Below are 72,089 nucleotides of genomic sequence, written 5' to 3' on the forward strand. Positions count from 1 at the left end.
CTTATGCTATCTGTATATTACATTTTGAGCATATCTCTTACTACGTGGAGGAACAAAAATTTCTGAGCTCCGGCTACACTGTGAAAATGTAAAGTTTTGACACAGAAACATCTTTTTGTGTCATTTTGTTTTTGAGGACTTTAATCCTTTTAACACCACAACACTCATATTCACAGGCTCCACCAATACAACTTCTTTCCTGGCACTACTTTGCAAATGCATTCAGTGCCACCAACAAGCACGTTAAGCAACCCAGAAAATTTTTACCCCTAATCCAGAATGAGAGTGGATGGAGCCAGATTATTAACAAAGGGTGGAGATACAGTAGATCTGGCACGTGAGACCAGCAATGTGAGATTTAGTCTCAATCCTCCTTCAAGCGGTCTAACTAAGTTTGGAGTATTATTCCTGTAACATATTCCTTGGAAATAACAGGAAACAAATTATGATTTACAAAGTTCTACTGACATCATGAATGCAGACACATCTACATTAACAAATCAGCTAAGCATTCCATGAAAAAGTTTTTAGATGATCAGTATGAGAATTTGCATTATTATTTGATGGCTAATTTCTGTGCACCAGTAGCCATGACTGTTTCAGTTTTGAATGCATTCTGGGAGTAATTTGAGTCTGCATCTGAAAACACTCCATTTGGAGACCCATTTGAATGACTAGATGATGAGCACCCTTCAATGTGGATACCCATCCCTATTAGGGGTGTGTATTGGCAGGAATCTGGCGATGCAATACAAATCACAATATTGGATCACAACATACATCACGATACATCACGATACTGTTAAAAAGGCAATTTTTTGTTTGTTTCTCTTTTTTCAAATGATTATTTCCTTGAAGAATTGAATTACACCCGAAATATGCACAAATACTAAAAATATTTTATTTGATCAGAACAGGATCTAATGCTGTATCACAACATTTTCCTGTGTAAAGCTTTTAATTCTGTTTTACAGACACTACAGTTAAGATCCTGTTCAAATGTTCATATTCTATTAGTTCAGAACTAACATCATAACATTATTTTTGTGCAATCCCAACAAAGGAACTAACATTATTTAATAAACAGTGTTAAATAAAATAAATAAAATATAAACAAAAAAGAAAAACAAAAATGAACCTCCACATATCTGCATTTGAATAAATACCGAAAAATATCGATACAATACTTTTAATATTGATACAGTACTGTGAAATGAAATATTGCGATATATTGCAGAACGATATTTTCTTACACCCCTAATCCCTATGCAGGAGTGACACAGACCAGTGTGATAAAGGTCAAATGGGGGAACTGGATATTGGGAATTGGTTCTTCTGTCAATCACCCAAGTGCAAACTTACCCAACCAATTTGATGTCAACAGTTGTCAAATTTTTAAATCTCCGGTCAGATATCAATATTATTATACCATATCAAGGGCCCTTTTTTTCAAGTAATATGAGGTCAAGTTATGCTAAAGTTAAATGTGAATACCTTTACTGATCGTAAGATGAGCTTGATCAAGTATAATGATAATATAAGTGAATTAAGAGTCTGAATTCGTTTGTGCATGCAGCTGTCAGCAGTCCTTAGTTGTTAACATCACCCTTCACTACATTCTATCTAAGCTCACACTTGAGAAAATCAGCAAATTGTGCTGATTGCTCCAGCAAGTGAAGGTAATGTACCCAGCACCAGCTTTTTGCTGCCTGCTGATAGCATTGTGCTCATCGTTGGTCAATTGATTTTATGCCTCTTGAGGATGGCGTAGACTGATAAGGCTGGGATTTCGCATCTCTGCATTTTCACCAACCCTTAGTGTTCACTCTTGACCTCTTTAACAATGTTGTAATGAGGATTAGGTGTTCTATGCAGAAAAAACAAAACATCCTGTAAAAGTATTCACGTTTTACTATCGCTAGCACACCTGCTTGACTCACATGACATCTGAATCAAATTATAGTTTCCATTCATGCTTGTGAGTGTGGTGTACAAGATAGACACACATTTGAGCCAAGTACATCGGGGTTTTATCACAAGTACACTTTCTCTGTGTCTTCTTCACATGTGATAAGGGGGCAATACACAAACTGTAACCTGGATATGGGGAAGAAATGCCCTGAGTGGAGAGGGGTGGAGCTGCTCAGGGGGAAAAAACAATGCAGCTCATAACACAGGAAGGAAGTCTTACAATGCCCCCCCCCTGCATGAAACAAGTCAGGAGTTTGTGCCTGCAAGTAAGTCCACAGAGCAGAGGCAGGAGTATGTTACCTGCCTGCAAACTGACCTAGAAATGGAGACAAGGGAGATGAAAAACGAGGGAGGGGTATTTCTCGGAGGACTTCAAACAGTGTATATAAACAGTACGTGAACGTCTATCATCAAAATGGCTGTTAAAAACAATGCCCCATAGTCTATTCTTTACAATACGGCCAAAAATGTGTCGGTACGCTGAAGCATGTATGTGTGGGTGTGCCTGAGTGTGACTGTAATTGTGTTCTAGTTCTTTGATGTGACCATCTGCTGGAGGTCTAACACTGCTATCAAACACCCACTCCTTTCCTTACTGTCTGCCCTCTTTTCATAAACTTCAATATTTGATAGCATGGCACCTTGTATGTGTCAGTACTACGTAATGCAAAAATCAATCTACAGCAAGACAGCAGACAAACAGACGCCTACAGACATAAACAGTAACACAGCTAACATCTTAGACTCCTGCCTGCTATACATGCACTCCAGGAATAACCTCTACAGTTTCTAAAGGGGTGCATGTCAAGGAGATTTTGTCAAAATATGAAATGTAAACCCCCGTTTTTGTTAAGAAAGGAAAACTATGATTGCAAATTTATACTGTTCTTTAGAAATAGTAACTAATAGTGGTGTAGTCAAGTCATGACCGAGACCAGAGTGTATGAAGACCAAGGCCAAACTAAATACACAGCAACAGCATTATGGGAAGCTTTTCAAGTATCACAAATGAATGTAGTAAAAGTGGTGAAATGAGTCCCAGTGAATAAGAATGAGGCAGCCTGTAGAAGTTTTACATTTATATGAAGTCCTTGATTTTTTTTTTTTTTTTTTTTCATAGTTACAGTACACCTGGACAAGGAAAATACATTTGGGACCATGATGAGCCAAGCCCAAAGAGGGATCTTAAGACTAGTCTTGAGACCGTACTAATCTCAGCTGCTGTAACACTACTAACTAGTAAGACGATTGTTGAAATGAATTGTCCGAAACCTTTAGATACCAGATGCTATAGGTTTGAGAGAATAAAACGTACTTAGTTAGGAAGCAAAGACATATGAATAGCTCAATAATATTATGTATAATTGTTTCTGAGAGGAGGATAGAAGTAATAGATGTGTACAAATGTTTAAACTAATAGTGTTCAAAGCACAGGCTAACATAAACAATACATAAGTAATAAATGGATGCACAAATGTGAATGAAATAGGCAAAATACTACAGATAATAGTTATTTTGTATAGAAAATATTGGGACAATATACAGAGTATAATTATTGGTGTTAAACTTATAAAACTTTGTCCTCTATAACTTTATAGCCCATAAATTAGTGGATGAGTAAAGGGGTACTGGAGCATATCTAACTGCACACTGGAGACACAAAACATAACAAATGTTGGGAACCACTGTTGTTGACAGTTCAGTCCCCAAAGACCCATACAGGTAGAATAAACCAGCCAGGAAGTGACAGAGCCAGATGAGCCAGGGCTATTCATAAGTCTCCAGGGACACCACAGGCATCTAAACTGCAGTAGTGGGTGAAACTCCATGCTGGGTTTCACAGTGGTTTAGAGTAGTTTAACATGTATAACAAAATGCAGCAAAATAAGCCCTAATGTGCAATTTTTCATGACAGGTTTGATATTCTGAGGAAGAGTGTGAAGTGTGAAGCTGTGCGATGACTATTTTCCTGTTATCACACTCAAATTGCGTAAATATAACTTGTGCATAAAAATTTACCTAATGGAAAAATGACAATTTTGCCAAAAGTCCTATTTTTGGATTAAAAGTTTTTGCGCTGGTAAGAGGTGGTTTTGCGGGGTGTAGTGCAAATGGTGTATCACCCAAAACTGCAAAGAATGTCTTTCCATGAAAGACCTTTTTCCGCAACTAGAGTCAGGTGAATTAAAAAACCGGATGTTGACGTACGTTACAACAAGCGAAGAAGAAGAAGAAACATGTCGCGGTATGTGTGGACACACCAGGAAACCCAATCATTTTTAAATTTACTACGAGATAGAGGGTAATTATATAATAAAAATTATTCATTATTTGCAGATATATTATCTGTAAATCAACACCATATTTACGTTTGTTACCATGTTTATGGAATGACTTCTCGTATCATCTTGTGATTTGTGATTTAATGGAAAAAACCGATATTGTGCACTTCTGTTTTTTCGACATTTAGTAATATCTGTAAAGTTTTGTGCAGATGTCCAATGGAAAAGTGACTTATGTTAAGGAATCTGCAAATGTCATGTCACGAAATCTCTAACACTGCTTCTGGTCGATCTGTCTTGATGGACATTAACATAAATTACCAAACAGAGTTTATAGTTATCCAGATGAAAATCATACACACAAACTTCTCTGAAGACACAACCTTATTGATGGCAATAAAGTTGAATTTAAGTCAAAATATGCAAATCCATAGAGACTCTACTGTATATAGCTCTCTTAAAATAGCCTTCTGCTACATCATATAAAGGTCATGGTACAGCAAACACCTGGTTTACTATCATACATATGGTTACTCATTGACATAGCTCATTGGGAAATATGTACACAAAAAGTACATTAACCTATTTTACACAACAGGGCATATCACACTTTAATCTAATATGAAACACATACCAATCAGATGAATAATAAAGCTAAAAAACACACTCTCTGTAAAGGTTTCTTTCTTTGGAACAGGAGAGTCTTTTGTTGTTGTTACTCTGGGAGTCAAGCGAGCTGACTTCCTGTTGTAAATTCCCCTTCATGCAGCGGTTTCCTGTTCAGAGCACCACCACTAAGGAGATGGATGGCTGAAGAAACAGCTCTCATGACTGAAGACTGAACTTTGACATGGGTATATCGGAGTTACAGGAAAAAAATATAACCTTTTATAAATGAGCATCTCCATTCCCAGTCTAGAACGTGCGCTATTGTACAGTACTTCAACAGAAATTTTAATGAGGAATAACCCATTTTAACAAAAACACTTTAAATACATGCAAACTTCAATATGTATAAAGTTCAAAATGTTCAGCCTTCAGATTATGAAAAATATATTCATGAGCTAATCACACATGTAAAGTGTAAAAGGCGAATGATTTGCTTCCAAATTAGGTTATTACTACTGTGAGTGTTTTTCCTTGGAAGTGTGATGTACAACTGTGTGTGTATGTCTCCACACAGGAAGCTGACAAGAGAGTGAGTTAAATGGGAGGGAATGGGAGGGTCCGGGTGGGGGTGTCAGGGTTGAGCCTGGCATAGACTGACGATGGAGACCAGGAATGTGACCTTGCACAAACACAACTCCTGTACTGTGTATGAAGGGGTGGCAAAGAAGTGGGATAAGGCAAACTCAATCAAAGAGCAGGGATAGGTTGTAGAAAAACAAACATCAGTCATGGGTTATTATTGACTTGGCTCCAGGCTGAGAGAGCTTCATTACATCTGTCAAAGCACCATCGCAGTCAAGAGCAATGTCCTCAAAGGCCATGTGGCTACAGGCTATAAAACAAGAAGGAAGCAGCGCAGCAGGAAATACAAGTAGTTTAGTGTGAATGAAAACCGATTTCACTGACATTCCCCAAATTAAGTGGAAATGAATCCAGTGATTAGTGATTTCATGGAGCCAAAAAGCTCAGTCACAAGATCTGTGCAGGAATTTTGTGATTTCCAGACACCAACTGTGCTGAATAGGACTTGTGTATCCTAATTAATATAATTTAGCAACTTCATAACAGGAACTAACAATTATTTTCATTGTTGATGGAACCTTTGATAATTTTGTTAAGTTTGTTTGGTCTGAAAATTGTCAGAAAAGTTGTGTCACAGTCCAAAGAAACTCAGTTTACTGACACTGGGGACCACAGAAACATGAATACATTCATATTTAAGAAGCTGAAAATCAATCTATTTTACTTGTCTTTAAAAAAAAAAAAACATTACTGAAATTATTAACAGGGTTCAAGTTAAATTTAAGACTTTTTGAGACCTTATTAAGACTACTCAGAACACAATTTAATGCCTTTTTTATGGCCATATAGGCAAAAATTTGTGACTCCTAGAATTTAGGAAAATGTATTCATTTATTCCAATGCCTTGATTCCCACCATTCCAAGTCATTTCTCACTGGGGCAAAGTTAGCGATAATTGGTTCCTAATTTCAATATAAATTGGGTTGGAACAGGTGGAACTGAGTAGATTAACGTTACTTTCTTTGCAGTTTGGACATTTAACAGACACATTTAAACCATTTACGGCAACATATTTTAAGACCTACCATATCAAATCTAATACCTTTTCAAGACGTTTTTTTTAAGGTATTAAATGCAGATTTGTAAATTCAAGACTTTTAAGACTTTTTGGCCCAATCCCAGTCTTTGTTAAAGGTGAACACCAGTCAGACAGACTGTAATAATATGGTGAATAATTGTGGAATCTCCAAAGGTCAGTACTGTTCTGAGAATCACAACGTTAAATACACATAGCATGAACTTGTCATTGGAATTCCAAGACAGGAAACTGTGAATAAGTTAAAAAAAGAAAAAAAAAAAAAGCAGACAGACATAAATGATGAGACAAGTTATTTACAGGAACCAACTCCCTAATGTCAGAATGGCCTTCCCATACAGGACCCCGCTGTGGGTGTTAAACCACTTCCTCTTTTCCTTAGTCTCACTTTCCTCCTCATGTAAGCGCTGCGATAACTGTAGACTATGAGGCTGTGAGTCCAGGTAAAAGGTCAGGCTTTCACCCTGCTGTTTAGATGCCCATCATTGAGTTCCATTTATATATTCCCATTGGTGTATTTTTAGATCAGGAGGGCAGAGCATGGAAGCTTTAACCTCAGTTACAGTCCAAAAAAAAAAAGAATAAAAGAGGGATTTCAAGAATGTGGTGTTGACAAGCTCTAACACCGATGATAATCTTACCCATTACTGAATATCTGTATTCCCAGTTACTACACACAAATGATAGATTCATTTATAATATAAAACATGCTTTTATGGGGTGTTTTAACCTGGAACAACATACCATTATATTTAACACAGATTAATGCTGAGGGCACCTTCAGAAAGGACTTAAATCAGATATTATTCAGAAAGAACTCATTTGAGGCTACATGACGGAAGTGACTTTATTGAGTAAAAACTGTGAACTAGTATCTCTGTACCAAGTATCAATTACTTATTTAGTGAAGTTGTTGTTAGGCTTATTGGGATGGCATTCTAAATTGTGTATCAGGTACAATATCAGGGGTGTGATCTAAAGTGGGCCGGACCAGTAAAATAATAACATAAAAAAATATGATGACAACTTCAAACTTTTCTCTTTGTTTGAGAGTGGAAAAAGTAAACTTACATTCTAAAAATGTTCACATCTACAAACTATTTTTTTTTGGAATGTGAATAACATAAACAACCATGAGCAACCTGAAATTTAAAAAAAAGAAAAAGATGAAATAGCCCAATTTTAACAATATTATATTTCAGCTTATCATTTACACATGTGCATTACAACTTACAGATCACAGTGGACCTACAAATACACAAAACATTTAGTAACAGGCAGAATGTTGTTGAAATTCCACTTACTTTTCCTAAGATGTTTCAGGTTGTTCATATTTGTTCAGGTTATTCACACTTTTTGTGAAAGGATAGTTTGTAGATGTAAACATTTTCTTTTTATTATTTTTATTAATCTTACTTTTTTCCATGCCAAAACAAAGAGAAAAATTTGGACTTGTCTGGCTGAATTGGACCTTTTGATGGGCCAGTATTGGCCCATGGGCCGTATGCTTGACATCTCTGAGCTAGATAGTCCACTCACTGTTTGTTCTTGAATTGAACATTTACTTATATCTATATATAATGTTTTATCTCATATAGTGGGTCCAGAAATAAAGACTAGCACGTTTTAATGTTTCTGGTGTGCACAAAAGGTTCCCTTATAACCAGAGGTGTAGTCCAGGGTATACAGCGGTATACGGACTATACCCACTTATTTTTCAGTCAGCACTGGGTGTACCCACTTCTAAATCTCCCTGATGCACACCATTCGGTAGTATCTGAGCCAAATTGACTATTTTTTCCCCTCAAATGGTGAAGCCATGACCCGCCCTACTCTGCCTCTAATTGGCTAGTACTCAGTGCCATCACTGATTTAACTTTAGGCATGAGGACTGATGAGCCAATCAGAGGCAGAGTAAAGCGGGTTATGCTAAGGAAAATATTGCTAACTAGCGCTGGCCACCTCTGGAACCTGATTGGACACCTCAGGTGCCAGTGCCACCCCAGATGATTGACAAGTCACTGCACGTCTCTTTGAAAGATGCGCGTTTATTGGAAATGGGAAGGAGAAAGGTAGAATAAACATCTTTCAAATGAGTGACACATATCGAGAGAACCTACTTTCATTGAATATAATTCTGAGGTAAGTTTTAAGGTGGTTTCAGAATGGGTCACTGTTTTAAACTACTGGTCATATGACTGCACATTTAGAGAAGAGATGCTATCGTCAATAGTTAAACTGTGTGAGTAGGCTAACGTTATGAAAGGCTAATGTTACCCTATATTTGCCTTATGTTGAATACATTTACATTCATGCAGACCAGTAATACCTACAAACTGCTCCTGATCAAGTTATGATAATTTTATAATAGTGAGCAAATACGAATGTTGGGTTTTTGGGTAAACTAAATTAGAGTAGTCTTGCACGTCACTGTTTTTAAAACGATGTTTTTCTGGACTTTAAAAAAAAAAAAAAAAAAAAAAGAAACCAAAAATTGAGAGTATACCCACTTCTCCAGGTACCACTACACCACTGCTTATAATGTTGACCAATAGGAGAAGAGTGGCTCAAGCTTCTACAACTTTAATCATGCAGGAATCATTATTTTCACCACAAGTTCTCTATCAGGGGTTCACAGCGTATACTTTTCTCTCCATGTGACCAAGAACAGGTCCACAATCAGACCCTATTACAGACATCATACCAGACACCATTGTTTGTTTACATTCTTTTTTACAGTTGGTCGCAAACACCTCCATGAACACGAATGTCATGAAAGATAGCAAGTGATGATTGGCTGGGGAGCAGTGTGTAGTCTGTCATGTCTCTCAGCCAAAACCACAGCAAGAATTTATGCCTCTGCTTTTACATAATCTGATACAGTGACCCTCATGAAACACAAAAATGTAGTGTAGTCTGGACTTTACTTATGTAAATGTGTCCTGTAATTTGTAATGTGGTATTACTTGTGTTAACAGTTGTATTTGTATAAAAACCTTTCAGACTGCTAAGGAAATCTTCAGAAATTATTCACTGAAAGGGAAGGGAGCTGTAATTTAAGGGGCAGATTTAATTTCAAAATTCTGAGGCTGCACACTACTAGAAGAAGTTTTAGTATATCTGTGTGAGGTGTTAAATTATGGAATAGATTGAGGGAGGAGCACAAAGAATGTTCAACCATAAACCAATTCAAAAACACTTATAAGAAATTGTTTTTCACAAGATATAGGCTAGCGATGAGGGTTATTAATTGTCACCATATGTTCACTGTTGTTTAAGTATATATTTCTTTCTTTGAGTTACATATTATTTATTATATTCTGCCAGCACAATTAAAAAATGCAAAGTTAAAAGATTATATGAGTATGTGTATGTGTACTTGTATGATGTGTGTAAACGTATGTACGTAGGTATGCGTAGACAGATGTGCGAGTGAGTGTGTGTGTGTGTGCGAATAAATATAAAACAGTAATGTAAAAGGAAGGAGATAAATATATATTAACATTTTAAGGAGAAGGGGCTGGATTAAATAAGTTGCACTTCTTTCCACCCCATTTCGGGCATGTAAATGAAACTATTATGCTGTTCCTCTTTCTAAGATTGTCTTGATTGTTGATTTTTTTTATTATTATTTGTGTTTTACTTGTTCACATATATATAAAATTTCATTGCATGTTCAGAATAAATCACTAAATCAAAAATCAAAATCAAAGTGCATTTATTTTATATGCAACACTTGAAAAAAAAATCCTTTATGTTCTCTTAAGGCCCAGTTCAGTCCGTCTCTCATCTTGATGTCAATAATGTATGTCATATTCCTCATCATATTACATGCACAACTTCCTACACCAATGATAAGAACAGTTATGCAAACTGGATGCATAACTCTCTTATCATCTTGCTATGGTATGCTGTTTGTTACATCATTTATCACCATTGCAGTGTACTATAATTCTGCAGCCGCGCTAAAGCTCAGGCTGTAACAAATGCCACAGGAGCCCCATAAAGAACATTTCTAACAACAGGCTGTCAGCGCTAACTATGCTGCATGTAGACACATCCTCTTTGTGTGCAGGAAGCCATGACACTGACCACTCACAAAGGTACACCCAGCACTGCAGGGAGGTCATCAAGTGTGCTATTACAGAACTTGTGCTGCGGAAACTTCTTGATGATCAATGGTGTGCTTCCGTTGTCACAGAGATAGTAAATTTAACCATGAATGAGCTGTCTTTCATGGCAGTGCAGCAGGAGCCTTTAGGGCACTGCGTGTGATGTAACACTGTCACAAATGTGTCATTCCCAGGGGCTTAAATGGTGGAGATACAGAGAGCGCTTTGAAGTGTCACAATGAACACTGGCCTTTGTGCTTCATCAAGTCCCCCAAAACTTCGCCGGCTTCTATCGTACCCACCCTACCAGAGTGCTGGATTCTGTCACACATACAGAGATGGAGGTTACATAACTTGCTTACAGGAAGTCAGAAAGATTTAAATGAAGAAAAAAAAAAATTTCAAGAATGTTTGACCACTTTGAAGTTGGCATTTTTGCAAGATTCAGTCTGCTCCCAAAAAAAAAAAAAAAAATACAGTGAGCCTTTTGGCAAAAGGTACAGCATGCACACATATACACACACATGAACAAACATACTGACAGCTCCTGCACAGTTCCCATGAAAGCTTTTCAGCAAGTGGCAGTAATTAGAGGGAGAGACAGAGAGAGAGTGAGTGAGGAGTCCCAGCAGGCTTTGAGACAGTAGGGGGTAATATAAAGCCTTGTCCCCATGTCGAACCACCTCTCTGGTATTGTTTACCAGTGGACTGACGACATGGGGGGGTGTTTAATGAACACTGCCCCCCCATCGGTTGTCTGAAAGTAGGTCTGTCCATCCATAGTTTCCTGATGAGCTTGTGCAACACCAGCAGACTGCTGACACAGAGGTCAGGGCCAGAATGGAGGGGGCAGTCAGTGCAGATTGAGTTTATTCTTTAGATTGATTCATTATAAAGTGTACCAAATGGATGGCAGAGGCAATGACATAACATGTTAATACAGAAACAGCAATTCATCAGAAGGACTGATAACGTCTGTCAGTCAGTTAAACAAATGCTGCAGAAAAATGCATGGGCTTTAGGACATGTATTTGTGCAGAAGAAACTAATGTATCCATGACTAGACTATGAGTTATGAGGAGGTACAGATAAATAACTATAGGTCAAAAAAATGTGCCACTAGTCTTAACATCCAGTCTGGCTCTTATCTTGAAAAGGCGACAGGCTTGATTGTTTTGCAGATGAGTCAAGGATCTTATCTTGACTTGCATCCGCCATCTCATCAAACTAGAGCCTGTCCTCCTCCATTCAGCAACCCCCTCCTCCTGAAACTCCCCCTTCAGTTCTCTCAGCCCCATGTGGTGAACATTTGACAGGATATCAATCAGATATTACTTTGCAAAACCTTTTAACATGACACCAGAAAAGACCCAGGTAGGGTCAGATGTAGACAGGCACTTCTCCAAACATAAAGGATAAAAAATAAGTTATAATAGCCAAAACAAATGCTAATGATAATACTTTAAGCTAACCATATTCTGTGAGGAACCTGAACTGGTGTAATACATGTATTTATGAAAGAAGAAAAGATAAAAGAATAGAAGGGACTTACCAGCATTTTCTCTCTCAGATATGGCAGAGTTGCTCTGTAAACGAGAGGAGACGGAAGATTATAACTGGGATTGCTTATGTTACAGGTATATTTGCAACTCAATGTTTAGCAGTAAACTTTCCTCAAACTTAGGACAAACCCACATAAACCATAAGGCAGCAGTATTTCTGCTGTTCTGTCTTTGTACCACAGAGGCTGTGGGCTTTGTAAGCATACCAATAAGACAACTAACCATAAAAACAGTCACCATGGGAAGGTTTGTTATAACCCTGTATGCATAGTTTTACAATGTGCACACTTTCTAATAAATGGTAACAACAGATAACAAACCCACCAGGGACGTCTGCACAAATATCACCTCACTGAAAGTCCAAGTAGACCACATACACTTCTCTGATTCAATGTTGATTCAGCCCTCATGAAAGTCGTCTGGAGGGACATTACAGATAAAATCACAGTACTATGTGGACATAGTGGATTCTCATCATTCTGTGCATGTAATATTTCCTAATTTGGATTGTTTGGAAGTCTAGTAACTGCTACTACGTAGTTTTGGGACAAATAGAGCAGTTTTTGTTCTTTTGTTCATTGATACCATGTGTGTAAGGCAGCAGTAGGTTGGAATGCAGAGGTCTTTCTTGCCTCTGACTTTTGACCTCGGGTTCGTTGGCTGACCTCCACACCCTGACCTGTTTTAATCCACACTCCCCTTGACCAGATCAGAAATAGAAAGGGAGACAAGAATAAGGTGGATTTTATATTGTATAACTCTACAATATAAAAAGATACCAACAGGTTACTAGCTTTTTATTACCACAGGAATGTAATGTTTTTTCTTTCAGGTAGAAAAATGACAGCAACAATTTTCATGAAACTCGGCAAAGGATATGACATGGACCACTGATCAAGTCATTACATTTTTGAGTAGATCCAGCAATTATATGTCTTTTTTCATACTTATGACCTTGCAAGATGTTATGATGTTTGATTTGTTATGGGCCTTTGCAGAGATGTAAATTCAAGGTTTTAATAGCAAATTATAAAAAAAAAAAAAAAGTTTTTCTCCCATATCTGAACATATTTTTTCTGTTACCCCACAATATCCATCTTCTTGATAAGTCCTGAAGCATGCTTTCTTATCTTATATTAAGATGGACCGTTCTTATTTTGAATAAATTTACAACTTTGTTGCTATTAATAAACTGATAAATGTACTGTATTGAACATGAATGTAGCTGGTGATCCCCTTATACTCTATAATTGATCTATTTTGGTTACCTCGTGGTTGTAGTGTTTTAACCCATAAAGACCCAGCGCTACTTTTATGTCAGTTCCCAAATGAAATTTTCTCTCTATCTAACCTTTCTTAGGTGATATATCACCATTTATTTATAATATTATCCTCAGTATTTTATCAGTATAAATCAGGTATTTTCCTGTGTGTAATTCATTGATGATATAGATGTTCATAAAAACTCAGATTAAAGTTGAGGGTTATTATGTCAAAAAGAGAGAAAACTGCAGAAAAAGTGACTTTTTCAGTAAAATATATCATTAACTGAACATAAACCAAGCATTTCCATCCACTGTCATTGATCCAACTCTATGGGTTTTACTGGTGAATCAATGTTGTAGAAGATGACAGTGTTTCCATGTTCACTACGGAGCCCCTGAATGTCCAGATGGATCATATCTGAAAGACCATGAAAAGATGAAAAACTGCATTTTACATCAATTATTTACATTGACTTATAGGATTAGTGGACCACCAGGTATTAAACATTTTATGTCAGTAGATGCTTTTGGTCAGTGATGGATGTTTGGGTCTTTATGAATTAATATTTTTAATGTACATATAGACACACATATTTTTTTTGTTTGCTTGATCTGATTTCATTGTCTTTTTCCTCTTTTTGTTTTTATTTTTCTGTTCTTCAGTTTGTCCCTTTTTTGTTATTATTTGTGATGTATGCTGGGACTCAAAACAAGAAAATAAATACATTTCCTAATGTAAGTAACAGGACCAGACACAATGTAAAGTATTGCTTTTTATCAAAACCGTTACTGTTATTATCCAATAAAAGTCCCCTGAGTCTTTCTACTCTCCAGAATCTGCTGTATCCAACTGCAATTTGAAGTCTCCTTTATTTGCTCTGAGTCACCTTTTATTTGGGAGCTATGCTCATTTCCTGCTGTATACTACCTCATTTCTTCCACACGTCAAAAAAGACAGGACTTTTTCATATCACAAACACTGTTGTCAATTATGATTTACCTGAACAAACACAAGTGACAAAAAGTGACTAGTAAGGAAACTGACTTGTAAGCAGATCAAAATGTAAGTTAATAGTATGTTTTATTACTTAATCTGACTCAAAGTAAATTGTAAAAGAAGGATCCAATAAAACAAATGATAAACCACAAAATATGTGACTTTAATACTTCTCAAATATCAAGGAGGTTCTTATATTTTATGATGAACCACCACAAACGTAACACAGTCTGAGGAATACAATGCCTGTCTTCATACACATTTTTTTTTTTTTTTTTTGCAAACCAGTTGGCTGATTAATGCTGGATAAAGTGTTGTCTTGGTCCCAATCTGTCTCCCTTGGATTTTTTTTTCTCAGTGGCAGAGCTATCTGTAGATGCAAACATTATCACAACATCCATGAATCCACGTGTGCATGAAAATGTGTGAACGTGTATGTGTGCATGCCACTGTGATTGAGCATAATATGTGGGCAAAAATATGTTTAATCATTTCATGGGTCACATTTCAGACACATAATGGGTAAGATTCCCTCTGTGGACAAATAGCTTTACAATTTATTGCTGAATAATGGCCTAAAAAAAACACAAGGGAGAAATCCCAGCCAAAGACTCCTACTCATTCCACTGTCACTAAATCACTTCCACAAACAAAACACAACAGCAGTAAGAGGTAGATTTATAGTCAGTGCTGTTTCAGGTGCAGGACTCAAGTAACTTTGTTAGGATTTTTTTTTTTTTTCTGAAGTCACACCAGTTTTCTTGCTAAATTTATCTTTGTTTGTATAACACTGTGGATGGTGTGAGATTTAACCTGAGTAACACGAACATGTTTTGGCCTTTTTTTTTTAAAATCAGTCCAATACAGAGGTTATATTATATATGTCACTCTGGTTATTTTTGTTATAATTCATCTTTATTTCCCCTTAATTTTTAAGGATGTAGTTACTTTGTTTATATATATATATATATATATATATATATATATATATATATATCATATTTTACTGAAAGAATGTATAAGTTTGTGAATATGCTGAAAGTCTAAAGCAGTGGTTCCCAACCTTTTTTGGCTCGTGACCCCATTTTAACATCACACATCTCTGGCGAACCCAGATATTCAAAACAGAGAGTTTTTTTTTTTTTTTTTGCTAAAATTAAATTTTTTTTGATCATGTAATAGTTTGCTATACTATGTTGCAAATAAATATTAATTTTAGACAACATTTAGGCTATATAATGTATATTATTATGGACAGAGGCAGAAAAGCCAGGTGTAGATTACTGCACAAAGTGAGAATTTTATTTTCCTTGGTCAGGATATGTACAGTCAGTCCAGCAAAACAATACCAATAAAAAACAATAACTCAAACTATGAATTATGAAAGAGCTGCAGCCTCTTAAACCAACCACAATGAACATTTGAAAGATAAAGAGTATCACAGTGCTTCAGTTTCAGCTTCAGAGTTTGTCATGTCTTTTATGGATTATGATTTTCTCTCTCAACTCCCCATATATTTTTTATCAGTAAGTTTTTAATTTATTTTTTATCAATTTCTAGAATTTTCAGGTGACCCCATTTGAATTCCAGGTGAAAAATTGTCTCATAAGCTAGTTGAAAACAAATGAATAACTGTTTTATGCCTACTTAGATAGTGTTATGCAGTACACAGTGTTAAAAAAATATACCAATATGTTGTTTTTTTTTCATCTACAACCAAAGAATGGTCTTGAATAATGCACAGTATGGGAGGTCTGACTGACTTTTTGCCTGGTACTAACAAGACATTTAGTTCAGCAGTGTGTGCCCTTTCTGTTGTGTAAACACTACACCACGGGTTCCCGTCAATGACCCATGAAGTCGTTTACACACATTGTAAATCTCACCTTCACAAAATGCAGTGTTTCTCTTCATAATAGCAATTACAGTTGAATAAAGGTGAGCGAGAGATCTCACAGTCTTACAGGAATGTGAATGAATGGGTACCAGTAAGTACCAGTGTTTTCATAGCACCATGGTCACATATTTTCCTAATGTTTTTCTGCAATCCCCTTGGCATGCCATAGTGCAGGTTGTCCCAGTGTGGGGTAGTCCAGGCCATGTCAGGTGTTCACTGGGGAGCTGTAGGCTGCACAGCACACAAGCATCAGCTGCCTCATTTACTGCCACTAATTTACTGGAAATGGTTGTGTTGGGGCACAGGGGGTATGGTATGTGTTTGCTTTACACAAGTGTGCTGCTGTCTGAGTGTGGAGATGTAGTATGTGAGCCTACATGATTAAAATACTTTCCGGTCATTCATTATTGCCATTACAAAATTTACTTACTTACTTACTTACTAGGTTTCCCTTAAATAATTTTTAATAGAGCAAAAGAATTATGAAAATCAGTGGAGCTGTAAGATGGGGTGCTTGGTTGGTTATGGAGCTTTGCAGAGGTACACCATTCTAAGTTTTAAAAAGCAAAACCATAAAAATCTATTTTTTCCTAACAATCTGAACATATTTTTTTCTGTTACCCTGCTGTCATTGTTGTAATCTTTAGTAATAAGGTTACATATGAGAAGCAAAATTGACTTTCAACATTTGTTCGGATACAAGTTTTACTGTTCAAAGATGAATATTTCAATATAACGTTTTCAAAAATAACTTTTTAGTCCAACAAAAGAACTTGCTCAAATGTGTATAATTATGCAAACAAATAATAGTGTCCGGCGCCTGGAGCACAGGCCACATTACATCACTGCCAATCAGTAACAAGCAATGTTTTTCTTACATTGTGTGTGGTTGCGTACATATCCTTCTCTTTATGAGTAAGACAGCCAGATATGTTAAGCAAGTCACTGGCATGTAGAAGTTGCACAACAAAACCCGAGCAGTCTACAATGCCCCTCTCAACCCCACCACCACCTCATCCCAAGCCCCCCTCCTGCAATGCAGCTGCAGTGTGTGTGTGTTGTGTGTGTGTGACCACCCATGGTCTGTACTGTTTTAGGATTAGGGGGCTCAGGCTAACCCAAACCTTTTTCTCCACCACTTAACACAAATGGCTAAATTGGTGCAGATGGCTTATGGTCAGGTAAGCCGGCGGCTCCAGCACTAGATGTATAAGGTAAGTGAGTGTGTGATGGAGGGCTGAAAGATGTTGTATGTGTGAGTGTATGCGCAAGCTGACCAGGGCCTTTGGAGATGTTATCTGAACCTCATTTCTGTTTGTTGACTGGCATGAATGTGCACTTTCTGCCCTGCACTTATAACGGAATTTATTCTACATGCTCTGTCGACCACTGAGTGCACGTGTGCTGGGAAACGTGGGAAACAATTTCATTTTACCCTTCTTCGTGAGGAAAACACTAGGCCCTCTCCCCCTCATACTCTCTCTCCTACATCTCTAGTCCACATTTTAATAGTTTCCATATGCCATAGTTGGAGTGTGTCAACAGGAAGTGATGTGATGACTTGGTGTAATGATGCATTGGAACATTTCCTGCAGAAGAGGTATATTAGTGTCCAGATGTTAGATTTAACAGCTATTTGAAAAGGAGGGAAAATCTCCACACCAAAGTATGTGACAATTACAAACATAACTGTTTTAATAACATGTACCATTAGGCATCAATGTGATACAAATGGAAATGAAAGACTTTTGAAATGTGAGAGTGTACAGATGGCAAACTATTCCGTTAAAAATAAAGTGTTTTGGTTACTTTATCAAAGTATTGTAACTTGATTTGTTTTTCATTCTTTTTCTGACAAATGTTGAAAGTGGGAAATAAAAGTAGAAAGTCCTAAAAACATACATTTTAACAGTTTACAGAAAGTTTACAGTAGGCTAATACTGAAGGGCTTTTCTAATTTTTCCTGCTCTGAAAGGTGTTGTTATTCATCAATATTGCTGTTGATTTCTACATATATGCTTTGTTTATAGTAGTAACTTTAGCTATAATATGAATGGATGCATTAAGTCACTATACGTAACTAGACTAACTTACTTCTGACTTGGTTGAAACAGAACACTTTCAGTCTTTAGTGGTGTGTTAATTAATTTATCATGTCCGCAGCTCACAAACGCACACTATCATCACACGGTGACTTCTCTTTCTTGGTTTATGATGTTAGCTGAAAAAGGACGAACAAGGTCTAAATGCACACACAGACGCACAAGCACACATGTTGGCCTTTGTTTATAAGAACAAGCCAAGGCAACAGGCTTCTGGTTTCATGCAGTGTCTGGTGGGGTTTAGTACCGGGCCCCTGGAGCATGAACTATGAACCGCTGACTGGTCCTTGGAATTCGTCACCAGGCAAGACAGTAACTCTTTACCTGACTGACAATGAGACTCTTCCTCCATCATTAAAGTTTCCCTATGTATGTCATTACTCAAATATGACATGAAAAGTATGCTTTCTTAGAGGGTTTTAGATTTGTACTTTCTGAAGTAATATGCATGAAACAAATGATAATAAAAAAAAAAAGTTTCCTCCCAACAAAGCCTCAAGGTTCTAACTATGCATCCAAAAAAATCTGGACAAATCAAATCTGCTATGTACAAGTGAGAGCAATGGGAAAACAATGGCCAAAGTTCATGAGAATCTCCTCTTACATCAGATATTTCGTTATTGTCTACATAAAGGAAGATTAAATTCATACAGACCTGGAGTTCATAAAGTCAAAGAGAAATAATTTTATTGGTTGATGAAAACAAACAAATTAAATTTGTCATGATCTTCAAGACAAACAATCTATTCCTTCTCAAAAGCAACAAAATGTAACCTTTAACATCCCCTGGTTTAGATGGTCACAACTGGTCGTACAATGAATGTGGTACAATACTCTTACAGTGGCCCAGCTCCTTCATCAGCATTACTAATACAAACATATAGTATCTAAATATTGTATCTAAAGTATCCAAGCAAAGAAAATTCAAAAACAGCTTTGCTTTTTGATTTGGTTTCAAGAAAAACTGTGGTAAATATACCCAAAGTCTTGCAAATATTCCAAACTTTTTACAAAGTGATCATGTGACTAATTTTTCCTCCTGGTTTGTTTAGTTCTGCACAAGAAGAATTAATCCAGAAGACAGAAACTTATTTACTGATGATTTCAGTGTCTGGGCTAGATTTTTTATTGTTATTTTGCCAAGAAGCACCACAAGTGGGTTTGAAAAGACTCAAAAGAAGATAAGAGGCTGCTTGTAACAAATGGAACGGTTTTGTCTCTAAAACATTGATTAAAAGATAAAATGTGTCACCTGCTCCCACTGACTTGGTTGAATGTGTGGTTTATGAAGCAGAGTTAATAGGGATAAGCCATATGATCCCAACTGCACTAACAATGCTAGCCAGTGGATTAGCCGCTGACATTTTTGGGAAAAGGAAAGAGTGGGTTACCAACACAGAGGGATTATTCTGGCCTCTGGAGGAGACTGTGGTGGCCCCAGAGCAGTCGAGTGGCAGCCGTCTGTCTCACAGACTTACCAGAAGGACCAGCGGGCGAGACCTTACTGGATGACAGCTTATTCAAAAATATGCTCTGTACTATCAAATTTAGAGAGCAGTGCATTCAGCTAACTAGGTCAACAGCAGTGAATTGTGGGTAACTTTAAAGATATGTACTCTTGAGTAATGTTCATGCACATGTGCAATTTAAACATACTATGAAATATTAAGCTTAAAAAATGCACACATCTATTCCAGGTCTGTTACTAACACATTAAAACGGAGTGCTAGTATGATTAATTGAGCAGAGCTCTCAGGTTGGCTGAGATAATTAATCATCAAGTCAAACGTAAAATTGAGGACACATTAAAAGCAAAACTGTGAACACATGCTCAAGCTAAGCATCCCAATTAAAACTGAAACCACAAGCCTGAATATAAATTTCCCTAAAATTACACCTGGGTTGAAAATGCATTCCTGTGTACATGTTTAAGCATCTATGGATCTGTCTGTGTGTGAGTGTGCATCTAGTTTGTTCATTCTGTGATTTATGGCCATTCATTATCAGCGGGCTACAGTTGTGTTTTGAGATGCCTGCATTTTCCAGTCATCCTCAAGATTTACTGTCAACAAGTACCATCATCCCGCAACTATGCATGTACTTTTTACTGTCTCCTTTACGTCAGTCGCTTCATTGACTCAGCACGTGTCTCAGTAACAACTAGCATTTATAAGCAACAAATACAGCAGAACGATGTGATTGAAAAAACAAGTATATGAGTAAAATTATAAAAACTGGAAAATCACAACGGTGATGCTGATCTTTGGAACAATTACATAAAAAATAGGACAAATACAATTTCACAAAACAATCAGTGCATTTGAAATTGATTGGGCGTCATTGTGTAGTTTGATTTTGCTCACCTGGACTTATTGTCTGACAACACAAATAATAACATAACGTCCTGCACATTTTTAATCCCCCTCGGCCAAATATAGTGTAAGATTCTGTTGAAAGCTACTGCCCTATAATTTAGATTAGATTGTCTTTGTGCAAAACTTATTACATACATATTTATATTTGAAAGTACTCAGATATAATAACTACATAAAGCACAAGGCCATTTAACCTTGAAAAAATAGGTCACCTATTTTCAACAGGTTTCTGCTTCATGCCAAGATGCATCCACAGTATAAATTTGGTACAGATATCTCAATGAATTCCTCAGATAATGTGATTATGTCATTGAATGGACAGACAGACGACAAAACAATTAAAATACCTTCAGCCAGTAGTTGGCCGAGGGGTAAAAAAATACATATATACTATACTATACTATACTATACTATACTATACTATACTAATGTTATTGTCTTTTATATTCTTGAAGTATGTAACTTCTAAAGCTTTGAATTCATAGGAAAAACAAAATTTCCTTCTGGAGGTTGAGGCAGAGTTCATTTTCAACATCCTGTTTCAGACAGTCTTTTTTCTTTCCATTCTTTTTTCAACCACAACCTCCTTGTTACAGCTGTGCTCAACACAGGAGTGACCTCGGGGACTATGACACCACACAAACCGGCCAGTGTGGTCATGACCAGAGCCACTACTGGCACTCATCATCAGACTGAATGGCAGTTGGTTTCCTCACTGGCTGACTCATTAGGGCCTACTATAGTCTGAAAGGCAAATATGTGGGCGGAATGTAGGCAAACATAATTACGCCTGCTACACATAGTGTTGATTATTGACCAAAGACAGGCCCAAGTGAGAGTGGGAGCAAATGACGAGATACATAAAAGGCAGTGAAAGTAGCAAAGTATTGAGTCTTTTATCTGAGAGGGACATTGACAAGGTGTGGTTGGGATAAAGGATGTTTGGGGACTGTGAGGCTGCCAAAGCGGAAGAGGGAGGAAGGACAGAGCAGAGATCTGCTAGCAACCTTAGCACGCAAACCACAGCAATTCTATTGTCCCCAAACAGATAAAGAACTATCTCCATATATAACCGGCTGACATGGACAACATTTTTGTTATTCCTAAATTAAAATGTCTCTTCATCAGTTACTTCAAATTTAACAATATAAGCTTGATTCCAGACACTGCAGCTCTAGAAATGGAAAATCTGTTGCTTACATTCATAATCAAACAGCGGCAAAACCAGTGAAAGACAAGACAGATTTTGTGTTTGAAGTACTGTCGCATAGAGACAGAATACAGATCCAAACATGGGGTCAAAGGTTGTTTAGTTATGGAATGTTTACCAAAGACGGAGAGGATGAGGGCTGCTATGGTGCAGGGCCTTCCCTTTCACCATATGGATGAAATGTAAAACACCACTGTGCTAAATTTAACAGACAGCCACGGTCTGTGCCTTGTCCAGTGTCAGAAGTCTTTAGGGGATTGTCAGTAGTATAGCTGGTGGGAACGCTCAGCGCTGAAGGTGACTGATATGTTGTTTCCGACTGTAACATTCAGAGGAAGGTGGTCAGGGGTCAGCAGCCTCCACCCGCCTCTGTGGCTTGACACATCCTCTGCAGCCACAGACTTCTAAAAATAGAGGCACATAACAAATGGCTCTCACACCACACATAACTTAAGTTTGTTACAACAGGTTATACTTATAATTGCAAATTAGTCAACACTGCACGAGGAATGAAAACAATTGCGTAAAAGATCTTAAAAATACATACAGTGGCGTACCTTGTTATTTACTTATTCATTTTTTAATTATTCTGACTTACACTAATCCACTTGAAAATGGATACCAAAGACAGAATTGGGGTCAAATAAAGAGTTAAATCAACAGGTATCAGTCTATAAACCAAATAAAACCCACCTGTTCCAACACAACAATGCAAACCAAACAACACAGTGAGACACCTGCTACACGAAGTAAAGAGTAGAAACCTGCCAAAAAAACACTCTGGGCAAAGAATAGCAGTTCCACCACAAGGAAAAAAAAAAACACCTGCTGTGGCACAACATCCTCTACATGTTAGCCCCACATTCGATGTAAGAATAACAGCCACCTGCTGAAGGTTAACAATAGCCCAAGCTAAGCTATGGAGCGCCAAGAATCTACTCACTTGAACTCAATGCCTTTAAAACAACAAGTGGTATTGGATGTACAATACAAACGTCCATCCATGAGTCATGCAGACAGCCACATACAGTCACCCATGAACATCTATCATGATTTCATAAAGGACACAACAGTGTGAGTATGTGCTTTCTATAATCACACCAAGGTGTTAAAATGAGTGCCAGGAGGTGTGGGGAAATACCAAGAAAACCTATAGCTTATTTTATAATTGACCACAACGGGGGAAAAAATGTAAATGTCGAATGAAAAATGCACAGTATCTACAAACATAACCCAAAGCAGCCACTAACCTAAACTAATTCTTAAGATTTAAAGAATAATATTATGCAGATCTATGGAGGTGAGCTCCCATATGCGATTATGTACATTTCTATGAGTTACTCATCTACACTTATGCATTTGACCTACAATCCTCTAGGGCTTCTCTATACAATATAAGGTTGTTTTTTTATGCTTGTATTCTTTTTACGTGACTGTTGTGGGTATGAATAGCAATCTGTATTAGGTTAAAAGTTAACTGTTGGTTAACAGTTAACGGTTGGTTAAGTTAACAATTGGTCTTAGCATTAGTACATTAGAGTTAGTGAGATGCATGGACCTGTTTTTTTTTTCTTTTCTGTTTTTTGTATTTTTTGCTTGACGTGTTGATTTTAGCTGCAAAATCGTTTCCCTCAAAGTAAAAATGCTAGAGATGTTGTTCATTACACCGTACAAATGTGGAAAACCTTGCTGTTGTGTTCAAGCATGTTCATCAATTGTGAGAATGCTATGTAGCATAAACTGTATTCTCAATTCTGGTTGCCTTTTTCTTCTACATCCCTCCTCTTTTTATTTTACATCATTTAAAGGATTTGTCTTGTTATTGTCTTGCTAAAAAGTTTAAGTGGGCGTCAGAACACTTAAAGTCTGAAAGGACCCAACAGTCCCTTGCAACTATTAACCACTGAGAATCCACTTCATGAAGTCACCGTCTCTTTGGCTTCAATCAATCACCCCACAGGGCCACCACTGTAAATAGACCCCTTCAGGTGCAGTAAAAGCACTGTTCAGTATTTTATTCTGTGGCTCTAAAGTTAACCATCACACAGTTCGAAAGACATTATTGCCAACCTTTGAAACAGCACAACAGTTGTGACATGCAGCAAGACCACGCAATGTCAACAAGCAACTGCAACAGATAATTCAGGAATGTTGGGCTCCTTTTTCATCAAGGCACTCTGATGTTTCTACAGGTTGCTGGGGTTTTGTTCTGGCTAGATAAGAGCACAGCAACTGAAACTTCCTGTTTGACATTTAGGGTTATCCTATTGTACATCACAAGTTGAGGTCTGTCAAAAGAGCAAACCTACATTTTTTACATTTCATTTAAACAACTTGTAAAGGCCTACTTGAGTGTTCTGTCCTCTGCCTAATAGCCTTTTCTTCACTTTGCCCTTTTTCTGAAGGTAATAGTAAAGCAAGACTGACAAAGTCATTAAGTGAGCAAGCAATGGGTTTGAAGAAGTGCGTCTCACTTGAAGCATGTCCCCCCCTTACTCCCCCAGCCTTGGCTTTTCACCTTCCAGACCCCCCTACTGACCCCTTTGTTGGGGCGAAGGGATCTAGAGCTTTGGAACCAGCTAATTATAGAGTTTTAACGTCTGCTTGGCTGAGCTCTAAGTGCTGGGGGACATTCCTACAATTGGGAGATTAACAAGTGTGTATGCTTTCTGTGTCTGCTCTTTTTATTTAAGAAACAAAAAAGAAAAAAGGAAAAAGCATCTTACTTAGGACGTATAAAAATTCAAATGTATAATTAAAACACAATGAAAACATTTTGAGAGAAACCACTACAAACAGTAACAGCTTTGTGAAAGCGGTGTTTAAAGTCTTAAGGGTCCAGTGTGTAAGATTTAAGGGGTTTTAGGAGAACCCAATTGCAGGAAATGAAATGTAGTATTCATAATTATGTTTTGTTACCTTAGAATGAGATGTTTATATGTACAGAGAGACTGGATCTTCTCCACAGAGTCCACCATTTTGCACTGCCATGTTTCCACAGTAGCTCCTTTTTTTCTGTTTCACAGTAAGTGGCATCCAGTGTTAGGGTGCATTACTATTACTTTTATCGGAGTGTGGAGCATAGTTAGATCACATTATTTTTTATTTATCCCTAGATATTACCAAGGTCTCAAAATAAAATCAGGGGTTCTGATTGAATATAATTTTCACTGTAGATGCTGACAAACATACAGATAATTTCATTTTACATTAAATACAAAAAAGGAAAATAAACAGAGGGAAGCGCCAGTGAAAAATAAAGACTGATGAGCAATGGTAGTGGTAGATGGTATGGCCTTTTTAAATAAATCTTCCCTGAACCAGGCTTATTGCATACATTGTTGCCCATAAAGTTGGAATAAAGTATTTCTCAGGAAATTATTGTCCCAATGTGACTGATTCTTGATAGGTAAAGTGTAACTGGGACTCAATCATTGTACCTGGTCAAAGGTGATTACTGAAACATGTCTGAAAACAAAATTATTCCAACTTTATGGGCAACAATGTGTAACAACAGCAACTCACTGATTATTATATGAATTTTAACCTGGAGATCCTCACTTACCCCATTTTTAGGTTTTGCTCCAAGAGCTGGCGAGGGGTCAAAGGTGGCGGCAGCAGGAATGTCATATGGCTGTGGAGAGTTTTGGAGTGTTGTTGACACAGATCCAGATCCTACATCAGTGTCCTGTGCAGAAAAAGAGAAACATGGCATGCTAAGAGTATTCCTATAATATGCCAGTCTTCAGTGAAATATTAAAGACCTAATTTAATAAATGCACAGTAGTTTACTTGGGTTACAGGTCAGATCAATGATGCTTAATGTCTAGAGATGTTAATATGCTACCTAGTGGCTGCAAGGGGACATACAAGTGTGGCAACAGTGGTGAAAATAACAGAATGAACTCAATAAAATGTGTGCCATAAACATTTAAAGATCTCGGTGTAAATTCAGCAGGTGTGTACCAGGAGTTGACGTCGGTGGAGGGTGGGGGTGCTGCCCATTGAGGAAGAGGCACTGAGGGCATTCTCAATTTCTTGGTCCAACTGGTCCAGCTTCATGAGTAGCAACACCATTGAGTCGAGACGGCCATGCTCCCGCTTAGTAAAAGAAAAATACAGTTACTCTATTAAGCTAATAATATCCAGCAAACAACTATCATGAAAATTACTGTTTTGCGGCTTGTGCAGATATCAGCACAACCAAAAGCATCCCTGTGGCCTAGTACTAATGCTGTGCCAGAAAACTTAGTACAGCAGTGTTGATGGCTCTTCTCCAAACTGCCAGTGCTAATCCTATATTATAAAAGGCAGGTAGACTCAGTGTGTCTCAGGCATCACACCAAATCCGGAAAGAGCTGACAGCTGCAGTTTGGTATTCTTACGTATTTTTGGTCAAGGAAGAGACTAGCAAAAACAGCAAGTTGATAGGACCAATACTTTTGTAGATATTAGTCATTTTGGAATACAATGGCGTCCTAACATTGCTATGCCCAGAATCATAGAATCATCATTGAGGTAGGTTACCTAGCAACAGATAAACAATAGCGCCACATTGCCATGGTGTCAGATTTCATGTGCAGAAGCAGACGTGCCAGCTGAGAGGTTTTTCAACTGAAAATGCCAGTGGAATTTACCAAAAAAGTAAAGGAATGAACTGTATCACAGGATCTAGAACCCGTGGTTTCTCATGGGTCAACTTGCTAGTATTATTTTATTAAACTTGAGGCAAATTCATGTAAAGCTTCTCAGCTTCATATTTAAACTTAACTTTAGAAAGTTGTAAGAGTTATCTAACCACCACTAATAAAGACAAATTAGTGGTAGAGAATCAATCTGTGCATCATTTCCAGTCCAACCTCACATCACTGAGAAACAACAAAGGGCCTGCATTGTTATTTGAATACACTTTTCATGAGTATTTAACTGGAAAAAGAAATCTAACTTTTCTGACTGGTCTCCATCATTTTATCTATGACAACAAGACTTGGTATTTTTCCAACTTAGTCTTCTAACCTGTGCGTTTAAATGGCAACGTGCATAACAAGTCTCACACTGACCTCAAGTGGCAGTTAACAAGTAGGACAAGCGTTCTCACTCTTCCCACCACCCTGTCCCTGTCTGCTCCCACAATCATGCTTTGATTGCTGTAATTCAAGCTCTTGATAGAAGTCATAAACATATAAAATCCCTCCCTGCAGTCCTTAGCACAGTTTATGCCTTCATTTCCCTCTGCTTGTCTTTTATCCTGGCCCTGGGTGTGGCTTTCTGTCTTTGATTCTCTCTCAAGAAGAATCCCAAGAAATTACATTACATGGCTGCCTCATTAGTCCCAAACAAACTTTGTTACATTCTCTGCTCACAGTCCCTGTTAAATACTTTATGAGTGTGAGTTCATAGGACACTCAGTTACTAGGACTGTATGTTTGCTCCAAAATGTAGACCCCTACTAACATGTGAATGTCAACAAGGTTCTTATGTTCCATCTTCCCTTTAAGGTGTGTAACATCACAAAGCACTTGCATCATGTACAGTTAACACATTCAGAAACATATCCTGAGAAGTGGCCACTGCTTTAGTGTATATAGAGTTAAGTTTAAAATGGGTGTGTACTGATGACAACATTCATATGAGCTCAGTTGTCACTAATGTTGATGCGTATTACATAGGCCTGCGGATCATAGACAATATCTCCTCCACGATGCACAAGCTGTGGCTCCAGCCCTATGTCTGGCTCCCAAATGCATCCCTAATAATGTCTTATGACATAGGCTTACGTTTATTTTCCAGTTAAAGCCTAATTAGCCTGTCAAAAGCAGTTCCTGTTGAGTTTGCTGAGGGAGCAACCAGACATCGACTGCCATGTCTGTCATGAAAATGTCTCTCACATTGGTGCATTCATTGGCATTCCTAGCTAGTGGCAGTACACATCGCTACGTTCTGTCTCTTTGGCAAAGTATCACAATGAAACATTGTACGTGCTAAAACAATGACATCTTTACGAGGCCTCACTGAATGAACAAAAGCATCTGGCTCAACATGGCAATAACAACCACAAAACAGCAAAGTAAAAAACAAGTGCAAAGTCAGAATGCTCAAAAAGGCAATGTTTTTAGGGGGCATTCTGGTGGTTTGAGTTTTCTCATAAGGCTCCTTTCCTTGCTTTCCCATCTTTTGAGGTTTCTGTTACATTCCTTTCAACATCCTGTTTTTTTTTTTGTTTTTTTTTTTTTAGATGGGAGACAGTTCTCACAGTGTTTGAACTCCGAGACCCCTCCTTCCTCTTTCCTTGCCTTTTTCAACCCCCTCTAACACTTTGTTGCCTGCATCCCATTTTTTCACTTCTGCCTGCTGACCTGAGTCTTTTTCTCTGCTGAGCTAAATACGGTGTACAAACAAATCTAAATTTGGATAACGTGTGCACTATTAATCAGTATGATAAAGTGATAAAGGACAGGAAGGCAAGAATTTCATCAATGATGAGAGGAGAAATGTTGAGAAATGAGCTCAGAACATTGAGATAATGATGTTGCCAGGTCGTCTGGTGTAAGATAAACGACAGTTGAGCCGGTGTGGCCCTGAGGTCAGGATAAGGCCTTGTTGCTAAAACAAATAAAGATAGTAACAAAGCCCAATATCAGGTTAATCTCAAGCCATTATGCAAACCAGATGGGTTCATTTTACAAATCGAATGATCCAACTACAGGATTCACTGGGGCTTTATTAGTTATAACTGAATTATCCTGTGCCCTGTAGAATATCCTGAGGTAAATCTAGGCTGCTTTTGCCTCTGTCAACCAAGGTCTGAAGATGGATGTTTGGGCTTTTTTTTCTCCTTTTTTATTTGACAAGTAAAGAGATTTCTCTTGGGGATAACGATATTTTTTTTCTTTAATGTTATCATGAAACTCCCTAAGTCACTGTTTCACTAGTAAACTAGTTATATAGGCCTGTGCATTATGTGGTTTCATCATCAGCATCACACTGTGTTCATGCAGAATAATCATATTGTGGCATACAATATCAAGTAAAGCTATTATAGTAAGGCATAACCTGAAAATGAGTGGAAAAACACCCGAATTGAGGATTTAGTTACAAGAAAGAAAAGCTACATTAATGTTATGTAATTATTATGGCCACAAAATAGATAAAAATTTAACAAAAACAGTGAATTCATAACAAGTCACCCTGTATATTAAACTACCCAATTTCCCATTTGCCATGCAGGCTATTGTTTTCAGAGTTTTAAAATCTTTTTAAAAAAATCTTTATTCATCCATCCATCTTTGAACTGTGTAGCTCTATTTTGTACATAAATAAACCCTTTTGTGAAAACATTGTCACAAAAGAAGGCAAGCAACTACTCTGCGGTAGATAACTAGCCTTGGTGACTTCCATTTTATGGCTTTACAATACTTTATGTTCCATTTGTGAGAGGTACTCATAAAAGCAACATCAGTAATATCACAGATTACAGTGGAGACCACATTAAACTTCTACACTGATCCACTTCACAAAGCAATGGCACAAGTCATTTCCAGTGCAGCATATTATCACATTACTGTACATAAACCATAAAGCTGCAAAACATCCTACAGCTGACAAACCAACAAGCCACTATTACAGATTCCTCACTTTAATTCCGCACTCTGTAGCACAGTTCATGATATCATATCTCACATGACACCAACATAACAAATCAAGCATGTTTTGTTTGGTGGGTTATTATAATATAACTAAACATATCATAGTTCCTTTTTTGGATTACAAATTGCAGTGTTTCCTTCTGACCTCTACATGGCCCCTGTAAGGTTACCAGTTTTGGAAGACATATAATTTACAGCGCACTGCATCCTTCCAAATATAAATACTGAGAGCAACTAGTGTAAGATTTGTTTAATCAAACTCTGTTAGAGTCACTGACGGTTTTGTACGCAGGTGACTGCCTTCAACTAAAACCTTTCACAAAAATTTATACTCACAATGTGGTACTTGTCCAAACAACATGCTGGCTTTGTGAGGCCTGTTATAAATAAGGGATCTCTTGTTGTCCTTCCAAAAGAACCAACACTCCAACTACCATAAGTGAATAAATATTGTGTCATTTCTCTGCCTAAATCCACAGGCTACATATAAAGTAACTGACACACACTGAACTGACTACATGTGCCAAAAGTAAAGCATACAGTGTTTGCTGAAGAAAACATTCACAGTGGAGATTACTTGAGCTTTCAAATGCCCCAACATTCATGGTCTCCATGCCCTTATAGGACCTTGTTTTGCAATGAGCAGTTGAGAAAGAGTAAAACATTTCACAGATACCCCCCCGTTCACAGATCTGTAAGCATGTGAGGGTGAAGTCATTGTTTTCCGAGAGGCTTGCCAGAATGGGGGACAAAAATTATTTGTTGGCTTTATTCGAGTTGTACGTGTGAGTTAATTTTAAGGAAGAACATTATTCTTGGTCCTGAAATGTGACTACTAAACAGAAATAAAGACAAAACTCATTAAAACTGACAGTGCATGCCCAGTGTATACACTTTATTCTGATACCTTACCTTTCTCATGCGTACTTTGACCATGTTGTCATCTTTGTGATTTCCAGGCTCTCTCATCTCATGTAAAAATGGACTGGTGAGGTGTGCGTCATTGTTAATAACTGTTTGTGCAGCCTCATCTGTCTCCTCCATTCTAGAGAATGTGGCTTCAGGACTGTAGTGTTCCCTTTGACCATCTGCCACCTCAGAGGCAGGTGAGTCACTGCCATGATGACCAGAGGCTTGGTTGCCATGGAGTCCTTCTGGTGAAACCTCATCATTGACCTTTACAGAGCCCAGTAGATGGTTGTGGGAGTATTTTTCAGGCACTTCATGTACATCACCAGCTGAGGAGTCCTGACTTGTTGAATTTGGGTTGAGATTTACGCCAATGTTCTTTTGAGGGGTCAGTACAGCTGCATCATCTGGTTCAACAAGGCTCACCTCTGGGATAGGGTCCAACGTGGAGCAGCTATTCTCCAAATGATGAGGTATGGTTTGTTCCTCACAGCCAGGCACCTCTGTCGATACCAGGCAGTCAGCAGTGTTCTCCACTGGCTGATGTAAAGAATTTGTCACTAAGTTCTGGTCTGCACACTGAGTAGTGATTGTTTGTGTGGGGTCTCCTTTTGAATCTCCAAAAAGCAGCTTTTCAGAAGATGCATTATTATTAACTGTCAAAGAGGAACTCTCGCCTCTCACACAAATATCAGAATCGGCCTTCGGCTCAGATATGACTTCTGTTCCTGTCTTGCTCACTGCTCCTTCACTTTTTGCCTCCTCTACCGTATCCATTGCTGTCATGTCAACGTTATGCTGTTCCACTGATATCTGCTCGGAAACTTCACAACCGTAAACCTGATCCATTGCCCTGTTGTGGTCATGGTCATCGTGCTCCCCTTCTTGAATGTCTCTTGCACAATGTTCAAGTCCTGTATTTTCAATCAGCCTTTCTGGGTCATTCAATCCATCTCGCTTGTCAGCAGAATCTGTCCTGCAGGTTTCAGTTTCCGCTTTGTCACATTTTTCATCGAACACTAAAGTCACAAATGGTTCCAGAGTTTTTTCAGTATGTGATGTAACCTCACCGCTCTCCATCAAATTAACGGAACTGTGCAGCCCAGCAGCAGATAGGGTTGCACCAGCATGGTGAGAAGTGGAAATATGCTCCTCGTCAACATCTGGGAGGTCAGTTTGAGGTTCTAGTTCGGCAACAGAGGTTGGTTTTAGTGTAGCCTCAGAGATTTCAGGAGGTCTGTTGTAACCCTCTGTATGGCTCTCCTTTGTTTCCTGTTGATTTGGAGGGTTGCCAGACTGCTCACCAGCAGATTCAAGCAGTGAAGGCCCATTGTTTAAAGAGATAGAGATGCATTGTTGCTCTTCACGAGAGCTATATGGACATTTTAAAACAGTTTCGTCATTAGAGAAGTCATGACTCTTTCTACTCTCTGTACCATCCTCTCCAATGACAGTTTTCTCCCTATGACTTATGCTATCAGTTCCATAACAAATATTTGCACTTGGCATCCTACTGTTTGAGTCACAGAGAAACTCTCCAGACTGCTTGATGCTTGCATTTTGGAGACAGTTTGACTCTGCAGCCCTTTTGGAAATGTCAGTATCTGCTAAGACATGTAAATCATGAGGTGAATCCTCCTGAAAATCCTGTGCAACATTAGTTTCAACTAGCTTTAAATGTCCTGATTTAATATCATCATGTACAACGGTAGCCATCATCTCCAGCATTTGATTGTTGTCATCTGCAGGCATTTGATGGGACCCCTCTGGCATGGAGGCGCATCTTGTCCGTCGTCCTTGTTTTGAAGCACCAGAGCCCACCCAAGGTCCCTCGCTGTCAACTCCATGACAGCAGACCAGATCAAGATCATCATAGCTGTACTGTAATCCTGAAGGGTGAGTAACATGCTCTTCCCAACTTCTTTTCCGTATAGCCACTGGCATAATGGACATCTGAAGCTATCCCATAGAGATGCTTTCGACCCCAGAAAACGGAGAGTGACTGGTGATGCTAGAGAGAAGAGAAAATAAAAGTAGGAGACAGTCAGTGACCTAAAGTTATGTTAATCTTTATACACAAACACACAATGTATTCCTACTGGTAAGAGCTGATAGGTAGGTAGCCTACTTATACATTTCCTGAAAATGTTTGAGTACCGTAATTTAGCTTTGCATGTAGAAAAAGAGAAAATTCACCATTTTTCTACACTTTTATAAAGGCAGAGGTTTTCCAATCTCTACATTACGTAATACTTAGTCAATTAAATTCCATTTTCCTGAGTTTTTTTAATAAGCAAAGCAAAGGAGGAAAGTAACAGAATTATGAATAACACTCTCACCAAGTAAACCCGCTGTATTAACATCACAAACTTTGGATAAACACTGGACAGCAATTGTGCAAAACAACTTTGAAAAAAATCAGGATGTTTGTTAACTGTCATTCTGTACCCACCCATGCACACACAAAAATGTGAATGATGTAACTCAGGGAAAAATGCAAGTGACAGTCTGTACTCTCAAACAGCTGGTTCTCTACAACCCTACAGTATCCTGATTCTGTAGGCACTATTGCATTAATCATCTACGTCTCTACTACGCAGTGTTTTTCCCTGTTGTTCTAGGTCAGAATGTACAGCATGCAGCAAGGGAACATAAGGATTCAACAAGCAGGATGTCCTCCAGTTAAGCTAAACATCTGCTATATTGAGAAAGATCTGGGCACAAGAGTGAGAGTATAAGAATACAGGTGAAAGGTGAGGGACGACTTCAAGTGACTGAAAACTACATGCAGAGACTCGTTTTTAGATTTTGGGTTTTCTTTTTTTAAATAGTGTCAAAAAGATTGCTGTAGTTGCTAGTAGTAATAAAAATCTAATATTTAGAGCCATTATTCACATTTCTGTCAAGTGTTTCCCAGCTTTTGCACCATCAAGAGCACAGCTGGATGTCACCAACTGCCATATTCCTACATTAATTTGCTCCTAGTTTGCTGTCAGTTGTAAGTTGTGGGGGGAAAAGTTGCACAGAATGTTGTAAACCAGTTTGTTTTGGCTGTCAGAATTAGAACAATATGTTATTTTATGTACAAGTATATAAATAAATAATATTTACTCGTAAATTCTCCAGCGATGACACGGTGCTATATATCCAGTAGCTGTATACTCAATTATAAAAAAAAAACAAAACCCAAAAACAAGTGATAATCCATCTGTTATGTTACAGATCCAGTTTTTGCTTCAAGATGAGTGATCCAGAGACGTTTTACAAGTTGGCTTTTCATTCAACTGCTGCTAAACAGTCCGTCCAGGTTTGGTAAATATAAATCCATTTCTATCCAAGTGACATAACACAGACAGTTTTTGTCAAGCAGTCCTTATTCTGACTTTCTGCCGGCTATTTTCTGGAGTCCAGTAAGTTCACTGTAAAATGGTCGGAAAAGGAGAGAAGCCCCCAAAGGCAGACAGAAAGCCGGGGAGCACTGAAAAGTCCATACACTACTTCCATCTTGATCACATTAGAGTTTTTGCTGACGCTGAATGCTGAGAGTTAGGGTGGTGTAAGAGGGGCCGGGTTTCTTTCCCCCCACTCCACCCTTGCTCTACTCCGTTCTATTCCTTTCTCATCAGGTTCCCTCCCCGCTGCCTTGGACAGGGAGTCTGAGTCACATCCAGGGAGCCCCATCCCCCGTCTCACAACTCATCACACACACTATAAGCATTTATTCACTCTGCTCTTCTCTCAAGTACTTTCTCTCCTCAGTGTTTAAGAAACTTCCACTCGCCTCTCCTTTTCTCTGAAAACTGCTCTCTATTCTCTTCTCCCTGGACTTTTCGTCATTCTTTCTTAGCTTGATATTTCACTGTGCTGGGAAAGGCTCCCACCAGTTGGTTTTGATTAGTAACAGACCGGCTGCCTCGTAAGACCTCTGGCTGGGGGCCAACAGAGATTGCTCTTATGTTTTGGCAGCTTTATCTGAGGCACGCTTTTTTTTTTTTTTGTTGTCATTTTGTAACTCTACAAGCATTCTTAGCCAAACACACTGGCACCGACGGCAAAAAAAATCAAATGCAAGAGAGTATAGATTTATTCATATACATTGGAAGAATATCTGTAATATATGTAAATGACAGCACTTTAAAATAATATTGACAATACTATCAACCTGGTATATGTGGTTTAAAGGTAATTTAAGAGCAGAAAAAAACATACCAGTAATTCATTTCCTAATATAGGCATTTGTTAGAGGTACTGAAGAAACAGAAAATCCTGGAGTATTTAACCTTCATGTTACGGTGACAGTTTAGAACAAAAGCTAATTTTGTATTTAAGGTATAATTGAGTCTATTATTGTAAAACATATATATTTTTTCAATTATTTCCATTTGCAGAGGCTGCCTCCACTTCAGAACTCCAGGGCTGCAAAACTTCCTGATTGCATTACCAGAAAAATGTGCTTTTAAATGAATAATACTCACAGTTCTTTCAACAGTCTCTCTTTTGTATCACTTTAGTACTACCTGAACAAAACATGGCCTAATTTCACACAAAGTCAAGTTGTAAGCAGATTGATGACTGCTACTTTTTCATTCAGGCTGATTCACAAAAACAAAACAAAAAACGAAAACTAGAGATGTGTCAAAGCAGCAGGGACACTGAACTGGAATGAAGCCCCTTCCAGCGATTCGTACAACCCTGGCCTCTAACCTCGGGGTCATCCAGATGTGAGGTGAAGTTCTGGATGAGTCTTTTCTTAGGGGCCTCACTGGGAAACTGTGCACCGCTGTCAGTACCGACTCTCCAGGGACACAGATGGTCACACTCAAGAGGAATGATCCAAGTTCAACAAAACTCCTCTGTAGCCTGTCACATGATGTGCACTGTGGTTATGCCGAGTGCAGTGTAACGAAAACCAGATCTGGTTGGTCACAGTAGCTTCGATGTGAATATGGCTGGTGCAGAGGCCGCTACAGAGCATGACTCAGGCTATCCAGTCATTACCTCCTAACGACATCTAACACGAGTCTATAATTTAAGAGGATACGGCTCCCTCTGCCAATCAGACCATCCTTGGAGGCCACAGGGCAGCCGGTGTACGTCACAATCCAATCCATCAGTAGAGGCGCAAACACATGTTCAATCAGCAACATGTGTGAGACTGTACCCATAAGCAAGTCTCCATACGTGGTTTATTTGTGCTAAGCAATAAAACTAAATGCAGCTTGTTGTACAAACCCCCAACTGTCTGGTTTATTGCCTGATAAACACTCTAAAATGTAATATCAACTCTGAAATATTCTGTTTATTCATCATAAAGTTAGTGCGTGTGCAATGGCATCTATTGGGGGTTTTTGTGAATGACCATGCATGTGAGTCATTTCAAAGGATGTGAGTATTTATTTGCCTTTTAAGGGTCAACCCTAACATCACAGAGGAAGATGATAATTCCACAAGGCATGTAAGCATCGCATAGTCACATGTCTATAGTGGTCACATACATGGTTAAGAAAGACCTATTCATGATTCACCCAATAATTCCCCACTGTTCAACCCCTCAGCTTCTTAAGTGGAGCAGTGAGGGCCCAAAGGAAACAGCTTCACATTCCTCACTGATATAGTTTATTATTGGAAAAATAAGCCAGTCTAAATCATGGTCATTGAAGAACACTCAGTGTTTGCCCATGTAGGAAAATGTAGGTGACGCTGGTAGAGAGAAAAAAAAATTATGTCCCTCCCATAACTGAGTCATTTTGAGTCTTTGCTTATACAAAGAATGCTTTCAGAAGATTTTGTTGAACCCTTCCTAAGGTTTCTTTAAATAACCATATTCTGCTGTACTGTATGTGAAGCTGCAAAAAAGCATCTAGGGTTAATCTACACTAAAAAGAAAACATAACAAAATGCCAGAATCCCATCTGAAGGTCTAAAAATAACATCAACAAACCACACCATGATTCTTGCAATCCTTTCCTGTCACTTGCTGTACCCTGTGGTTAACAGCCCCTTTTCAAAAGCCTCAAGTCATGCTGGTTCAAATATCTGCGTTTGAGCTTTAGTGGAAACCGAAGAGAACCCCGTATTTCTGAATTAAATATCTTAATGAAGATGAGCGAGCTTACAATGCCAGTCCAGGACTGCAATGCTGTCTTAATTGAAAAACTGCCTCAAACATCTGCTGAATTGCCTGTGTGGGTCAAAGCGTAATAAGTCGTCGTGGGAGAAACTGAGGGGGCCTTGGCCACTGATCATGGGTTAGTGTGACTGCTACCGTGGGAACAGGAAGTGCAAGTTATTGAAGATACAGTCCATCAAAATCCCCAGGCTAAAATAATCTGTCTAATCTTCTTGTGAGAGGGGTTATGTGAGCGTGTTTGTGAGCATATACAAGAGAGGACATTATATGCATGCATGTGATTGTGTTAGTCTATGTCTTATTATGACATGCACGTAGTTTGTTGTCAAATCAACTGACAAGTGCCATCTGGGCCTTATGGTTTATGACAACAGTGGAAAATGTTATTCATAAACACTGAAAATCTCCCATCACTGTTCACTGTGTACCATCTGCTCCTCATTTCTTAATATCCTTAAAAGGTTAAAAGGCCTGGATGACCAACACTGTGATATGGAGAGAACATTGCCACTTGAAAGTCATTAGTCCCACCAAAAAAAAAAAAGAAAGTCATTTACAATTTACAGTACGAATTAGAAACTGACTTTGACTTTGATGCTGTTTGATGCTTTGGTATTTTTTACTAAAATTAAGGGAATATCAAGGGGTTGGTGGCAAAAATGTCAGCAAATTCCACTGATGTACTTAATTCACATTTTGAAATTTTGCATTGGAAAAAGCTTATGGATGTTGGCAAAATAATATATATATTTTTAAATCCTCTCTCTCTTAAAGTGGTTTTGCCTTTTTCACATTAGACTAAATGCACAAAGGGAATTGAAACCCTTTTTTTGAATAAATATGACAGTAATCTGAAAAAAACATCTAATTCATGCCATTGATCAGATGTTTGGTGGATCTTCACTGACATATGGAGTGTGAAAACATACCTGGTACAAAATGTAGTGTGGACTGATGAAGAGATCACATTTTTCCTCATTCATGATAGAAGACATTACATGGAAAACAACAATATGTTGCTCTGCTTCTTGTACTCTGGTCATTAAATCCACATGTAACAGCCTACACCGCAGTCTAGAACAGTGACTCTCAACTGGTGGGACGCAACCTATTTTCAGTGAGTCTTGGGCCTTTGCCTGAGCAAGAAATAATGTTAAGAAACAAGTCCTGTGCTTTGTCTTTTTATGGAGTGGAGCGCCATCCATTCATACTCCCCAGCAGTAGGTGGCGGTAATGCGCTGTAATGCTAATTAACACCATACATTCATTCATTCATTTTCTGAACCTGCTTTAATCACTGGGGTCACGGGGGGTGCTGGAGCCTATTTTAGCTACCGATGGGCGAAGGCAAGGTACACCCTGGACAAATTGCCAGTTCATATAGAGACAAACAACCAATCACTGTCTAACACCATACATTTCACCACATAAAAGAAGACCCAATAGTTTCTATTCAAATCATGGCGAAACTCAGGTATGACACAGACTGCTATAGATATGGTTTTACCTACATTGAGGACAAATTCCTCAGTGCATTCAATACTCAAATGAGTGACTGAATGCACTTTTAATTTTGAACTGACTGCACTTTTTAGTTTTGGTTCAAATGTACCGATTTAGTGTTAAAGGAAATATTTCCTTCCATAGCATTACCACCTGCTGGTCATTTGTTTTTATCATTAAACTTGTCCTCTGTCTTGGCATACTGTGATATTCTTTATCATTAAAGGTTCAAAACACACAATCTTTTCATTAAATAAATTTGAGAAGTTTCACTTTTCTAAAGTTGGGTTGCAGCTTGTCATTTGAGGGGTGATAGTGGATCCTGAAGCCAAACCAGTTGAGAACCGCTGGTCTAGATCATTCACTCCAAACCAGTTTATACAAACACATATTTGGATTAGATTTTTTTCTTTTTCGATGTTTTCTTCAAACTTGCTTGACATGCTATGAAAACTCTTAAATTCTCAAATTGAATTGCATCTGCCAAGTAAATTTCACAAAGTCTTATAAATTGCTATATTTGTCTTGTATTTTGTTGTTACACCATTTGACGTGTTCAGGTAAATGCAAGATTAGTTTTTGTTAGAAAACCATTCAAATGTCATTTCTAACAACATGTAATTAACGTAAGTATAAAAAGTATATTTTAACAAACCAAATTTCTTAAGTTTGTTCTCTGAATGATGATCATTCTTAAAATGTGACCTGTTTGGATGACTAATGCTTCATGTTAACAAATATAATCCACATAAATATAAAACATTTATTCATTCAAATCAATAAACAGGAACTTGTCTATCAAGGCACACATTATAAAACTACACATATTGATATTGACATAAGTGGAATATCCAATCTTACGTAATGGTGTTACATACAGATGCACTCAACATATGTACAATATGAAGCAAGATGAATGAAAAAAGACATCTTAAATATTGTGTATTCCATGTAAGAATAAAAAATAACATATATGATCAATCACAAAGCCCTAAAACTTCAAATCACAATGGTTAGAACTACATAAATTATATAAGGAGCTGGTTGTTTAGAGAAAACAAAGCTTAAAGCTAATGTTTTTACACTTTATGACTATGCAACCACAAGGTAATAATTCATATTCTAAATGAAAAGTGTCTTTCAGGATTTTGAGAGTGTTTCTGCCAAGACTTCTCCCACAGAGAGGGTAAAGAGATCAGTGCCCTTTATTGACTTTTACCTTCAATAAATATTGAAATCAACTTATGAAAGACTAGATAAGCCTCGATACATTCAGTGGCCTATGTGTAAAGCAAACATCTATGGAATAAGAAGTTGGGAAGATCATAAAATAAATGCTTTACCTTTATCAAATAGTGATAACCAACATTTTTTTGGCTCTACCATCAATCTAATGGGCTAAAGACACTAATACTGAATAAGTATTGAGGATAAATTATGTAGGTATATGCATTCTAGAACTGCTGATATAGGAAAAAACTGACATTGCAAATATTTTTAACCCTGTGATATAAATTGTGATATGAAAAAATACTCAGGCGTATATAATAGCTGTGTGATGCCAACGTAAATGGTCAAACAAATTAGTTGTGTTTCCTCTTGTTGAACATGTTTCAATATCATCCTTATTGTAGCTGAAATAATTCCAGATAACTGGCGTTGTTTTTCTTTTTGGCACCAAATCTTCATTTTCGTTGATTTTCTGTTGTTCTTTGCTCATTTTTTAATGTCGTTACCAGAGACTCACTCTATGTGTAGGGGCGTGGTCTGCTTCTGCAAACTGATTAAGAACGATTGTGATTGGTGGATCACTGTGTGCAGTGTGTGCCAGGTACCCAGGTTGAACTTCAGTGAAAAAACATCAAGTTCATTTGCCTCCTACATTGCAGGATCTGCGATGTGATTATTGCGCACACGTACATTGTGATGACGATGCTCAAACGATATATTGTGCAGCTCTAATGCATTCTCTGTTCTCATACATACCATCACAAACAGCTCCATATGGGTCAGGGGCTAGGTGGCAACAGCAGCTGGATTCCATTTGTGTGCTTTGGCTTAAACACGTGCCCCATAACCCCTTAACCACATGCATCTGAGCACATTCTCACACTTCATAGCACAACATTTGTTGAAGGATACACACGACCATACTCAGTACAACTTGTACTTCAGATAGAGTGCACCTACTCAGATGTTCTTCTTGTTTATTCTTTAATTTGGGATCTCTGGAGTTAAATTATGTTCGATTAGCCAACACAAAACTACAGTACTTGCTAACAGGTTTTCTAAGTATCTGTGAAAGTGTCTGTGTACTGAGACGCATAATATTTATCCTTGCGTCCTTTTGTTTATGAGGAATAATTCTTGAACTTGAAGCAGAGCCTGTGAGAGCCAGAATGGTGATGCACTCCACACCCCCGCCCAGGACTCTGCTAAACATATGCTGTGCTGGCATTGGCTCTTCCAGGAGAGATCCAGGAAAATGTGTTGTCCTTGGACACCGTTGCCACAGCAGCATCAGCAGGAAATACTTGAGACCAAGAGTCAGTAGATAAGGGGCCAGGAGGTGTTTCATCATATGATGAGATGAAACTTATATTTCCGATCTGTGTTCGTTTGGGTTTTTGTTCCAACTGTAACCTCCCAACATCTGTGCTTACTCTGTCACCTACAACCAATTCTAGTGCGTAACTGTTTGTTTTCTCTGCATTGTCTGTACTTTGAGATTTTGTGTATTGCATGTGTTTATTACCCACAGGATGTTTTGCAGCAACCTTGAAAATCATGCCTAGACAGATTTCATACTGTATAAAAGTTCTCAGTAACCCCCCTCCCCAATATCACACCATGTGCAATATGGTATAGCATTTACATTTGCTCTTTATATTTCATTTTTCACAAGTGTATATTTTCAGCCTGTCTTCCCTGCACTTTATTTTTGCATTTGTTGCTGTCAATTGTGAAATTTCTACATGGTGAGATCATTAAAGTCTTATCTTATCTTATCTTATCTTATCTTATCTTATCTTATCTTATCTTATCTTATCTATGAGGATCTAACTGGACAAAATGAATGTAATATTAATTATTATGTACATTATGTATAGTCGTGCCAAGATCATACTTGTGCCATTTACATCCACAGAGGCTTTGAGACATCACATTGGACCATAAGTTACAGTAACCTCCAAATGGATTTCCTCTTCTTTTTTCCATTTTATAGCAACTGACATCCAGTGTTAAGGTGCATTTCCATCACCTGCTCTGTGTAGGTGTGGATGTCATGTTATAATTTCACTAGAAAGCCCAAACACTAGCTCTAACAGAAGCCTTTTGTGTTTACTTACAGCCACCATAGGGGAAAGGTGGAGGTGTCCATTTGCTTACAGTCTGCAACTTAATCGCTTGATGCCACTAAAGATTATTGAAACTTAAAGTAAAATGTGGACAAGGGCTGTTTAACTTCACTTACTCTCCCTTCCATTCTTCTATGAAATGCAGTACAAATCTGTTTAGTGCAGTAAGAGCAGAAGGAAAATAGGATTGAAGGAGCCTCCTCTTCAGGAAACTGTTCGACATTCCAACCCACACATGAAATGAACAGGTCAAAAACTTTCACTACGAAGAGAAATATACCCTCAGAAAAAAGGCACTGCTTATACCTTTATGAAAAATTGCTGTCAAACTGGTTTAAACAAAATCAGGTTTAAACAGTTAGCAATACTGTACCTGTTGCAGCATGATAAAGACAACATGATGAATGCAGAAAATTAAGATGTTGCACAAGATTTCTATTTTCAGAAAAGTAAAGCTACTGAATACGATACAAGCCAGGAAAAACATTCCTCTGTGAATAAAAATAACTACAATATTACCTTTGCCTCTGTTTCTTGGAAGCTCTTTCCATATAGGCTGCACCAAGAATAAGGACGCCAACCTTAAGCATTGGGACTAAAGCAGTCTGTGGTCTAGAAGATATTGCTGGTGAAGAGTCCTGAGCAAGGGGTACCTGCCTTTAATAAATAAATAAACATTAGTATTTGGTGCATGTTTTTAATTACATGACATGGACAGCTGGGGGAGACAAACTCTAATATTTCTAAATGCCTAGAGGTGCTGCACATATACCACAGGTGTCAAACATGCGGCCCAGGGGCCAAATCTGGCCCGCCAAAGGGTCCAATCTGGCCCACAGGATGAATTTGTGAAATGCAAAAATTACACTGAAGATTTTAACAATCAATGGTGTCAAAATCATTTTAATTCAGATTCCACATACAGTACAATTAGATTTCAAGTGGGTCAGACCAGTAAAATATTATCATAATAACCTATAAATAATGACAACCCCAAATTTTCTCTTTTTTTTTTTTTTTTTTTTTTTTTTTTGGGTGTAAAAAAAGTAAAACTAGAAAAGCACTCGGAGAGCGCAGACCTCCGCCAAGGCTGATCAGTGCCCCACCCCCCGTGGGCCCCCCAACGCCAAGGGGGTTATGTTTTTGCCAGGGTTTGTTTGTCTGTCTGTCTGTTTGTCTGTCCGTTAGTGTGCAACATAACTCAAAAAGTTATGGACAGATTTTGATGAAATTTTCAGGGTTTGTTGGAAATGGGCCCCCCCGTGGGCCCCCCCACCCCCGGTCACCACCAAAATTGAATCATTTCTTCCTTATCCCATTTCCAACAAACCCTGAAAATTTCATCAAAATCTGTCCATAACTTTTTGAGTTATGTTGCACACTAACGGACAGACAAACAGACAGACAAACAAACAAACAAACCCTGGCAAAAACATAACCTCCTTGGCGGAGGTAATTACATGAAAATGTTTACATTACCAAACTATACTTTTACAAAAAATGTCAATAACCTGAACAAATATGAACAAATGGAAATGTGTTAAGAAAAGTAAATGCAATTTTACCACTATTCTGCCTGTTACCAAAATATTTTGTGCAATTGTAATGAACACCTGTGTAAATGATAAACTGAGGCATAATATTGTTAAAATTGCACTTGTTTTTCTTAAGACAATTCAAGTTGTTCATGTTATTCAGATTTTTAAGGAAACTTTGTGGATGTAAATCTGATCATAATATAATTTTACTTTTTTCACTGTTATTATTTTACTGGTCTGGCCCACTCGTACGGTGGCCCAGAGGTGCAACAGGCCAAAAAATTATCCACTAGACGAAAAAAATTATCTACTACAAGAAAAAAAAAAGAGAACAGCCTAAAAAAATTATCCACTAGATGAAAAAAATTATCTACTAGAAGAAAAAAAAGAGAACAGCCCAAAAAAATTATCCAGTATAAGAAAAAAAAAGAGAACAGCCTAAAAAAATTATCCACTAGATGAAAAAAATTATCTACAAGAAAAAAAAGAGAACAGCCCAAAAAAATTATCCACTATAAGAAAAAAAAGAGAACAGCCTAAAAAAATTATCCACTAGATGAAAAAAATTATCTACTACAAGAAAAAAAAGAGAACAGCCTAAAAAAATTATCCACTAGATGAAAAAAATTATCTACTTCAAGAAAAAAAAGAGAACAGCCTAAAAAAATGATCCACTATAAGAAAAAAAGAGAACAGCCTAAAAAAAATTATCCACTACATGAAAAAATTATCTACTACAAGAAAAAAAAAGAGAACAGCCTAAAAAAATTATCCACGAGATGAAAAAAATTATCTACTACAAGAAAAAAAAAAGAGAACTGCCCAAAAAAAATTATCCACTGTAAGAAAAAAAAAGAGAACAGCCTAAAATAAATTATCCACTAGATGAAAAAAAAAATCCCCTATAAGAAAAAAAAGAGACCAGCCAAAAAAATTATCCACTAAAAGAAAAAAAAAGAGAACAGGCAAAAAAAAATTATCTACTAGCCCAAAAAATTATTCACTATAAGAAAAAAAAAGAACAGGTGGAAAAAATTTATCTACTATGAGAAAAAAAAGAGAGCAGCCCAAAAAAATATCCACTATAAGAAAAAAAAAAAACATCATCCACCTTTTCAATTACGGGGGCGCTGTTTACCCGAAAGGTGTCTTGCTTTAAAATTAAGACCACCACAAAAAATAAAAGGATAGGCTGAAAAATTTTAAGGCTTTCGGCTAATGTGGCTAATGCTAAGGAAGTACCCCACCGGAAGTGGAGGTCGTGCGCTAAAAAATAAAGTTATTTTAAAATATAGATATATCCATTAATATAGTTTGCAAAGCAGTTAAATGATTAAATACGGTTCCAGTGTCTGCTCAAGGTTAGGCATGGGCGTTAAATGGTTAAGGTTAGGGTTAGGGTATGGTTGGGGTTAGTTTTCAGTGGTAAATGGCCCTTGTGTGCACTGTGTGAAGGTTCGTTGCTAAGCTAATGCTAACGTGAAAAGTTGACGGCAACTTTGTGTTATTTTATTTTGAGAGGAGGAGAAGAGGAGCTTCCTGTGGAGCTTCACTATCATGGCATTGCCCATTTGTTTGCAGGTAGACCTCTCCTCCTCAACTCAAACGGAGTGTCTTCACTAACACTAGATCAAGAAGGACATTTTGTGGAGATAAAGATGTGTGCCGTGGTACCGCAGTGCCTCGGCACCTGGCAACGAGCTGAGCTGTGGTACCAAGCCATGGTACGCGGTGCCGTGCTGGGGTACCTAGCACCGAGCTGTGGTACCGCGGTACGTCGCGGCACCAGCCGAGGTGCCACGGCACCTTGCGGCATCAACCATGGTGCCGCACCAGCCGAGGTGCCACGGTACCTCGCGGCACCAGCCGAGGTGCCACGGCACCAGGTATCGGTGCCGCAATATGCACTTGCTGTCTCTCAACAAATGGGCGATGCCATGATAGTGGAGCTCCACAGGAAGCTCCTCTTCTCCTCCTCTTAAAATAAAATAATTTTAGAACTTCTTGTAGCGAATATTCATCAAAAATGATATTGAATGTCAGGCAGTTGAACAATTCAACTCCGTAATCACACAATTGTTTACTCGCACTGGTAGTTCACAAAGTTGCCGTCAACTTTTCGCGTTAGCATTAGCTTAGCAACGAACCTTCACACAGTGCACACAAGGGCCATTTACCACTGAAAACTAACCCCAACCATACCCTAACCATAACCTTAACCATTTAACGCCCATGCCTAACCTTGAGCAGACACTGGAACCGTATTTAATCATTTAACTGCTTTGCAAACTATATTAATGGATATCTATATTTTAAAATAACTTTATTTTTTAGCGCACGACCTCCACTTCCGGTGGGGTACTTCCTTAGCATTAGCCACATTAGCCGAAAGCCTTAAAATTTTTCAGCCTATCCTTTTATTTTTTGTGGCGGCCTTAATTTTAAAGCAAGGCACCTTTCGGGAAAACAGCGCCCCCGTAATTGAAAAGGTGGATGATGTTTTTTTTTTCTTATAGTGGATATTTTTTTGGGCTGCTCTCTTTTTTTTTCTCATAGTAGATAATTTTTTTCACCTGTTCTTTTTTTTTTTTCTTATAGTGAATAATTTTTTGGGCTAGTAGATAATTTTTTTTTGCCTGTTCTCTTTTTTTTTCTTTTAGTGGATAATTTTTTTGGCTGGTCTCTTTTCTTTCTTATAGGGGATTTTTTTTTTTCATCTAGTGGATAATTTTTTTTGGGCTGTTCTCTTTTTTTTCTTATAGTGGATAATTTTTTTAGGCTGTTCTCTTTTTTTCTTGCAGTAGATAATTTTTTTGTCTAGTGGATAATTTTTTTAGGCTGTTCTCTCTTCTTTTTTTTTTCCTTATAGTGGATAATTTTTTTTGGGCTGTTTTTCTCTTTTTTTTTTTCTTGTAGTAGATAATTTTTTTCATCTCGTGGATAATTTTTTTAGGCTGTTCTCTTTTTTTTTTCTTGTAGTAGATAATTTTTTTCATCTCGTGGATAATTTTTTTAGGCTGTTCTCTTTTTTTTTTCTTGTAGTAGATAATTTTTTTCATCTCGTGGATACTTTTTTTAGGCTGTTCTCTTTTTTTTCTTGTAGTAGATAATTTTTTTCATCTAGTGGATAATTTTTTTAGGCTGTTCTCTTTTTTTTTCTTGTAGTAGATAATTTTTTTCGTCTAGTGGATAATTTTTTGGCCTGTTGCACCTCTGGGCCACCGTACACTTGAGATCAAATTGGGGCAAATGTGGCCCCTGAACTAAAATGAGTTTGACACCCCTGACATATACTAACTAGCATACATGCGTAGAGAAAAAGAGTGTTTTTTTGGTTTGTTTTTTTTTAACCCTTTCAGTGCATAGTGGTCACTACAGTGGACAGCTACTCTACAGCTGTTCTCTTGTATATTCATGGGTTTTGTTGTTTTAGTTCCATATCAGCCAACACAGTGCAAAACACTCAGGAAAAAAAAATCTTGATTAAGGTTCTCATAATTCATGCATGAAAGGGTTAATTTTGTTGATTTAGTTATATATCAACCAACACAGTGGGATACTTATGCATCATCTCATAAACTGCAATTCATACCATTATTGTAACTTTGCTGTTCTCGATTGTTTCTTGAGTGGAAATCAATTGTTAATATTTATTTTTTGCATATTATCTCCATGAAGTGAGTAATAACTACAATTAGAATATGTTAAAATGTGAGAAAACATCAGATTAGCTGCATTAAACATGGTTTCATTTCACTGTTTTCATATCACTTTATGATATTGGGTTTTAAATACATGTTTCTTTGCTTCAAGAATAAAATTCATGGTGTAGCTGAGTGGACATTTTTGTAACTCCATGAAAAACAGGTTGATTTAAAAAAAAAAAAAAATTTCAATCACATTGTTTTTTTGTTGTTGTTTTTTTTCATGCCTAAAGAGGAATAAAAACACTCAGGAAAAAAAATCTTGATTAAGGTTCTCATAATTTATGCATGAAAGGGTTAATGTGTGGCATTTTCTACTTTTATCCAAATGATAAAAAGACAAGAAAGAAGAGATGTTTAGAAATACATGGAAAATGGGTTGTATGTGGTTCACTGCTATGTATTTAGATGTACAGGTTTAGAAGTCCATTTAAAATGACCATTTTGTAACCTTTAGGGTTAGCAAAATAGCTATCTGATGAAAAGGAGAAAAGAAAAAAAAAAAAAAAGGGGGGGGGGGGGGGGGGGGGGACGACGACACAAAAACTCACAGCCTAACCACTGCTAACGGTATTACTCACCTGGCTGTAATAGCAGGTACAAGGGTAACAGAGTTAACAAACTACTGATTCCACATACAAATTTACTTTCCCCTCTTTATAATAATATAATTTTCTGTTTTCCCTCACAAATAAACCATAGTTGCGTTTAGCATATGGTGAACGGTGGCAAATTCTACATGTGAATCCAACACTGCTGCTTTCAAGGCACCGCGGAATTGTTAAACTCCTGAAGGAGAATTTCTTTCAGGTTAGAGTTTTTCCAGATACAGACACTCAAGCGCTTCCATAAAACACTAGTCTTGCTTTTGATTCTTTTATTTTTACTATTCAAAGCATAAATAGCTACCTGCTGAGTTTCCTTTTTATTTTATTTATTCTGTATGTTGTGTGCTTATGGTTTATGGACCTGTGTTTGCAATAAAGTTTATTAATTATGGTAAGGGGGATTTAGTAAAAAAACTCTTCTCGAGTTAAGGAAAAGCATAAACATGTTTAAGCATTGTAGACAGCTTTCTGTTTTTAAGTAGTACATTATCCATGAGTTTCTGTCTACTGCCTGAACGCTTTACATCCGTATTTCAGTCGTTTTATTCTGTGAAAAACCGATTTTCCTGATGGCCGCGAAGGCAGCAAACTATTTTGGAGTTCTTCCGCATTTACCTGCTCCTCGAGACGCAGGGGTGTCCATGAATGGGCGTATGTTACTCCACCTAAAAGGATATAAACAAATCTGCGAACTGCTAGTTGAATAAAGAAAGTTTGTGTCGTTTTAATGGTAGTCCAGGACATGTACTAAAACAAACAGTTCAAGTTAAACTGCACAGCCACATAAGTTTTCTTTTTGTTTGCCTTAAGTTGTCGTCAGTCGTCGTCCATAATGGGATGTTGTACCAGCTCAGAGGTAAGCTAAGCTAGCAGGAATATTAGGTGGATAAATTATGGCAGCTTGATTTGTCGAGTCACCAAACTGTGATTCAGTGGGATTGAGATAATAACGTCACTTCTTCAGCAGCTTTTTGTCCCTCTTGTTCAGCTGCAGCTCAGTGTCTTGTGTGTTGAAGGCAGTAGCGCAGTTGTTGAGTAGCAAGTAGCAGCAAAAACAAAAACAGACAAGGTTAACCAACTATTATCTATTATTTATGCCTCGACAGAGCAAACCAAACTGGAAACCACTGGAGGAGCGCAGCTGCACCGACATACCATGGCTCATCGTATTTATACTTTTTTGCATCGGAATGGTAAGTTTTTAATTGAATAGGTGTCGTATATATGTGTGCTAACTTTGGTTCTGTTTTAGAGAGGTTTTGGAGGGTTACATGAAATACATACACATGAAATTACAAGACCATAAAAAGAAAAATGCCTTCATGAATGTACACAATATATAAAACATCATTCACTGTGGAATGAAATAGTTGAAAAAAAGTTTTATGGCACTCTTAAAATTTTACACAATCTCTAATATGACCATGAAATATTTGCAGAAAAACCTGTTTTCTTCCTTCCAAATGTGTGGGTGTGTCAGACAGACACAAACAAGTGCAAATGATTTATTGTTGTTGATTATCGTTAACAAGAAAAAAAATAACTGAACTAAATTTTTGCCAGTTTCAACATGTCATGCCCTGGATGTGTTTCATTATCTTGCTGAAACATCCAGTTTTTCTTTGACAGAACAGTGCATGTGCAGAGTCAAACATGTGGGTTTGGAGAAAGGAACAATACTTGGCAGAGTTCAGTGATTTAAGAGTGATTCTTAATACAATGTATCACAAATGCATGGGGTGTCCATTTTTTTTTTCTCCACTTCTCAAACCTGATCAGTAGTGGTTATAGAGAGATGTTTTGTCTTGTCTTTAACCTGATAAAAATGACTACATAATGCTATAGTCTTGTTTTACACTTTATTTTTTTTTTACACGTACTAATGATATATATTGTTGTCTTTGCTGACAGTTGCTTTATCTCTGTTCTGTGTCATCTACAGGCATGTATTTGTGGTTTTGCCATCGCCACTGGAGCTGCATCCAGGCTTATCTCAGGATACGATAGTTATGGCAACACCTGTGGTCAGAGGAACACCAAGATAGAAGGGGTAGACCTCAGTGGCAGGGATATGAGAGAAAACAAGTCAGTATGCTTTGACATGACTCATTTTGACAAATATAATGGTAGAAAAAAAAGCCATGTATCATTGCATCATATAATCTCAAATTAATTCAATGCAGGCATTCACGATATTGTTGCAGTTGTGTTTTGTCTTAGACTTATTTCCTGTCATCGAGCTTTTGTAGATGTTGTCAGAGACAGGTGCATTAATTGGCAGTTGATCACCGTTTTCTGTCTTCACACAGGCTGTGGCCTATGCATAAGTAAAAAGGTTATGATGTCATCATTTTGAGTAAGAATATAGATTATGATCAACTCAGAGCTGCGCTGACCAGTGTTCGTGCAGCTGGAACTGTGTGGTGATTGTATCTCCCTTTGGTGCTAAGAAATCATGTGATCCTTTTTATCATCTGATGTGAATTGCCACACATTCTCTTTTTGTCTTTTATTACTTTGCTCCTTTCAGGCAGTAGCTTTCCATCAGCATGCAGCTTTCAGGCCCAGTTTCAGTGAAACAATGGGTCATGCTTTATTGATGGGCTGATTGCCCGTGAAGACTTTGAATAAAAGGCGTTTCAGCTACAAAGAGGGATCTGTGAGACAGAGTAGCAAATGTCACCATCTTTCATTTTTTTGCCCAGACAGAGTGGTTACAACCAGCCTAGTAATAACAAAACATACTGATTCTTATCAAAGTAATTAGCTTCTTCTTTTTTTTTTTTTTTTTGACAAATTGGTCTACAGATCTTATACTGCACAGTTAATCAATTTGAATTCACATTTTTTGTCTTTTTCAGGTATGTTTTCTTTCTACAGCCCTGCAACTTTGATATGATTAACAGGAAATTCAGATCCATTTCCTTGTGTGTTTCCCAATGTCCTGCCACTGAACTGCTGACCTACAATGATTTAAAGCAGTTTGCACTAAATAATGGTGAGTGGAACTGAGTTGCAGGATAAAATGTGTGATGTGATATACATTGCATAGGTCTTCTTAATTCAATTAGTACAACTGTTATTGTACAATAATTATTTCTTGTTCATTGTTTTAATTTATGTGCCTAAATTAATCTTAATGCTCAAACAATCTTTGTTTTATTTTTACCCCTCATAGGGTCTGAACTCTGCACTTACGACATTACACCTACAAGATATGCTAGCCATCCAGACCGCCAAACTAAGTGTCCCAAACTCCCTGTTCCACCAAGGTACATAAAAATTTCCTTGAGGATTCATTAAATATAACAACCCAAGTAGGAAAGATAGTTTTCTGTTATTACTTTTGAACAAATTGGACTTATTTAAGAAAACTAACAATAGAAATGAGAATCAGGAGCACTGATTAAGTAATTTCTTACTAAATGCACACAATTATTCAACACTTCCTGTTGCTGGAGAGTTTTGTGTTTTATAGCGTTCTATGTTGGCATTTTGTCATGTGTAGTAATGTATATATTGTATTGTCACATTGTAGACTGTACGATTCCATAGATAATAGCTGCAAGTATTCAAAAGCTAATGGGAATCTAAATAAACAAAAAAACTGAATATATACAGTATTTATCTTTGTTCTATTTACAACAGTTTCACATTCGATATACATTAGCTGACTCACCCTGACTCACTCAAATATACTTCAGACTCAAAAACAACAAAATAAATTAGAAGATTGTCTAGGGGTTATCTGCCTTAAGGACTTTGCCTTAAAAATACATGAATCACTTTTCTGTGTCTTTTTCTGTTTGTAGTAAATCGGTCCTATTGTTCCATCGCTGTATCCCTCTTGATATTGCCTGCTATGCTGAGTTCATAAAGGCATTTGTCACATTTGTCAGTGACAACAGTGTTCTGCACCGGGTTACTGCTGGGGTGATGGCCAGCAAGGAGATCATCATGGGTCTTTGTGTGCTCGCTTTAGGTATAATATGTTTATTTTATATCTGGCCTACAGTTTGTATGTAGATATAAAATGAGTTCATGCAATCCAGTGGCGACCTACTGTTTTATATTGTGTACTTGTTACTTCCTCTGTACAACTGCTGTTCCTCATAAGGATTCAGGAAGACGAAAACTTTTAGAAGCCAAGCTATTTTTGTCCAAAGAATAACAGGAAATGTCTATGTGGTTGCTCAAGTTATATCCAGTAAAGCCCAAAAGCATAATTTAATACTTGTTCTAACTCCTCCCACTGGTGCAACAAGACGTTAAATGCAGCCTTTTCTGTATCTTTAAGTTAATGATAAAATCTGACCGGTTTTGGTGTGTTGATGGTTAACACTGAATCACGTATGCAAAGACACTCTTTTGTTAGATTTGTTACATTAACTGTAATCTGTATTATCCTTATTATCCTTAGGATTCTATCTGTGATGCTTACATTTCAATCATCATCACATTACTTTAGCTTTGTGCTATATATATATATATTCCCCTATGTTTGTGCTAACTATAAAATGCACTTTTCTTTTCTCTGTAGTTCTCTCCCTGATCATGATGGTTGTCATCCGTTACATCTCCAAAGTACTGGTGTGGATCCTTACAATCCTGGTCATTGTTTGCTCTATAGGTAAAGTAAAAACAAAACTGCACATGCTTTAACACATACATTTTTTTCTGGGATTTGTAACCCAAATGTCTTAATAACTGTCCAACTGTTTGGTTGTATCTGTTCAGGTGGGACAGGCGTCCTCTGGTGGCTGTATGTGGACCATAGGAATGCTCTTAACAATAACACCCCATCAATATTTGGGAAGGAAGTGGCTGAAGATAATGTAAAGGCTCTGCTTGTGTATGCAATAGGTGCTACAGTTTTTACGGTATGTCTATGTTCAGGGTTCCCGCGGGGTCTTAAAAAGCCTTAAAAGTCTTGAATTTACAAATCTGCATTTAATACCTTAAAAAAGTCTTTAAAAGGCATTAAATTTGATATGATAGATCTTAAGTTATGTTCCCATAAGCTTGTTTGCTGTATTGTGTTTAAATGTGTCTGTTAAATGTCTAAGCTGCAAAGACAGTAACGTTAGTCGACTCAGTTCCACCTGTCCCAACCCAACAATTTATATTGAAATTAGGAACCATTAATCGCTAACTTTGCAGCCCCCAATGAGAAATGATCACAGAACAATCAGCCCAACACAGTCACAAATTTTTGTCAGTATGGCTGTGAAATAGGCTGTGAAATTGCATTAAATTCTGTTCTAAGTAGTCTTAAAAAGGTCTTAAAAAGTCTTGAATTGAACTTGTAGAAAGCTGTAGGAACCCTGTATGTTCACACACTGTTTGGATGTATTTGCAGCAGTAAATATGCTCCATTATTATAGAGACAATTTTGTAAAGCAGCAATTAAGAAATACCAAAGAAAGCATCTTTTTTTCTGCTTTGCCTGAAACCCTAACAATGTTTTTGCATATATCATGTTATTGGATTATTAAAGTCCCTTTGTCCCCCACCAGGTAATCCTTCTGATTGTGATGTTCTTCATGAGGAAGCGTGTTGCTCTCACCATCGCCCTGTTCCATGTGGCCGGTAAAGTGTTCATCCATATTCCCCTGCTGGTCCTCCAGCCTTTCTGGACCTTCCTCTGCCTAATGCTCTTTTGGGTCTACTGGATCGCTGTGCTTCTCTTCCTTGGAACTGCAGGTTAGCAAGAAAACTAGTGTCTTCTGTGTTTTTATTTTTTTATCCAGATTTGACTTTACCCAAATAATACAAAAACAGAATGTCATTCATAATATGTTGTGCCATTGTTTGTGTATCCTTTGTGATATTTTACTGTGGATGGAACAGACAGTAGTTTGTGGTTGGAGATTTTGCAAAAGCCGCATCACCAAACAAGTAGAATATTAAGTTTGCTGCTGGTGACATTTTGTGTTGAGTTTGGAGTTTGACTTACCTCCCACATTTGGAATCTTGCGCTGGTCTCGTGATGTGGGAGGATGGCGTCAAAGGACCGCTTTTCTCTACATCTCCCACTTCTCTTTTCTACAGCAGATTTGTAATTCCTCACAATATGTATTTAAAACAACCAGGGGCCACAAATACACACTGAATGAGCCCAGGATTCACAAAAATATTAAGAAAATACAGAATTAATCCACAGTCTCAAAGTTATTCTTGCACTTGACACTGATTTTGAGTGTTTACGTGAAACACCCAGGGCAGACTGATTCTTGTTGGTCTTCACAGGAACCCCGATTAAGAACAACGCCACAGATCTGGTTGAATATAAATTGCAAGGGCCTCTGCAGTACATGGTGTGGTACCATGCTGTCGGTCTCATCTGGATCAGTGAGTTCATTCTTGCCTTCCAGCAAATGACAATCGCTGGGGCTGTGGTCACCTACTATTTCACAAGGTGGGGAACAAATCACAAGTCAGTTGGTGTTTGAATCACCGTGTTCATTTGCATGTTTGTTTTTATCTATTTATTTATCTCTTTATTCTATTTATAATGATTTCAAGTATGTATCTTGGGTCTATGTCATTAAGTCACGGTTAACCTGTAGTCACAGTGTCTTTATGGTATATAATCTTTAAGTTATATGTGGTCAGGCTATAGGTGTGTGATTCTTTATTTTCGCTGGTGTGAGCAACAAATGGAGAGATGTAGAGCTATGTTGACAAATGAAGGTGTAGAGTATTGGCCTCATGCCTCAGTCGTCAGTTTTGTTCTGAGAGAGAAAGGAGAAAGGTTTACATTCTGTCTAAATCTATAAATGTTACCAAAACACATCTGACTGGACTACTCAGTGAGTCTTCTCTTGTGTTGAGGGGTCAAATAAAAGCTAATGTTTTGTAGAAAAAAAGAGATGGCAGCATTTTAGAATGAAAATGTATTTTTTCCCCTTTTTCCTTCCTTTTCTGTCTTTTAGGAATAAATCTCAGATGCCAGCAACTCCCATCCTTTCTGCTATGGCACGTACCCTTCGTTACCACCTGGGCACTCTGGCCAAAGGCTCCTTCATCATTACACTGGTTAAGATACCTCGTCTAATCCTGACATATATCCACAGTCAGCTCAAGGGAAAGGTGAGCTGTCGAATAATGCATTTCTTAAAAACTAAATAACTCTAGTATGAAATCATTAATGCTGTCACAGGTATTTGTAATGCATCTTTTACAGATATCAAGTTTCTTAATCTGTGAATTCATGTATAATTCTTGTTTTGTAGGAAAATGCGTGTGCTCGTTGTATGCTGAAGGCTTGTGTCTGCTGCTTGTGGTGTCTCGAGAAATGTCTAGCGTACTTGAATCAAGTAAGAAATGTCTGTTCACAAAGATAATCCGATGTGACATTGAGTGGAAACATGAAACAAGTACTTACAGCGTCTGTGTCCATATCACCTTATTTCAGAACGCTTACACTGCAACAGCCATCAATAGCACCAGTTTCTGCACCTCAGCTCGTGACGCCTTTCTTATCCTGGTGGAGAATGCCCTCCGTGTGGCTGCTATCAACACTGTGGGCGACTTTGTCCTCTTCTTGGGCAAGGTACTACACAAACAGATTTTTGAGTTTTGACATTGTGATGCTTCTCCAGACTCATGTTAACAGATCAGTCTTACATTTGCCCTCTTAGGTGCTCATAGTTTCCTGTACAGCGTTTGCTGGTGTCCTAGCCCTGAACTACCAGCGGGAGTACACCGTGTGGGTCTTACCTCTCCTCATAGTCTGTCTGTTTGCATACCTGGTGGCCCACTGCTTCCTCTCTGTCTTTGAGAACGTGGTTGACGTTCTCTTCCTCTGCTTTGCTGTGGATACAAAGTATAATGACGGCAGCCCTGGGCGTGAGTACTATATGGACAAGGCCTTAATGGTGAGTCGAGAGTGTATGCTCCCATGGAAAAGGATCAAACAGAAAGAAATGCAGAATTACACTATAACTCTGTGTTAACCTTCATAGGAATTTGTTGAGAACAGTAAGAAAATGGGACTGTACAAGCCAGGTGACGGAGATGGACGAGAGATGAAGCCCATGGTGAGTTACTACATCTCACTGGTCCCACCAGTTTAAACGGTTTTACTCTGGTGACATGAAACACATTATCTGAAGTATATTTTCATACCTCTGATGGCTATTTTGCAGAACTGATGTTCTCCTTTGTGCCTCTCATCCACACATAAAGCACATTTCAGAAATTTTGAAAAATGATTTCCAGTGTGAAGATTTTTAGAAGCTCTGGTTTGTGTGTATTTGTGTGGACTGGGAAAGCAGAGATCAGAAAATGATGATGACATACACCAATTCATGTGTGTGTTGTTGCTTTCTGTACTGAATGCATGCATCTGAAACAAAATATCGGTCATATATGTGTAAAATCAGTGTATTACCTGCAGTAGATCGAGGTCAGAATGGACACATTTGAGAAACGGGCTTGAGATGTACAAATGTTGTGGTGAAATCTACAAAATATTGAACAATCCAAACCAACACTTAAGATAATTTAAGTCTAAAATGTAACTTGTTGCTGCTCAATCGACATGTCAGATTAAAGCCTCTATGTCCAGTATTATCTGAGGGTCTGTTGTCAGAAGCAATAGAAGGACCAAGTATTTTTACACAGTAACATGGCATAAAATCATCTGGACAGATTTATTTATTTTTAACAGCGAATTACCTAATTAAAAAAATAGTAAGTAAGTAAAGCTTTATTTATATAGCACTTTGTAAAATATCCATATTAATGTGGACAGGGCATGAATTTGGTCCACATTGTTAAATATTTAGAGGTTGTTAAGTTTTGTGGATACATAACCATATACTCACTCATCATACCACATTATGATTTCTTTCCATATTGTATAACTTTGCTAAAAGTTGGTGATATTTTTTTTTAAGCAGAACACCCATGCCAGGGCTGTGTTTTGTATGCAAATGTGGTCTCAGATGCAAATGGAAGAAATGATTAAACATTTTTTCTTATTTCTTACAGACACGTGGAGGGACCCTAGCTTGACAAATCAACAGAGTGGAAGAAAAAAAACTTTTAAAACTTAAACCACTAAAAGGTGCTCTGAAGCTTAGCTCTTACACTGCAGGGACATCATTAAAATAATCAATGCAAAAAGTTCAGTTTGAGCAAAGGATTTGCATTGAGATTTATTTTTCTGAATTATTGGCATCACAGATAAAAGTTTAACACTAAGAAATGTAATCTTGTAAAAGCATGTTTGAACCTGTGTTTTATTATTACATTGTATTTTTGTTAGTTTTGTTTTTATATATTTTGGACATTTCCATTTTTAAGTAAGGATGCTAAACATTTTAACATGGTTTAACATGTTTGATTTTCTTCATTGTAAAAGTAGTGTTAAATTGAAACAGTTTGGTGTACATTTTAAAATGGATGGCTAATATAACTGTCTTTGTCCAAGACTGTTCAACTTGTTTTTGAATTTTATAAATAAATGTAAAATTACAGTTCTTTAGTGTGACATTTCTTTCTACATGTACATAATTCTCCAAATAAATGATTCTTGGCATATCGTGAATGTACAATACACACTTGTAGACAGCAGAGGGCAGTGTATTATTGTGAACTTTAGAGTTAAAGCTGTAGTGCAGGGGACAGCAACTCTGGTCCTCCAGAGCTACTATCCTGCATGTTTTAGGTGTATCCCACTTCCAACACACCTGATTCAAATGATAAGCCTATTATCAAGCTCTGCAGAAGCCTGATAATGACCGTCAGGTGTGCTGGAAGGGGGATACATCTAAAACATGCAGGATAGTGGCTCTCGAGGACCAGGGTTGCTGACCCCTGCTGTAGTGGGTCCTTTGTGTTGGCAGCAGTGATAACAGGCCGAAGAAACACAAGTGATAATATGGCACAGGATATCCAATGTTGCAGCAAAAATAACTGAGTTTATTAATAGTATTTTATTAAGGTTGTGAGTCAAATCTAATAAAAATGGTAAATATTTGCGTTACTCTGTATTCTTGTGTGAATGTTCAACAGAAAGTAAAGTCATTTAGATCAAAGTTGAACCACTTGAGGGCAGCAAATCTTGTACCATCAGAGACATTTGTACAGACGTGGAAAAAATTATTAGACCACCCCTTGTTTTCTTCAATTTCTTGTTAATTTTAATGCCTGGTACAACTACAGGTACCTTTGTTTGAACAAATATAATGATAACAACAAAAATAGCTCATAGTAGTTTAATTTCAGAGCTGATATCTAGCTATTTTCCATGTTTTTTTTTTTTTTTTTTTTTGATAATCACCAAAATCACTTAAGTTCTTACATCAATAGCTATAGCATTGTGCTGCCAAAAACAGTGCGTTTAGGCATTCCATGTTTTCTTTTCTGTCTGTTTTAGTCACATGATACACACAGGAGTTAGTACTTGATTGCATAACCATTGTTTTTGATTACTTTTGATGGTCCAATAACTTTTTCCACAACTGTACAGAAAAAAAAACAATGCCATAGCTATTGATGTAAGAACTTCACTGATTTGGGTTATAATGATAACAACAAAAATAGCTCAAAATAGTTTAATTTCAGAGCTGATATCTAGTCATTTTCCATGTTTTCTTGATAATAACCAAAATCACTTCAGTTCTTACATCAATAGCTATGGCATTGTACTGACAAAAACGGTGCTTTTAGGCATTCCATGTTTTCTTTTCTGTCTTTTAGTCACATGGTACACACAGGAGTTAGTACTTGATTGCATAACCATTGTTTTTGATGACTTTTGATGGTCTAATAATTTTTTCCGCGACTGTATAGCACATGATATCCAATGTCACAGCAAAAAACTACGTTAGTTTAATAATAGTATTTTATTAAGGTTGTGAATTAAATCTAATAAAAATGGAAAATATTTCTATTACTCTCAACAGAAAATAAAGTCATTTAGATGAAAGTTGAACCACTTGAGGGCAGCAAATCCTGAACCATCAGTGACTTTTGTATTCCATATTCACTATAACTGTCCTGAACTTCACTAATAATGAGTCCAAAATTATTTTTAAACTTAACGCAAGGGCTAGTTTTCACCTAAGGACAATAAATGATTTTGTCAAATTTTGGTGTTGAATCTGAAATACATTAACTGTTTTTATGTTGTCTAGAAGGTATGACATCTGTGTGTGGAAACTGCAGGAGTTATAGTGGTTAAGAATGAGTTAATATATTTATATGAAATGCATGTTCTTTGCTCTGTTGTCCAAGTCAGTTTTTCTACTTGAGTACAAATAGTTTTAGGTAGAATTGCAGTATATTTTATATCCTATACAGCAGCTTTGTTTTCGTGGCACTATACCTGGTAGGAGAGGTTTGTTGTCATCTCTATGGTGACAGATATTCCATAAAGGTTCGTCCCTGTGAGTGTATCCACAATTCACTGATGTATGGATCCTGCTTTATCTCCTCCAGTTCCCTTCCATTCAGGCATTGACTAGATGAGAACCAAGCCACTAAGCAGTTAGAGGTTATTGATGGGAAAGCTGTCTACTGCTGTCCACCTCCATAAAACAGGAATCCGGAGGAAAACAGCTCTGTGGCTGCTGGTGAGTCACACCTAAGTGATTTCTCCAGTACTTACTACAGAACACTGTGCATTCCTGGAGGCCTTTTGTCACTGGACAAAAAGACGGGAAGTCACATTCTGCTGAGGACCACTTAGGCAGGAAACAGCCAGATTTGTTGGTTTGAATGGGACTATTTTCTTTGGTTTTGTAATTCTTAAGGGGACTAACTGTGATGCGATAATGCCAGCTATTAAAGGGAACAAGGGAAGAAGACTTGATTTATACAGTATATTTTTTTTTACTCTACATTTCTTGAATTTAGACATGTTGGAGCCTGTCACAGCATAGCCATAGATACACTATATGTGGGTTTTATTTATTTATTTATTTTATACAACATTTATTTGCAGGAGATACAGTATATAGCCCCACGGTGTTCACAACACAGAGTGTATAAAATAATCATTTGCTACATGATAAAAGCTCCTATTCAGCTGAGAAATATAGAGCCATTAAAACTGTAAGGTTCCTCCATTTTCTTTTGTTTGCGCTGACTCAGGTGTGGTAACAAGAGCATCCTGAGTATGAGTGAGTGTATGAGAAGAAAAAGAGGGAAAAACAGCCCACAGTACTGTGAGTAGAAATCAAAAGAAACAAAAGAGACTTGAAACAAAAAGGAGACATCTATACACTTACTATATCGAGTCAAGATGCAAAGGAAATATCTTCTTTGAGTACTTAGAAAAGTGCTATCCTCCTGAGACCCAGGAAATGTCAGCAAAGTACAAGCTTTTTTTTTTTTTTTTTTTTATTAAATAGGTGCCTATTTTATAAACATCATGATGCAACAGTTTTTTCAGATGCAGTTTTTTAAAATTTTTATGGAATGTCCTTTGTGGTGGACAGTTTTCTTTTTGTTTTTGTATAAAGTTGTGAAACTCTTGTCCACAAATGTGGACAGAAAACCCATAGCTGGGTCTTAGGAGGCTATATAAAACCAATGTATTATTATTATTATTATTATTATTATTATTATTATTATTATTATTATTATTATTATTATTAACTATACATTCAGACAACACAGAGCACAATTCACTCTTCTTTTTGTTCCACACTGGTTACAATCATCAAACAACCCACAAATTATGACCTATATTCTCCTCTTTTCTTTCAATTGATGTGAGTGGTTGGTTAAACTGACTGTTACCATGCCAACAAAGAGCTTGGTTCATAAGTTTGTGTTCCTTGATTTTCTGTTGAACTAATGGACTGTTCCCCTTGTGATTAAAAACCTGAAAAGCAAAATCTCAGGCTCCACATCTTTTTTTATGGATCTGCACTGGATTTCGAAAAGCTCTTTTCTTTCTTTGTCCATTGCCTACCCTTCCACCAAGATTCTGGAAAAATGGCGCAGCAGTTTTGTATAATCCTACTGACAGACAGAAGTGGTCAAATAAACTTCTCAGCGGAGGTGAATATTTCCAGTCGCAAAAAAATTATTAGACCACCCCTTGTTTTCTTTCATTTCTGGTTCATTTTAATGCCTGGTACAACTAAAAGTACATTTGTTTGGACAAATATAATGATAACAACAAGAATAACTCGTAGTTTAATTTCAGAGCTGATATCTAGTCATTTTCTGTGTTTTCTTGATAATAACCAAAATCACTTCAGTTCTTACATCAATAGCTATGGTATTGTACTGACAAAAACAGTGCTTTTAGGCATTCCATGTTTTCTTTTCTGTCTGTTTTAGTCACATGATACAAACAGGAGTTAGTACTTGATTGCATAACCATCGTTTTTGGTGACTTTTGATGGTCTAATAGCTGTACAGAAAAAAACAATGCCATAACTATTGATGTAAAACTTAAGTGATTTTGGTTATTATCAAGAAAACATGGAAAATGCCTACATACCAGCTCTGAAATTAAACTCTTTTGAGCTATTTTTGTTGTTATCATTATAACCAAAATCACTGAAGTTCTTACGTTAATAGCTATGGCATTGTTTTTTTGTCTGTAAAGTTGTGGAAACAATTATTAGACCATCACAAGTCACCAAAAACAATGGTTATGCAATCAAGTACTAACTCTTTTGTGTATCATGTGACTAAAACAGACAGAAAAGAAAACATGGAATGCCTAAAAGCACTGTTTTTGTCAGTACAATGCCATAGCTACTGATGTAAGAACTGAAGTGATTTTGGTTATTATCAAGAAAACCATGGAAAATGAATAGATATCAGCTCTGAAATTAAACTCTTATGAGTTATTTTTGTTGTTATCACTATATTTGTCCAAACAAATGTACCTTTAGTTGTACCAGGCATTAAAATGAACAAGAAAATTGAAAAAAAACATGGGGTGGTCTAATAATTTTTTCTGCAACTGTTATGTATTGTCTGAAATATGATGAAGACAGTGTAGTCACATGTGGTGCTTAAGTTGTGCTATTACCAGCTGCTGAAACACTAAAGGGAGTTAACTGTGGTCTTGTAGACATTTAAATGGCAGGTCAGTAAAGAGAAAATTCAATGGTGCAACTTCATATGATTGAGGAAAAATATATCCGGATTATGCCCAGATTATGACGCATAAGACACCAGTGGCTCATAATGCACTTAGAGTGTAGGAGTGATATAGGAACCCACATCAAAGAGTTCTGCTTATCCAAGAAACCTGATTTCCGAACATCAAAAGTGCTTCCTGCAATTTGAGGCATTTCCCATCAGTGCTCAGTCATTCTGTCTGCTCATATGCTGGCAGATCACTTTTTCTTGTTGGACCATTTCCAGCATCAGGCTTCCACTGTGTGGAAATTAGCCGCAGAGATTATATCTTTGCAATCATACGTGGCCAGAACATACAGGGAGAGGAAAACTGTGTGACAATGAGCATTTGATATTTACCCAGTGACTTCCTTATCTGGAGCTACTGACAGGTCCTTTTGCCAACACACACACATGCATACAAAGACACACATTACGGCATTGTATGTCTTCCTGCAGCATACTTACACTGGGCTATGTGAGAAAAAGGTTCTCGCAATGAAGAAAAACGTTCCAGGTCAGTGGATTTGCCTTTATCCTGTACTAATTTGTTACAGTATATGTTTGCTTTACAGAAGTTTACTTGTGTTAGTGTATGGTGTGTATGTATTGCATGTATGGTGTGAGTGTGAGGGTAACTTATAAAATATTCATCTGTTCATCCTCTACATAATGCAATAATGTTCCTGTAGACAGTACTCTGCCTACAAATAAGCTTACCTTTATATAAAATACAGAAAGCTATGGACATGTTTTGCTTTCCCAGTGGCTGCTTCATGCACCGTCATGCAACTTTATCTTTTACCTAAATATAAGCACGAAAATGAAGAACTGAAACATGTCTTAACTTGGACGCACAAAACACACGACTACGCAGGTCAAGCAAACACCGGTGATCATTGGTCAATATAGCTTTTATTTCAGCAAATCATACATACACTGTAAAAAATGTATCTGTATCATAATCTAACACTATCAGAGCTGTGATGACAGTGTGTGATTGGTTGAGAGTGGCTACAGTGTCTGAGGTCATTAAAATGATTTGCATGTCATCACAAAAAAAGAAGAAGAAGAAGAAAAAAAGAAAAACACACTTTAAAACTGAAATGACTTCCAGTTCATTAAGTGAATTGAAATTCCAAGTTAAAAGGAATATGGGGTAGCAAAAAATGAACTATCAGACATTTAGATGGCACTTCTCGGGTCTTAACATGGAATTTCAGAAGAAAGAAAAAAGTCTAAAATGAATCTCAGTAACTGATTAGTATTGGAAAATGAACATAGTATGACTATTCCCAGGTCTGCATAAAAACAAAGTCACATGACTTATCAAGAATACACAAATCTGGGATCAGTTTGAGTTTCTGAATGACCGATTACACTATAAGTCGTTACAGCAGATCAGGTACAAAGTAAAAAGCAAACACTGTAAGATGATCACCTCTTTTTATATAAAGCTGTCTAAACCAAAGCTTTCTATAGCCAGTGTACTGATATATAAAACAGTTTCAAATCCAGCAGAGTGTAAGTGTTTTATGCCTTAACTGCTAAGTATCTCTGTGCTTTTCTATATCTAGCTTTCCTATGTTATAAATCAGAAGATCTGAAATATGGCCTATGTAACACCATCATAAGAGAGACCAAAAGCAAACCACAAACCGAACCAAGTCCAAACTTGACAATAAAGCCACTCTTATGCAGTGTAATAATGAGCTTCAGGTCTAGTCCAGTAAGCATGCTCTGCCACTATGACCACCATCTGTCCTCACCAGAAAAAGGCACACCTCACCCTTTCTCCCCTGCCAGACATTTTCAACAGGTCTGCATGGCTCTGTGGTTTTATGACTGTGCAAGAGATTTGTTCTGTCACACCACGTGTTCAAATCACATTAAGTCTAAGACTCATATCTGAAAAGTAAAAACATCAACACCATTGGAAGTATGAGTTTTTCTTTCTGCTCACTGACATATTAAAGGTCAGCAAACATTTTTATCTCACAAATTTGAGGCTCAAGCAGTTCATGACTATGTAAGTGTTGCTTCATCTGTATGCTTGGAGGAGATTTGCAGCCTCAAGCGACACTATATTTTAAGTTCCGCAAAGGTTTAGGCTCTGGTTCTACAGAGAGAAACGCCATCACGCAGTATTAGACATGCTACGACAAATCTGTTTCATCTTCTGTATTCATTCAAGAATGGATTAGAAAAATAGATAATTCCCCTCCAAACACTGCTGTTCTTTTTTCTCTCAAGCAGTAATTTGGCTTTCTTTGTTGCTAAGCCTTTGAGATGATCTGACTTGATTTGTGTTCCACTGAAAACAGCTCGCATGTCGGTTCTGATTGTTATCCAGCTCATACTGTGTTTTTGCCTTAATTCTCCTAATGAAGCATGTCTAACTTATCTTGTTTTTCCACACAGTTACAGTCACAGTTACAAATCATGATCAAACAAAACCTAAAGAGTGCAATATTCTCTTATCTACATCATCAACATCCCACCTATACACAGGAACATTAGAGAAGAGGTAAAGGGTCCAGGAGGGGAGGAAGGGATGAAGGCATGAAGGAAAGGAGGGGATCTCTTTAACATTGTGCCTCAGGCGTCAACACACTCAGGCGTAAGAGTGCTGCACAAGGACAGGACACACTAGAAGACATGGAGTGTCCAATGAAAGAAGAGGTCTTTGCACATGTGACCGAATCCAAAGGATTGGTTGTCATTTAGTCCGTCATATTCTCTGGTTGGCTGACAAATGAACAAGTGCCATCAACCAATCTATTTATATTTAGACGAGAAGAGAAATCATAAACATTTTGCCAGGAACATTGTTTTTTTTTTTTTAAACTTATGAACAAACGATACACAGAGAGTAGTCCATAGGCTGTTAGTACGATTAAGTATCTGCCTGGGGAGTCACCAAGAAACGTGCAGTTTGACCAAACAAACAGTTTTCTCTTTTTCTTTTTTTTGTTTTCTTTTTTAAAATTATGACAGATATTCGTCGTTGTCATCGTCATCATCCTCGTCTTCATCGTCTTCATCATCCATCCCGTCGTCACTGAGAGCAAAGGAATCTTCATCATCGTCGGTGAAAAGCGAATCCCCACTGCCGAGGTCTCCAGATGACTCCAAGATTACACCTAGCAAACAGGGAAGCAGAAAATAAGACACCACGTAGACCCAACTGTACAAGTCAAGTTACCATAAGGATTGCTTATTATTGATTATTTTTAAACTGCAAAGACATATCTGATCATTTAAAGCTATTTCATACCAAATTTCAATAGTTAAGGAAGCCACTCATCTGTGCATGCAACATGTACAACAGCTTCTCTTATGTACATTGATTTATTAATGATGTTATGTTAATAGACAGGTTCAAGATGTGGTGAATGGGTTTCATTTTTGTGTTAGTACTATACTGTTTGTAGTCTTTTTCAATTCAGTAAAAATAACGAATTTGTATCTTAGAAAGTATTGTGTACAGACCAATATCAAAGTAAAGGTATCAGTACCAGTGTCAGAAGTGTATGGATGATACGCAGGTGTTTAACATGTATGGACCAGTTCTGATGTATACATTTCTTGATAAAAAAAAAAAAAAAAGTCACTGGATGGATCTAACTTGGCAAACAGTTCAGGTCTTTACATTGGATAATTACTAAAGTGAGTCGTATGTTTCACTTGCAACAAATTCTTTAGTTTCTCAGTTCTTAAACAACCATCAGTTTGAGAGTATAAAGATTGGACTGTGTTTCAACGGGATAAGGTCATGTGGTCTGATGAGTCCAGACTGATTCTGTTCCAGAGTGATGGATGCATCAGGACGTGATGAGATGTGAATGAAGTGATTACCCATCATGCCTAGTGCCTACAGTACAAGCCTGTGGGGGCAATGTTATGATCTGGGGTTACGTCAGTTGGTCAGGTCTAGGTTCAGCAGCATTACATGCAAAAAAATTTGGTCAGTTCAACCTGAATATACTGAATGACCCGGTCTGGACATCAGTGTATATTTTATGTTTTCCTTTCCTTTCCTTTCCTTTTTTTTTCTTCAGGCAGTGTATATTTATTGTTTACTTTTGCATCCTAATAACTTTGGCATGTTTTAAAACAATTTGACATGACAGTCCCTTTTCCTGTTTTGCCTACCGCAGTCTGCAGGGCCATGGGTGCGTGAGCCAGCCACCTCGTTACCATAGCGATCCACACACCAGCACTGGCCACTGCTGCTGTGACACTGATGGGTCCTGTAGTAACCGTCTTCATCACAGGACGGCAGATACTGACCTACACATAGAAGCCAAAGCACAGACAGTGAGATAGGCTGACACGCTCTGTGTGAGTGTTGTTATGAATGTTAGTGTGATAGTGAGTCCCACCGAGTAGTTTCTTCCCTGCTTGCTTTTTGTTGATACTGGACAGCTCTGCTTTACAAGGGGAATCTGAAAAGAATAGACAAGGGACTCTGTAACAAACTGCACAAGTCTGCTTTTCTGGGATTTGTTTGTGTGAACTTTGCTTCTTTTGTGTATTTTCTGCTTTCGTCAGGATGTTTGTTATCCTGCTGTCTTTGCTTTTACACATGCAGCTTAGTGAGTCATCACTGAACATTGCGTCTTTATAACCAAAACAAACAGTCATCCTTGGTGTTACGGTGGTGTGTTAATGTAATGTATCGTGCTGTTATAGTTCACAGAGTCCAGTAATACAGTCGGTACATGGATGACAAGCAACTGCAGTGTAATCTGTTCCTTCAGATTTGGTTTTCCTTGTAAAATTACTGACCATAGTAAGAACACATTGAAGATTGTGTGTAAAATGTTAGAAATATATGTTAGCAAGACCATTTTCAGGAGATTTTTACCTCTACCAAGGAGGTTATGTTTTCATTACCATTTGTTTTTCTGCCTGTGTCCCAGCAGAATTGTACAAAACTCCCAGGCTAAGTTTTATGAAAGTTGGGGGAACAGGCATGGGCGTAGCACAAGGGCAAACCTGCTTAACTGTGAAGCAGATCTGGAAGAAGTTTCTTTACTTTTTCTACCACTGCTCATAACTTGACAGAGGTATGCACTGCACTGAGTGTTCTTCTAGTTCACTTTAATTTTAGAATGAAATTATTAAAACATTTTATTGCAGACTCAGACCCCATTAGCTACTAGTATATTTGATTAATGTCTGTAGAAGATAGCTCAACTTTAAAGAACTTTACAAAAAACTGAACTCTCAACCCTCAGTAATTGTATTTGGAAGAACATTCATGTAAGCATTTAATTCAACATTTATGAGTATGTGAGTGTATCCAGACATTACCTGTGTACCTCTGGAAGCATGTGCACCACTCAGAGCTGGTTATGACTTTGTCATTGTGTGAATCGCAAGATCTGAAGAATGCGTCAGAGCACGGTTCATTCCTGTCCATGTAAAGACTCTTAATCTCTGATTGGTCGAGCTGAAGGTCAAAGTTTGTGTCCAGACGAGAAAACATCCAGCCCAGAGGGTCCTTACAAATAGGTGACGCCCCGACCTCAAACTCTGCAAAGAAATGTCAAGCAAAACAAAGGTCACATGTTATAATGACATATAGCCAACCATGTTTAGGACAAAGCTTTAAAGATTTTTATTTCCTTTTTTTTTTTTTTTTTTTTTTTTTTTTTTACAATTTTGTGGTCATTTTCAAAGTCTACAGAATAATAGTGTAACAGTACACTGCTATACTGTATGAAGTTCAAAGAAGCAAACAGGCCATTTATTTAGCGGCAGCAATAAAATCATCATCACATTCAGCATATTATTGTATATCATACCAATATTTTTTAGCTAACAGCTATGTAATAATAAGGATAATATAAATGATATTAAAATAAACCCCTGCAGCTCATTGTATTTTATCCCTTACTCGTCGCTACTTTACGACTTACTGTTCTTCTCCGGCTTTTGGATTTTGACTCTCTTGTGGTTGCCATTCTCATGCAGAACTCTGAACCAGTCTCTCAGTCGATTCACCACCTCCTTCAGGTCTGACTCACTGCACACTGAGGGAACACACAGAAATAATTAATGATGATGAAGTGATTCTTTAGTGTTCCTCTCGTGTGAAGAAGATGACAAGTCACAGTCCACTCACAGCTGCCCTGAAACTTGTGGAGATGATACTTGAGCAAAATGGAATGGTTTTGACATTTCAATAAGAATGATGACCATACACATGGTCATGTATGTACCTTTCTTTTCTGGTGAGCTGTGTTCTGCCTGAGTGGGGCAGGGACACATGCCAGGACACTTCATGGCGATCTTCTTCCCTGTGATGCATGCCTGGTATTCTAACTTACACTAAGCAAAGCAAACAGAGACAAAAAATACAAGGGATGAGACAGAAGAGGAAGTTAAATCAGGATACGTACCCTATGACGAGGAAAAGAAAATGTGTGATACTGTGATCAGATGTTTCCATCATGTGTGAGAGGTGATGAGTTTGTACTGTGTGTGTATGTGTGAGTGTGTGGGTACCTTGGTGGAATATGTGTGTCCGTCAGTTCCACAAACAGGAGAGGGGTGAACCACTGGACATGGTTTACACTTCGACCCTGGACTCTGGTACAAACTAGCATCTTTGAAACTAGAAAATAGATGTGAAACAATCAATTTATATACCAGCTAAACACCTGTCTTTAAAAAATAGTGCAAACACACTACTCAGCCTTGTCCTGCCTTCTCTATTCAAGACCAATGCTTCCGTGTGTTTCTGTGTGATATGTTGTCTTATTTTTACAGCCATTTCAGAAATGAGACAAGGATTTAGGATTTATGTGTGATTATTTTCCTGATTTGCTTGCACTATGCTTTGGTAATTGTGTTGGTACTAAGAATGGGAAATGGGGTCAGTGTGGTGTTACTGTCCTCTGTCCAGTCGACAGTGTCCCAGACAGAAACACACACATACACATACAAAGCCCATTCATATTGTTTGGCAGGACTTGTTGTACGGCAGTGCCAGTGCTGGGGTAATTGGACTAAACATGAATGTCACACAACAGTCGCAAGAGAGCCGGGAAACCATTAGACCAGCTCGTAAAATAGAAAAACAACCGCCACTCCTAGTGAGGTTAGCCTACCATGTGAACAGGAAACATGGAAAACTAAAAAAAAAAAAAATTGATTTGGTTTTAATCCCCTGTCATTTGTGTTTCATTTCTGACTTTGTCAAAGAAATGTCTGAATGCAAATGTGAAGACAGCTTTGACACCAGGAGCAAGTGTGTGCATCCCTTACCTAACTCTCCTCTGGCTGACACAAGTGGCAGTTTTATAATCCTCAGCCACACACACCTTGTGGCGACTGCATTTGATCTTCAGACAGGGGTCTTTGGCTGGATCAAGGCCTGGAAACACAAATAGTATGACAAGTCTTTAGATGTGTAGATGTGGACTGTGCATGAAACAAAACCACAGCTTCTCTATTTAAAGACAAAACAAAGCTCGTCATCCGATGCTACATTTTCCTTTGGTTCTTTTATGAATACAAATGAAAGATTTCAGGTGAAACCGTGCTCTTTCTTTTGATATTTACAGATCTGATGTACTTAAAAGGTGTGAGAGATTTGGCTGTTTAGGTGTGTGCTAATTCAATCCACTCTCCTCACATACTCTGGGAATCTCTCTCACACAGAACTCAAAGCCATAATACCATTACGTATGCTTACAGCTAAAAACAGATGGAACTTGTTAGAGAGGCTACTTCTGACTCTGCATCAGCCTGAAATGAGTGTCAGCTTCATGTGTGCCCTTGCAGAGCTCCTCAAACTGATCTGGCATCAGATCCCACAACTGATCTTAGACAGCTGATTTTAGCTCTGAGGGTGTGATCTTTGTTGGACACAGCATGCATTCTGGATCTGACCGCTTGTCAGCCCTCAGCATGGTACCTGAGCACAGTATCTAAAGGCTTCAGCTGATCTCAGAACAGTTTGCGAATGACCTCTGTTCTAAAGAACCTTACTGTAATCCCTGAGCAGCTTTGGCAGATTATCCTGCCTCCATCCTCCAACGCACTATCTAATGCTATTGTTTGCCTGACATGTCTGTGAGTGAGTGTGTGTGAGTGTGTGTGTGTGGATGCTGGGTGAGTGTTTGAGGATATGGTGATAAGTAAGAGTGAGTGTGTTTGTGTCCTGGTTTGCCTGGATGTGTTTATGAGCTTATCACTCTCTAGTACAATGGGAAATTTAGTTGCAAAAGATGTGGGAAGAACATACAAGTTATCCAAATTTATCAGTAAAATAAAACTAGGTGCTAGAAATAGAGCAGTTTAGATCAAAATCACACACAAAGCAAATGACAAATTTCAATAACATGAAGTTTGGCTCAAGATAGAAATGCTTCTATAGATTCCTTTGGCTCTGCATTGTCCCAGATTTAACACTTTTTTTTTCTTATTTTGCACTTTTTCATCAGCGCTTTTTGTATATTACTGGTTTATGACTTAATTTAACCATCACCAAACCTACCAATGTGGTCTTTATTTCATGAGTATCAGGAACATTTTGCATAAATCACCTATCACATCAGTTTCCTGTGTTAAATTCTGCTTTTATTTCAGTCTATAATGGCTGCAACCTTTCTACAAAGTATTGTATTAGATTTACCTGTTGTTGTACATCAAAAAAGTGTTCTGTTAGATGCAGCCTTTGTTAGAGGTTGGAGCTTATTTTTATTGTTATATCATTCAAGTCACTCACACCCACCTTGATCGAAGGGCTTGGATGGAGTCCATGTTCTCGGCTCCTGAAACAGGTTAGACCATTTTAAAACCATGACATGATTTTTCAGATAGTACAGGTAGTAAATAATACACAGCAGATACTATGTATATATTAGGCAGCCATACAAACCTCCACTTCCTTCATGAGAAAGCATTATGAAGACAAAGAATAAGAGAACATTTTCATTAGCCTTTTGATCACACGTTGAAATTTTGATTTGACAAAACCGGTGGTGACACTTTCATGCATGTATTTTATTTAGATACTGTTGCATATGACTGCACTGAAGAAAAAAAATAGAGAGGAACATGACAATTAGGGGAAGAACATTCAAGTTTTTCAGTCCTGTTTATAGCCTTATTTTTCTTCAGATTTATGGGAAAATTAAGAAAAGAATGTGATCATGTTACTCGTGAATAGAGTTGCAGATTTGATCCTAAATATGCAGTTTAATTTAAATTAATTTAATTGAAACTGAATTACGCCTTAATTTAACCAGATCCCAGAAAAAAAGATACTTCAAAGTATTCCCAGAAAGACATAATAAAACAGGAGTACACAGAGTGGAATAGTGTTATTGTGTCTTGCGTTAAACGTGAACGTGTATCACATGTGTTTCCACAGTTTATAGGTACATCTACAAAACAGGAAGAGTTACACTCAGGGGTTTCTCACTGATGATGCAAGTGTTAAAGGGGCGTAGAAATAGTCAGAAATAATGATCTACATTTTGTTTTACTCTAATCTCGCTTTCTACATTCATGGGTACTGTCTTCTCTCTAATGTTGTCAAAATAATTCCTTGTGAGCTTATCATGTTGTTAAAGTTATTTCATTTGTGCTCTTTCACTCCTTGGCACCTTGGTTCATTTTAGCCAAATGTTGTTTTACACAGTGTGAGACGCTTTTTAAGGGTGCTTAGTATCACACTGAACTGATGTTTCCTCTGCACAATCTGGTTCTTGTAATTTGCAATTAAGTTCGGAAGTAAAATAAGAACAAATAAAAAGGCAATATAAAAAAGGATCATATTTATACTTGACTTTTGAGGTAAATCACTCATGAAACTGGAGATAAAAAGACTAAAAACAAAATTAAATTTAACCACTGCAATAGTTTCCAATAAAAACTCAATTGAAATGGATCTAGTGAATGTTTTGACAGTAAGGGCCTCAGTGTTTATGATAATGACAGACAGAGTACAGGAAGAGATTCAGTAATGGGGACAGAGCCATCTCTGCTTTCCTGCACGGTTAGGGCAGGAAGTGTGAGTGGAAGCTCAGTAGGTTAAGGGTGTGTGGTTAAGAGGAGGTGTGGGTGACAGAAAATGTTCTTTTTTTTTTTTTTTAATAAAGTACTGTGTTTTAAACAACACTAAAGGTAAAACCTATAAAGGTAAATAGACATTGCTGTGCTATTTTCTTGCTATCCAGGTTGTCAGATGGAAAGATTTGCATTGTACTTTAAATATGGCAAGAATTTGTTTAAACTTTAGGTTTGAGGGGGATTGTTGTCTTTGGTTTGGATGCTTGTGACATGCACGTTCAGTAACACATTGTTTTTACCTTGAAGGAAACCAACCACTGAATCATTAACCCATACAGACCCAAACATCCACCATCAACCAAAATTATCTCTTAATCTAAACTGCTTTATACATGTTGATCCACTAATCCTATCAATACATGTAAATAATTGGTGTAAAATACAGTTCATCATCTTTTCATGGTCATCAGATATGACCCATTTGGACGTTCAGAGGCTCC

The 72,089-nt window shown here is 37.5% G+C and overlaps 3 protein-coding genes across 4 annotated transcripts in view; 1 reads left to right on the forward strand and 2 right to left on the reverse strand.

Moving 5' to 3' along the window:
* Positions 1-10,860: 10,860 nt before the first annotated feature.
* On the reverse strand, positions 10,861-34,101 carry LOC115422360 (uncharacterized). The gene is made up of 6 exons (XM_030138653.1): positions 33,727-34,101; positions 30,619-32,626; positions 26,027-26,161; positions 25,626-25,748; positions 12,205-12,238; positions 10,861-10,973 (listed from the first exon to the last, which is right to left on the reverse strand). The coding sequence occupies exons 2-6, from the start codon at positions 32,566-32,568 to the stop codon at positions 10,942-10,944; spliced, it is 2,274 nt and encodes a 757-aa protein (XP_029994513.1). The 5' UTR covers positions 32,569-32,626; positions 33,727-34,101; the 3' UTR covers positions 10,861-10,941.
* A 13,963-nt stretch (positions 34,102-48,064) lies between these two features.
* slc44a1a (solute carrier family 44 member 1a) lies at positions 48,065-56,945 on the forward strand. The gene is made up of 16 exons (XM_030148518.1): positions 48,065-48,313; positions 48,564-48,650; positions 49,400-49,542; positions 50,319-50,455; positions 50,636-50,729; positions 51,270-51,439; positions 51,998-52,087; positions 52,195-52,337; positions 52,974-53,160; positions 53,707-53,875; positions 54,393-54,549; positions 54,693-54,776; positions 54,875-55,012; positions 55,101-55,337; positions 55,425-55,499; positions 56,455-56,945. Exons 1-16 carry the CDS (start codon positions 48,290-48,292, stop codon positions 56,476-56,478), a joined length of 1,959 nt encoding a protein of 652 aa, XP_030004378.1. The 5' UTR covers positions 48,065-48,289; the 3' UTR covers positions 56,479-56,945.
* Positions 56,946-62,453: 5,508 nt separating this feature from the next.
* LOC115422372 (testican-3-like) overlaps positions 62,454-72,089 on the reverse strand; it is a 15,110-nt gene continuing 5,474 nt past the window's right edge. The window contains exons 3-12 of one of the 2 annotated variants that reach the window (XM_030138678.1): positions 70,454-70,462; positions 70,307-70,346; positions 68,836-68,944; positions 68,074-68,182; positions 67,788-67,896; positions 67,485-67,598; positions 66,877-67,098; positions 65,943-66,005; positions 65,713-65,850; positions 62,454-64,700 (exon numbers count right to left, since the gene is read on the reverse strand). In XM_030138678.1, the coding sequence (XP_029994538.1) occupies positions 64,546-64,700; positions 65,713-65,850; positions 65,943-66,005; positions 66,877-67,098; positions 67,485-67,598; positions 67,788-67,896; positions 68,074-68,182; positions 68,836-68,944; positions 70,307-70,346; positions 70,454-70,462 (1,068 nt within the window). In that variant the 3' untranslated portion in view covers positions 62,454-64,545. The remainder of the gene's footprint in view (positions 64,701-65,712; positions 65,851-65,942; positions 66,006-66,876; positions 67,099-67,484; positions 67,599-67,787; positions 67,897-68,073; positions 68,183-68,835; positions 68,945-70,306; positions 70,347-70,453; positions 70,463-72,089) is intronic. The other variant, XM_030138687.1, reaches the window with a different exon arrangement.

Source organism: Sphaeramia orbicularis, chromosome 1 (genome assembly GCF_902148855.1).
Source record: "Sphaeramia orbicularis chromosome 1, fSphaOr1.1, whole genome shotgun sequence".
Lineage (NCBI taxonomy): Eukaryota > Metazoa > Chordata > Actinopteri > Kurtiformes > Apogonidae > Sphaeramia > Sphaeramia orbicularis.

Coding starts and splice junctions, on each gene's coding strand:
- slc44a1a (XM_030148518.1), top strand. CDS start 48,290: ATGGGATGTTGTACCAGCTCAGAG. Junction 53,876..54,392: donor GTCACCTACTATTTCACAAG/GTGGGGAACAAA, acceptor TCTGTCTTTTAG/GAATAAATCTCAGATGCCAG. Junction 55,500..56,454: donor GACGAGAGATGAAGCCCATG/GTGAGTTACTAC, acceptor TATTTCTTACAG/ACACGTGGAGGGACCCTAGC.
- LOC115422360 (XM_030138653.1), bottom strand. CDS start 32,568: ATGTCCATTATGCCAGTGGCTATACGGAAAAGAAGTTGGGAAGAGCAT. Junction 26,162..30,618: donor TCAAAGTACGCATGAGAAAG/GTAAGGTATCAG, acceptor TCTTTTACTAAG/CGGGAGCATGGCCGTCTCGA. Junction 10,974..12,204: donor ATCTGAGAGAGAAAATGCTG/GTAAGTCCCTTC, acceptor TATGTGTGACAG/AATCCAGCACTCTGGTAGGG.